Source organism: Argentina anserina, chromosome 7, assembly GCF_933775445.1.
Source record: "Argentina anserina chromosome 7, drPotAnse1.1, whole genome shotgun sequence".
Classification (NCBI taxonomy): Eukaryota; Viridiplantae; Streptophyta; class Magnoliopsida; order Rosales; family Rosaceae; genus Argentina; species Argentina anserina.
Window position 1 is genome coordinate 4,404,211 of NC_065878.1, and position 51,599 is coordinate 4,455,809.

Consider the following 51,599-nt stretch of genomic DNA (forward strand, 5'->3'; position numbering starts at 1 on the left):
GGCAAATATTGCCGCTTCAGAGTAGTATGAATTTCAACATAAATAAATGAGTACGTAAACCTTGGGATTATCGTTTATAGACATAAGTTAAAAAAAACTCAAAAATTCAAGTAACTGTCACGATGGCGACGCATCCACAAGAAACGAGGATTGTATTGGTTTCGAATAAACGAAACAATTCAAGTATGTAATAGGAATAAGAAGGGGTTGTGATGTATATGGTCACAAAATAATCGATGCATAATGGTGATTCTCATGATTGCACCTAAAATAACAGTGTACTCAGACAACCACACGAAATCAATTTATTCCCTTTAAGTAATGACGTGACTCCCCCAGGACCGTCACACGAAAAACGTCGACGAAGAGGGGAATCATATCCCTCTTTGGTCTCAATGGCGTTATAAGAAAAACCGGAAAAGAGACATGAAGAAGGCTAATAGCGCCCGATAATTTTATATATATGTTCAAAAGCACTAACTTTAAGAAAAGCTTACTTGGTGGTTTGCCAAATAAACCGCATTAATTTGAGATAGTCTTCAAATTTATCTTCATGCAAGAAAGTTGCTTGATGAATTCTTAATCCTTGTTGATCTTCGTACTGATGGCATAAAAAGCTCTTGAGTAATATCCATCTCTGGCATGCATGTCATCACAATGGTACGCGATTGATCATTTTCATATACGAACACATGAAAAATAATTAGAGAGTAAACGTGCATAGAAACAAATCAATAAATAGGAAAATAAAAAGGAGCCAAGAGAGGCTATTGGGTTTGGATGTCCTAAGGCCCAAAAGGCTGCTGGGTGGGGTCGGGTTCAGTCTCAAGACGGATCCAAAAAATCCGGGTAGGGGCAGCGCAGACGCGGATTGGTAGATGCTACATACGAAGTTCGTCACCGGCATCGTTCGGTGTAATTTGATGTTGGGAAGACTAGGTTGCGTGACATCAAAAACGGCGCAGTCTGCACGGACAACCATCGACAGAGTGAGAAACTGGGGAGGATGTCGGAAAAGGGCATCATCGGTTTGCTTGATGGCGGCGACGATTCCGGATCCAACAAGACGCCCTCGGTTGCTTCGGTTTGAAGGAGCTACGTCAGTTTTGGATCCCAAGGACAAAGCGTCGGGGAAAACAAGATGTACGTCGGAGTAGCAACAATAGCGGGTCACCAACACGGGGTGCTGCTGCAGGTCAATGGTTGCCCAGAGAAGAAAATTGGGTGTCCATAGCAGATTTGATATCTGAATTTTTTTCGACGATAATTTGTCGGTTTCTAATCTAATTTTCCGGCAATACATGTAAGGAGGTTGCTGGGGGGGGGGGGTGGGGGGGGGAGATTTTAGGGCTAGGGTTTTATTTTTCTGGTGGTGGCCGTTCAGACATTGTAGAACAAAGTGCTCATAACGTGTTCGAGTAGGAACAAAGCGAAAATAATAACAACGTAATAGAACCCAACGTAACTCTTGTATTGATTGATAATGAGGTATATATATAGGCATTACATATGAAGTACCCCGATGAATCAGAGATTCGATCATATCTATTACATAAAGCATAATATACTCCAATAAAGAAACTTAAATAGGCTAAGACACACACAATGATAGAATAATAATTCTCCCGGAACATAGACAATAATATTTACTTCACGTAACATATGGTCAAAACTAGGTTTAGGCGTTATACCCCTCATTGTACTATTTGTACGCACTATTTTTCTAAAAAAAAGAAGAGAAAAAACTTATGTTCGGAACAATTTTTTTGAAACACAACTGTGTGAATAGCATCTTAGATGAATGTTCCAATTCTCCATTTGATATAACATTCCCTCACCCAATTGAAGTGTAAAGAATCATCTCCACACCGTGTTCCCGTAATTAAACATAATTGTCTCTCTCAATCTGTGTTCTAAACGTTTTGTTGTTTTGTTTGTGTCATAAAATAAAGGCAAAATTACCAAAATACACCTCAAATTTGGCTGAAATTGTTAATTTGCACCCCGAACTTGTATTTGAGTCAATTTACCTCCTAAACTTGGTAAAAATTGCTGATTTGCACCCCATCCGTTAAATTTAACTGTTTCTATCCAATTTTGCGTCACATGTTATGCACATGAGGAGTAATATTGTCATTTTCTATTTATATTTTTCTTAAAAACAAATAAAATATTCTTTAAAATGAGGATTATTTTGTTAATCAAATTATTTATTTACATATTTTTTCTACATACTTAACACTACTTTGAATTATATATTCAACATACCTACTCATTCAAATATAGTGTGTTGTATATAAATATATTTTTATATATACACATTGTTGGAGGAGCAACAAAACGAGAATAATAACGACATAATAGAACAGAACGTAACCGTTTATTGATTGATAATGAGGCCAATATATAGGCATTACATAACCACAATCCCGTAGGATTTGGAGTCATAATCTATTACAGAGATGCGAATCTATCTCTAACAGGAAACCTAATAAGGCTAAGACACACACAATGGTAGAATAGTAAATTCTCTCGGAACACACATTTATTTTTAATTTTCAATGTATTTATTTATTTATATTTTTCTAATATCTTTTAACATACCATATCACATAAAATAATAAATATATAAATCAATAACATGTTTCGAAAAAACAAACATTGTAGCAACTGTTCCTCTTAAGTAATTTTATTAATTTATTTCATTATTAAATATGAATAAATATATAATGACAATACTGCCCCTTAAATGTATGACATGTGACTTAAAATTGGATTGAAAACATTAAATTTAACGAATATGGTGCAAATCGGCAATTTTTACTAAGTTTAAGAGGTAAATTGACTCGAATGCAAGTTTCGGGTATAAATCGACAATTTTTACCAAGTTTAAGAGGTAAATTGACTGGAATGCAAGTTCGGGGTTGAAATTGACAATTAAGACCAAATTTAAAATACAAATCAGAATTTTTGCCTAAAATAAATAGCTCTGAACTCTGGAGCAAATCGAGTGTTTTAATCCAAATCAGTCCCCATCTTCGAACTATACATGCTTGTATAAATATTACGGAATTTCGGAAGCTTACACATTAACATAGAATACCAAAAAACAAAAAGCAACAGAAAAAGCTTACTCACTAAGCAAAAGACAGATTCCCGCGTCGACACGTGTCCGGACACGTATCAGAAACACACCGAGACCCAAAAGCATATAAATAAATAAATAGTTAAATACCCTTCTCCAAGTCTCAACCCGAAGAGCGAATTTCAGAGCATATGAAATCGAAATCACAATTTTCTTCGAACTCATCCTCTTCCTTCGTCTTCTCCACTCTCCTCCTTTTCTCCTTCTTCGCAATCTCCGAAATGGCCACCCTCGGCGGCATCCGCGACTCCCCCGCCGGCTCCCAGAACAGCCTCGAAACCGAGTCCCTCGGCCGCTTCGCCGTCGACGACCACAACAAGAAGCAGGTACTTGTTTGAATTCCATGCTCTTCGTTTGTTTGTTTTAATTTGCGATGAGATTCAAATGGATTGGATTCTAATTTGCGATGCAGAATGGTGTGCTGGAGTTCGTCCGGGTGGTGAAGGCCAAGGAGCAGGTGGTGGCTGGCACTCTGCACCATCTGGTGGTGGAGGCCATCGACGGCGGGAAGAAGAAGCTTTACGAAGCCAAGGTATGGGTCAAGCCTTGGTTGGGGTTTAAGGAGGTTCAGGAGTTCAAGCACGCTGATGAACCTGAAGCTGTCTCTGAAGCGCCGTTGATTACCTCTTGTGATTTGGGGGTTAAGCAAGGTGAGTGACCTGTTGTGGTTTAGCTTTGGTGTTATGAATTATGGAGTGTGTGAGAGTGAGAATTGGGTTGTTGTGATCAGGTGGGCATGCTCCGGGGTGGCAAGATGTGCAGCCTCATGATCCTCAAGTTCAAGATGCAGCTCACCATGCTGTGAAGAGCCTTCAGCAGAGGTCGAATTCGTTGTTCCCCTATGAGCTGCAAGAGATTGTCCATGCTAAGGCTGAGGTCAGTAGTGATGCGCTTCCTTTCAATGCGTGTTTTTGTGATTATTTGGGTGGCTTATGACTTGTGTTTACAGCTAGTTGTGTATGTGTTGGTTTCTATATAGAATTGAGGTAAATATATGCAGCTGGGGCTATAACTACTGCTCGGCAGACCGATGTTTGTTATGTAAGAACTGCATGTGATTTAGTGAAATTGTTTATGTGGGTGAATCTGGGTAGATGGTAGAAGAACAAAGAAACTCGGAATTTGATTTTTCCATCAAGAACCAAATGTTTTGTGTTTCTTGACTAGGAATTCGTAACTTGATTCTATTGTTACCTTGATTACTTCCTTTCGGTTGATGCTGATTATTGATTATTCGTGTTGTAATTGTGAGGGCAGGTGATAGAAGACCATGCCAAGTTTAACATGCTTCTGAAGCTGAAGAGGGGAGACAAAGAAGAGAAATACAAAGTTGAAGTCCACAAGAACAATGAAGGTGCCTACAATCTGAACCAGATGGAGGCAGAGCACTGATTATAGAGAGCTTTCTAGCTTCCGATCATATAAGAACCGGATACATGTTCTGCTTTTGTTATTTGTATTTCCACTTAAACTCCCGGAACAATCTTCTCGCTTATTATCTATAGCAGCTTTCTATGTGTATTTCTTGTATAGCATTAAAATGTCTGCTTCTGGACCTGTTTATCAGTTCCTTTTACCCGGCCGGGTCTTCAATTAGAATCGAAAATCCTATATTCAGTAGGAATGAATTCCAAATCACATATTGGGTAACTTACTTAATCCTTCAGCCATCGGGAACCTTGTGCTGTCAGGAAAGCCAGAAGCTGGAGATATTGATTCTAACTTACCATAATGGTGAAAGACTTGTGCTAGTATAGAGTAACCATCAACTGAGAAACTATGCACAAAACCACGTCTTTTTATTAAGTAGAAGAGCTCAGGTGGGCGGTAGTAGTCCTCTGGTTTATAGTACATTTGGAGTTGAGTTTCTAGTTCCAGGGTTATGGAACTATTGCCGAGTTCTAATTTCTAAACGAAAGCTTCTTCGAGATCGAGAGAGAAACTTGTGTAAGAAGGCTGATGAGCTTTCAATACTGTGTGGTTCCGATGTATGCAGGATCATCTTTAAACCTCACAAGACCAAACCAGAGATATGGCCCCAAGATATTACGGAAGTCCAACGTATTATAAAAAACAAAATACAAGGAGAAGGTGGCGATGAGGAACAATGATGATAAAGGTTTGCGAAGTCCTTCGTCCCAGGTAATCAGAAATGCCACAGATGCTACTACTTCCCATTCTACTTCTGACCGTGAACAAAATAAGAAGAGAATGGACTTGAACCTTTCTAATTCTTATGATTCCGACAGTACAGGGAAGACGTCGCATGCTGATTACAATACTTTGAATGCAGGGAGTGCAAAAATTTCCAACAACGTATTGGTTGGAGATGATGAGGTAAAGCTTGCTTCACTAGAAGCTAAGCTGCAAGATATAACCAAGATCATTGCTTTAAGGGAAGCAACATGTGTTTAATTTCTAGCGAATTGTATGTAACATATATTATACACTAGGTCAATATTGCTAGATGTTTACATATAAGCTTTTCTTTCATGCTTTAAACAATCAGAGTGAAGCTTTAGACCTTTCCTGTTAGACCTTAATGTCTCGTGCTTGAGCCTCTATACATATGACGTTAATTTGTTCAAGAGTTTATTTTGTTTGTTTTTTTTTGGTTGAATCAAGCCTCGCAACATGGGCGAAATTTTATTGAAAATTGAAATATAAAGAACAACGATGAACTGGAGAGGACATCCCCTGCTCCTTCAAAAACTTGTACAAGAGTTGCATATGCGGACTATTGGAAGGACACTTCAACTAATGACTACTACATGACAGCAAATGCCAGCTCCATTGTGAATACAAATCTCAACTCAAACTAGTCTAGAGCGCGCTTCAATTTCCGAACCACCTTCATCAGCAACAACTGGCGTGTCTTGTGGATAAAGGAAAGGCTTTGGAGGCATTTTAATCAATTCAACTTCTCTTTCAAGCATCTCTACTACTTTGTTCATCGAATTAGGACGGTCACTAGGCTTCATCTGTATACACCACAATGCTACCATGAGCATCTTCTTTGTTATGTTTTTTTCCTCGTCGGTTGCATCTTCAATCTCTATCTCATTTCCTTCACTGAACTGGTCATAAACCCATGAAGGGAAGTATATCTGGCTAGAATGGGCCGCGACAGCATTCAAGTTCTTTCTCCTTCCTGCTATTTCCATCAGCAGCATTCCAAAACTATACATGTCAGCTTTGTTTGACACACCTCCAATATTCTTGTAAAACAATTCCGGAGCTATGTATCCAATCGTTCCTCTAGCTGCAGTCAGAATCAAACTGCTATCATCTAATGGGCACAGTCTTGCCAGACCGAAGTCTGAAATCTTGGGAACAAAATTCTCGTCTAGAAGAATGTTGTGTGGCTTGATATCAAAATGCAATATCTTGATGTCACATCCCTGATGCAAATAATCAATTCCACGGGCCACTCCTAGTGAAATCTCAAAAGCTTCCTTGCAACTTAAGGAAATGATACCTTCTTTAGGAAATATGTGCTTGTCAAGAGACCCGTTTGGCATGTACTCGTATATAAGAGCACGCTTTGATCCCTCAGCACAGTAGCCAATTAGTTGGACCACATTGACATGATGAATTCTTCCAATGGTAGCAACTTCATTCATAAAATCCTGTCCATTAGCTTTGGACTTCCCCAACATCTTTATAGCAACAAACCGACCGCTCCGGAGCTTTCCTTTATACACAGAGCCATAACCTCCTTCTCCTAATTTATCCTTGAATCCTCTGGTCATTTTCTTGATATTGGAGTAGGAGTACCTTATTGGCATGAGGTTGTTGTGAGACTGTAGAAATTCTTCAATAACAGAGTACATTGATAAATGACGTCTTTTCAACTTGAAGATTAAAAGCACAATCACACAGGGAACTCCGAGTACAACTTTTGTCCCAGTCCACAATATCACTGTAATGGAAAATAATAACTCATCAAAGAATAAGAAAAAGAAACAGTTTTTTTATCAGGTGCTAGGACTACTGCTAATTAATTTACGTTACCTGCATATAGAATGATTGCACCTGAATCTGCAAAAAAGAGAGAAGAGTTGTTCTGATGAGAGTTGTGATGATTTAAAAATTAAAATGGTCTCAGAAGAATAAGATTGAGATAGATAGTTGTCACCTAACAGTAACCCCCATCCGGATGAACAATTAATTTTGTTGGTATCAGCGTAGATGTAGCAATATGAATTTGGACTCCTCCTGTATCCTTCCTTCCATGAAAGTTCAAAGCCGTAGAGCAGCTGGTTGTGGATGTCTATGTAGGACCTGTTCACGTCCTTTGTACCATTCCATGATGACAAAACCATCAGCTCTATTGGGCATGAATCTAACAAATCCGATGCATTTATGCTTTCAGTGACAACGAAAGAATGGCCACTCAATGCATTAATGCAAGGAGAAGTATCCACATACAGCGATGAAATATTCTCCAGCCGAGTTTCGCACGTCATGAAAATTATAGGCTTTGACAGTTCAAACCGATACCTGTTCCTCAAATTGGCACCTTTCAATGTATAAGTGCTGTATGGATCATCATAACTGAAGTTATATCTGGACAACGAATAAGGAGGGATTGAAGAGCAGTTCCCCTTATGAACATTGGCATCCGCAACTTGGATTGTGGCGTTTTCATAATTGATGGCAAGTACAAAGTATTTGCCGGAATACAAGTACAGAACAGTGAGATTGTTCTCACAAGACAGGTTATACCTTAGGTCGCCGCACTCCTTTGGATCATCAATGAGTCGGAAGGGGTGACTTATATTACGGATGTTGCCGCAGGACGAGGGCTGACAGTAGCGTCGATGATCCTTAGCACGGCAAGGCACACAGCATAAACAAAGAACTACTAGAACAATAATGAACCGTGGTGGAACGGTTAGCCTAACCTTGCTCATGGCGAAATCTTAGTCTAGCTTGTTGCCCTCATCAGTTCCACACAAGCAGAGATGATATAGAGAAATGTTGTGATCAGACATGAACTTCACATATATTATTCAGCAAGGAAAAGATCTGACTTGTAAATTAGTGAAAGTGGGTCAGTTAATGTCCCAAATTCGTTATCGAATTTAATTTGACTCCATTTTATTGGCTACTTGAGATTTTTTGGTAAGGAACACTGGTTGTTTAATTGTCTAGTCATTTAGTCTTCATAGAAAGATACCTGCATCGAGAATATATATATATATATAACTTGTAAGAATACGGCAACCAATAATATCTGAGTGCAAAAGACAAGAGACTTGATTACAACTTTGTGGAACTAAGAGTCCCAAGAGATTAGCATGTCGAGATATATGGGTGCTTCCTGGAAGATGAGTGAACAGAACTAAGATTTGACATTGTTTAGTAATCTTGCTCAATTGTGTGTTCAATTCTTTGTTTGTTATCTTGTAGGGGACTACTTGTTTATTTCATTCATTTTGATATATATATACTGGATTTTTTGTTGTAGTTGTAACTTGTTGTCTAATTCAAATTGATATATGGAAATGTTGAAACATCGGAACTGCATCGAAGCCGCATCAGAAAGTGGATTACCCGAATATACGGTTTTATTGATCCGGAAAGTGATGATTTGCAAATTCGCCGAACCATTTAAAGTGGGTTGGTACCTAAGAGGCTATATATTAACAATAGAAGTTTATGGTCAGAACCATGTAAACGTAAACTTCCATGGTTCCCAAAGAAAGAAATATAAACATATAATGTTGTACACCAAGTTTTCAATGAAAGAATATGAACAAGAACAAAGAAGACAACATTTACAACAGAAATAATATCTATTAAGATTGAAAATTTTTACAAGTTTTTTCACATCCAAAAATTCTCTACTTCCAAACTTGCTGTTTTGCCTGTCAGTCTCAGTCTCGTGTTCATTAGTGTCTTAGTGGAAACCATTATGAGTCAAGTTGAGGTTGATAGCAAAGTTAAAGAGTTGCTCAGTTAGGGTTATCAAATTATTTTGAATCACATATACATCTCATAATTTACTGAATACTATTGTACAGCTCATCAAAACTGTTTTGGAAAGGAGTTCCTGAGAGAACTATACGTCTATGTGTTTTGATATTTGATGAAGCCTTCCACATATGACTTTTATCATTTCGAGGTGTATGCCCTTCATCAAAGACTACAATACCAGGAAAATCTAGCAGAATGTTCCTCATTTTCATAGCTAGGCCAGCTTTCTTGTCTGCAGAATTATGCGCCGTAGAAAGTTTCTCAAAAAGTCTGTAACTAATATCAAGGACGCTTCTTTCCTTGTTCCAGGAATATAACTTCAACCAATGACTACTTTCAACACTTTTGACATGGCGCTGGCCTATATTTTGAACCAAAATCTCAAGGGCTGCTTTGTTCTCCTTTCCGGAGAAACTTTGATTGTTAAGATTGTGAAAGGGTATTTCAAAGCCCCATTTTTAAACTCCTCTTCGCAGGTGTGAAGCATGGTACGAGGAGCAATTATCAGTGGCCTATATTTGGGGTTAAATTTCATGTATGCCTGAAGAAAGACAATGGTTAGACGTGTCTTCCCTGTTCCAGGTGCATGTGATATTATGCAACCACCCCCACCATCAGCATGAATTCTACCAGCTATTTGACTCCAAACAAATTCAAAACCTTCACGCTGGTGAGGGTACACACTACTATTAACACCAGGGATTAAGTCCCACACCGTGCCATCGACATGAGCATTGGAAGTAAGGCCAGACCCAGATTCATGACATTGTACCTCCTCAGGAATAGACCAGTTGTCTTCTGCATAGGATCTCTTGCCAGATCATCCATAAGGGTTTGGAGCCTGGAGTGATCATAACCAACGGCAAAATCAGATATCTGATAATTTGAATAGAAGTAGCAAGTTGAAAAGCAATGCAGTAGCCATGTTCAAACTAACAAGTAAGCTCATCCAAGTACTAAGCACCTATGCTTATTAGTGAACTATTATCAAGTATCAAATGCAATTCAGACATGTTTTTCAGGTTTCTATTTCTCTATGTCATGATCCTTTATGAAATTGTGTCTTCAATTATTCTTTTAGAATTCTTAAGAGCATTTAAGCTACAACATCAATACTCTATAAAGCTGGCTAGGTGGTAAGCTAAAAAATTGAAGTTAATCTATGAAATACTAATATATATATATATACGGAGGGGATCGAGGGCGGACGCCCCCAAAGTGCGGACGTCGCCGATTCCAACGACCGGCGACGCACAACGACGAGGAATGGTGCCGGCCGTGCTTCTCCCTCTCGGCGCTCCTGTCTGTGCCGGCCGGAGCTCCATCGTCGGCCCACGGTGGCCGGAATCTGTAAATTTCCCATAAACTTGAATTTTTTGGAAATTTGCAGATTCTTGCTGCCGTGGGCCGCCGATGGTGCTCTGGCCGGCACAGACAGGAGAGCCAGAAGGGGGGGGAGCACGGGCACCTTCCGCGCCGTCGTTGCATATCGTCGGTCGCTGGAATGGGCGAATCCATCCGTACGGATGGTTCGTGTAACGACCCTAAAATTTCAAGCTTAAAAACTCAAAATTTCAAAGTCGTTAAACACTAAACAATTTCAATGAAATCGAAATCATTTAAAATGCACAGCGGATCATTACTGAGTTCTCAATACAACTCAGATTACCAATTATTACAATCCAAATTATAATTCAACATTACATAAGATGGAAATGTAATAATCCTCACAATCTCTCACAAATCTCACAAATAAATCCACACCAATTCTCACACACAAATCCACGCTAAAAACTTCACCACAAGCAGGATACGAATGACTTCGAGTCTCCGGAATCGTCACTCAATCTCCACTAATCAACACCTACGGAATTATCCCCTACACCTTCGAATTGGTGCACCGGGATTGTAAACACAAACCCGGTAAGCTTATAGCTCGTATGAGTAAAATGAAAATATATTTCGCATATCAATATATATACGAAAAATCACAAATCAGCAAATATAAATGCCCTCATGAGTCAATGGACGGCCCATCTGGTTGTCCCAAAAATATATGAAGTGAAAGTGCTCATGAGAAATCGGGCAACCCTTCTGGTTACCCAAAAACATTCATAATACGGGTACTAATGAACGCTGGTACACATCCGTTACCCCTCACGTAGTACACCGCTGATATTGGGTAACCACCCGCTACCCAACATCCAAAACAATCTGAGTACTCATGAGCCGATAACCACCCGTTACCTCACATGCAGTACTACGGCAGACAGACTAGAGCTCTAACTGTATCGTAACTTTCGCCCAGCCAAAGGCTAGGTTCCGACTTGCCAAACACGTACAATAATCTCACATCATATTGTACAAAAATCAAGTCCGAAGACAATCAACATTTTAACAATCTCCATGTTAAAATTCACGTACAATAATCTCACATCATATTGTACAAATCAAAATCAAATGCTCGATAATATCTTGTCATCGAAATGACATCATCACGATAAAATCATAACAGTATATTATATAGCAAACTATATATATATGTACTTATTTACCATTTATACAATATATATATAATCCATTATATCATATACATGTCGTATTTCAATATTTAAAACTCTTGTAAAAATCTTGAATTCACCGCAAGGGTAGATTCGTAAAATATGTGAGATTTTACTCACCTTATCGACTCGAGCGTAATTCCACAATTTCCGAAGATAATTCATTTCCTTGATTTATCGATCACCTTGAAAAGATAAGAAAAGAATTTAGAAACATTTCGTAAACCTTTAAATGCCGTAACAGTAATAATCGGTTACTGTTCATCAATTTTCGGTTTTACGAATTTACTATTCACCGAGTACTATTCACTGTTTTACTATTCACGTATTTATTATTTATGTATTAATGTATAACTACACATCCAATACGTATCTTTGTACGAGTACATACTATTTACGTATTTCTATACGTATAAACACTATTCAAATGTACGTACTGTCTCAGTAAATAATAATTACCGAATTACCCTTCCAAAATTACTTTTTACCTTTACTAAAAGTAATTTACATTTACAATTACCCTATGTAAATAAAATTTACATTTACCGTACGTAACTCACCTTTTTACATTTACCGTACGTAAAAATAAATTACAAAATTACCCTTTTCGGAAACACTGTTCACGCCGCCGCACGTTGCGGCGCGTGGGGCTCACGCGCCGACGCCACCAACGGCGCGTGTCATGCCACCGCCGCCCCATTTCTCTTCCTTTCTCCTCTCTCTTCTCCTCCACGGCCTCACGCCGCCCCTAGGTCACTCCACGCCCCTATACGCGCGCCACCCATAGCGGCGGCATCTCCCCCAAATCCCTCCCCCTCCGATCTCCTCTAAAACTCCATCAAACCAACCAAAAACAACACAAATCCACACAACAAGCATCACAACATCCAATTAGATGGAAACCTCACCTATTCCGGGCCTTGGGAGCGCCGGAGCTCGTCGGAGAGTTCGGACCGATTGGGTTCGGTCCTTGCGAGTCGCGTCGAAGCTTCACGGTGGCGCTGGAGACCGTGGCTTGCTTGGAGGGGGACTGCGTCGAGCTTGCGAGGCTGCTGGTGTCGGCGGTGAAGGACACGTCGGCCTGGAGGCGGCGGATCGATGGAGGGAGTTTCTGAGGAGGGAGAGAGTTTCGGGGAGAGAGAAAGAAAGAGGGAGGGAGGCGGAGAGAAGAGAGAAAATGGGTTTCCTGAAATGGAAACCCTAAACACAAAAATATCCTATTTATACTCGTTTCCAAAATCGGAAACTAACTTCCGACATTAATAACTTCCACATTCGACGTCCGATTAAAACGCGTCACATACTCACGAACTCGTATCGACGAGCTCTACAACTTTCGTGAAGAAAGTTTTCACAACCGAGCAACGGAATAAAAGTCGATATATAGGTTGCGGTAACGTCACGTTTTTTCGAATTCGGAACGTTTACGTTTTAGTTTCATAACGTCGCAAACAATCACATTTATTCTAATTAAATTTCACAACTTGATAGAATCCAAATCAAACCAAATATTGTTTGAAAACTAGGGTTATTACAGTTCGCTCCTAATCCGGCCTCTATATGTATATATGTATATTTCTAGTGTGATGCTTGTACTTAATTTCTATCCCTTTCTACATTTTAACAGAGCACTGTGAAGTAAATTGAAGGGAGAAAAATAAAATAAGGCCATTGACATAAGAAAAGGAAAGGTCAATTGTCAAGTCCAAACATGCTGGATCATCACCGATACAAAATAATAATTATATGTATATACAATAGAAATAAGAATTATAACAATTTAAGATAATAAAAAAATGGTTACAACTCTTCTGGTCGCAACGTGAACTATAAATATGTTGTCAAATTCAGAGAAACTTAGGCATTTTAAAGGAAAAAGGAATAGAAATACAGCTCTGATGATTCCGAAGAATCCCAGCTACATGACGCAAGCCTTTCAGGCCTTCTGGATTAACAAAACGAAGCATACTACGTAGTGAGGCACGTACCAACAGAACATAAAGCACTATATTCAGTATAATCGCAATAGCACAGTGATTTTAGCTCAAAGAGCAACTGACAGCTAGGATGACCGATCTCAATAAATGAAAATAATTGCAGGACTTACAAAGTCTGGTACCACATACTTGACCTCCGGTGCACATGAAGGCAATATTTGCAAATCAACCCAATTTCTTCATAAGTTTAAGTTGATGTTACCCTCGACTACAAAGCATATTGTCACGGACCTAGTCATTCGGTTGTTATACTTGGTCCATGCGGCACTCCATCTCTATGGAGCCAGCCTTATCCAACGGGACAGTGCACTGGTTACGCCCTGCTTTGGGCTCATCAGGGGATCGGCTCTAGACCCCGACCAGTGTGTAGGGCGGCCAACTCCATTCTTCGACGTTAAGTCCCCGATTAGCGACAAGCTCCACAAATTTGTCGGCCTGCCTGAAGCCGTAGGAAGGAGCAACTATATATCACCCACACCTTCTAATCTTGGAGCAATCTCACACGTCCATGAAGCTCATATAACTAGCGATGCCCACAGTAGACACTCCCAAAAAACGGGACGTGACAACCTCCCCCACCAATCTTGGTGTATGTCCTCGTACACCGGATTCCCATTTGCGGACCGCGTAACCCTTGTACGCCCGCGATGCATGAGCCATGAAAGGAGTTCCTAAAGATCGCTCAACAATGCTTCGCGCCAGATATCTCGTCTTGGACTTTACCATGGATCCTCGTTTAGTCCTCCCCTTGGAGGCGACCCTGCCTACTCGACTCCCCCGCGGAGCCCCCCATGTCCTGAGGACATGGCGACAACCCTCAAGACCTCACTTGCTCTCTGTGTTTTACCTTGATATCTAACTACTGCTACCTATGTCCCTATTTATAGATGTCTAAACCTGAAACCTATAAGTCATTGGAAACCAATTCCCAATAGACATATAAACCATTACCAAGTAGGAAACCACCAAAGTGTTCCTTCTTTGATCAAGATCTAATGAATCCTTATCCTAAGTGGAATCGGATCCACAAACCTAACAATCTTCCACTTGGAGCCGATTTCACCAGTAGCAACAATCTTCAATACTCTTCAATCATAACAACTCGAAACCCACCATAGCCAACATCTCCCTCTTCAGGTTTGGAGACCAACTGAAGCCAAGCATAGCTTCAGTTTACCTATTGGCACATACTTAGTCAACATGTCCGCAGGATTTTCACTTCCTTGAATCTTCAACAATTGCAGCACTCCATTCTCCACGAGCTCTCTTATGCAATGATACTTAATAGGAATGTGTTTAGTCTTTGAATGAAAAACAAGGTTTTTTGCCAAGTGAATTGCACTTTGACTATTACTGTGCAAAGCACAAATCTCCTTCTTGCCAAACACGTACAATAATCTCACATCATATTGTACAAAAATCAAGTCCGAAGACAATCAACATTTTAACAATCTCCATGTTAAAATTCAAGTACAATAATCTCACATCATATTGTACAAATCAAAATCACATGCTCGATAATATCTTGTCATCGAAATGACATCATCACGATAAAATCATAACAGTATATTATATAGCAAACTATATATATATATGTACTTATTTACCATTTGTACAATATATATAATCCATTATATCATATACATGTCGTATTTCAATATTTAAAACTCTTGCAAAAATCTTGAATTCACCGCAAGGGTAGATTCGTAAAATATGTGAGATTTTACTCACCTTATCGACTTGAGCGTAATTCCACAATTTCCGAAGATAATTCATTTCCTTGATTTATGGATCACCTTGAAAAGATAAGAAAAGAATTTAGAAACGTTTCGTAAACCTTTAAATGCCGTAACAGTAATAATCGGTTACTGTTAAGCAATTATCGGTTTACGAATTTACTGTTCACTGAGTACTATTCACGTATTTACTATTTATGTATTAATGTATAAATACACATCCAATACGTATCTCTGTACGAGTACATACCGTTTACGTATTTCTGTACGTATAAACACTATTCAAATGTACGTACTGTCTTAGTAAATAATAATTACCGAATTACCCTTCTAAAATTACTTTTTACCTTTACTAAAAGTAATTTACATTTACAATTACCATATGTAAATAAAATTTACATTTACTGTACGTAAATCACCTTTTTACATTTACCGTACGTAAAAATAAATGATAAAATTACCATTTTCGGAAACACTGTTCACGCCGCCGCACGTGGCGTCGCGTGGGGTACACGCGCCACCCGCCGGCAGGCTGCGCGTGGGGCTCATGCGCCGACGCTACAAACGGCGCGTGTCACGCCACCCCCGCCCTATTTCTCTTCCTTTCTCCTCTCTCTTCTCCTCAACAATTACCATAGAGCAGCTCGTTGTGGATATCTATGTAGGACCTTTTCACGTCCTTTGTACCATACCAATCCGCTGAGGACAAAACCTGTAGCTCTATATTGCATGAATCCAACAATTCCGATGCATATAAGCCTTCAGTGACAACGACAAAAGAATGGCCACTTGTTGCGTTAATGCAAGGCGCAGTATCCACATACAGAGATGAAGTATTATCTGGCCGAGCTTCACAGGTCAGAAACATGATAGCGATTGTCTCTTCAGGACAATAGGCGTTCCTCCAATTGGCATGTGGGTCGACATGATGACTGAAGTTATAGCTGGACAACGAATAAGGAGGAAGTGAAGAGCAGTTACCCTTATGAACGTTGGCATCCACAACTCGGATTGTGGCATTTTCATAATTGATGGCAAGTACAAAGTATCTTGCTGGATACAAGTGTAAAACAGTGAGATTGTTCTCACAAGACAGGTTATACCTTATGTCACCGCACTCCGGTGGATCATCAAGGAGTCGGAACGGGTAACTTATATTAGGGATGTCGCCGCAGGACGAGGGCTGACAGTAGCGATCCTTAGCATGGCAAGGTACACAACATAAACAAAGAACTACTAGAACGATGAACTGTGCTAGCCTGACCTTGATCATGGCTAGGGAGACAGATCAATCAAATCTAAGTTAGCTTCATGCCCGCATCAAGTCCACCCAAGCTGAGATGTTGTTATCAGTACTAAACAACATTATACGTATATGAGATGATTGGGATCATGACTTACTATTACATGACTTACTATTCAATGCGGAAAAGAGCTTGGAGTTTGACTAATGGAATCCCAGTGTTATCGATATCATATTAATCTGGCTCCATTTTTAGTGGCTACTTCCACAAAATAGGAACAGTACTGCCAATATTATTTGTTAATTTCCTAGTCGTTTAGTCTTCATCATATATATTCTCAACTTTTAGAACACGGCAACCAATAATATCTGAGTGCGAAAGACTTAATGTGCTTGACTTGAGCTCATCCACAAAGTTTAGTCGTTTCAAGATTTCACCTCTCAACTAACCAAGACCACATATGAAAACTCAGAAGATTTTAGCATGTAGAGATCGATGGGTGCTTCCTGGAAGATGATCGAGTGAACAGAACTAATATTTGACATCGATCTTGTCCCAAGGTTAAGTTCAGCTCATATTAAGTTTTCATGCATTTTTTTTTTTTGGAAATGAAGTTTTCATCCATTGTATGCTAATATTTCAAATATAAGATAATAATGTGAGATTATAAATCAAAATGAAGGACAAAAAACAAATGAGCGTTGACAATAACAGTTAATTATACAAGTAACAAGGCCTTCATGGAACAAATTAATACAGCATGCTGGTACTTAAAAATATACATTCAGTATGGATCGGCCAAATGATATACCATTTAAAAGTTCAGTAAGGAATGTTTATTCAGTAACAATATGTTCGAATAAGAAATATGCACAATTCGAAAGTATTTTACAACTTCCTTCAGAAAATACTGATAGTTGGTTTAAGCTCAAACCGCGTGACGCACTGACTGACGCTCCCTCTTCAATCATGCCCTGTTGACTTGGGTCTTCTTTGAGCATGTTGTGACTTGTGAGGGAAAAACCATGTTGCCTTTTTGAAACAATCCAACATGGCAACATTAGCGAAGATGGTCATAGACAAAGGATGGTTCATCAGACAAAAACTAAATTCCATTCTGAAGTCTGAACTTCTGAATTTATAAACTCTCCTTTGATTTCTATTCCATATAAAAAGCTTGCACCTTCCATGTAAATGTCTGTGTTATAGATCAATACTTCATCAGTTCATCTGCATTAGAGTTGGCTATTAAACAAACCTCATTGAATGTAAAGTTTTACTTGGCCCAACTCCACTTGGATTCTATTGGATTCATACAAGTTTAATCATGCAGCAACTCCACTTACATATAAGCTTCTCTTTCATGCTTTGAACAATCAGAGTGAAGCTTCAGACCTTTCCTGTTAGATCTTAATGTCTCGCGCTTGAGCCTCTATACATATGAAGTTAAACTTGTTCAAGAGTTTATTTTGTTTTGCTTTTTTTTTTTCGGGCTGAATCCAGCCTCGCAACATGGCGAAATTTATTGAAAATTAAAATAAAAAGAAGAACGATGAACGGGAAAGGACAGCCCTGATCCTTCGAAAACTTGAATAAGAGTTGTATATGCGGACTATTGGAAGGACACATATTAACTAATAACTACTACATGATATATAGCAAATGCCAGCTCCATTGTGATTTGTGAATACAATCTCAACTCAAACTAGTCTAGAGCTTCAATTTCCAATGGCATTGAAGCTGTCAAAGTTGTTTCCGAACCACCTTCATCAGCAACAACTGGCGTGTCTTGTGGATAAAGGCATTTCAATCAATTCAACTTCTCCTTCCAGCATCTCTACTACTTTGTTATCGAATTAGGACGGTCACTAGGCTTCATCTGTATACACCAAAGTGCTACCATGAGCATCTTCTTTGTTATTTTCTTTTCCTCGTAGGTTGCATCTTCAATTTCCATCTCATTTCCTTCACTGAACTGGTCGTAAACCCATGAAGGGAAGTATATTTAGCTGGAATGGGCTGCAACTGCATTCAAATTCTTTCTCGTTCCTGCAATTTCCATCAGCAACATTCCAAAACTATACATGTCAGCTTTGTTTGACACTCCTCAAATATTGTAAAACAATTCCGGAGCTATGTATCCAATGGTTCCTCTGGCTGCAGTCAGGATCAAACTGCTATAATCCAATGGGCACAGTCTGAAATCTTGGGAACGAAATTCTCGTCTAGAAGAATGTTGTGTGGCTTAATATCAAAATGCAATATTTCCATGTCACATCCCTGATGCAAATAATCAATACCACGGGCCACTCCTAGTGAAATCTCAAAAGCTTCCTTGCAGCATAAGAAAATGATACCTTCTTTTGGAAATATGTGTTTGTCAAGAGACCCGTTTGGCATGTACTCATATATAAGAGCACGCTTTGATCCCTCAGCACAATAGCCAATTACTTGCACCACATTGACATGATGAATTCTTCCAATAGTAGCAACTTCATTCATAAAATCCTGTCCATTAGCTTTGGACTTTCCCAACATCTTAATGGCAACAAGACGACCGCTCTGGAGCTTTCCTTTATACACAGAGCCATAACTGTTGGGGAATGCGGAAGAATAAACTGTAGAATGGAAATCGAAATAACGCACAACCACAAACGGAAAATAAAAATGATAGATAACACCGGGATTTAACGTTGTTCGGTAAATTGCCTACGTCCACAAGTAACAACAATAAAGAACCTCAACTATATGAAGAAATGTTACACCGAGAGAAACACTACTTCAAGATTCACACTTGAAGGGATACACTCTCACACACTTTATTTTGCTACACACACAAAACTCTCAACTTGAAGTTTTCTCTCTATCTCTCACTCTTGATCACACACAATATGATTTCTCTTTTATTGTTCTTCTATGTTTATTGCACCATTTCTCATGCCTTTATATAGGCAAACATCTTTGTGCAATTCATGAATTTGCATGTAACATGCATGGAAGCAAAGTCAATCTTCATCCTTGATTCATGCTCAATGTTGGCATGCTCATCAATGCATTCTTCTTTCTTTGTCAAACAAATCAGCCACCTACCACCATAAGGTGTTTCTTACCTTCAACAAAGGCTGTTCCAAGTTCCAACAAAATCAACTCCATCAATTAATGGGTCACCAATGCAATAGGTGTGCTTGATTTACTCATGTGAACATCACATAGTTTTCTCACCTCCATTAAGGAGGGATTGATCCTATCAATCTCCCCCTTCCGACTTAGATGGAGGGATGCGCCGTTACAGACGTGTTTCTGCAGAACTCGAACTTCTCCTTCGGTAGAGACTTCGTCATCATATTCGAACTGTTCTTGTCTGTATGAATTTTCTTCAGCAGCATTTCCTTAGCTTCCAGCACATCACGTAGCCAGTGATACCTCACATCAATGTGCTTTGACCACGAGTAAAAACACGAATTTTTGCTCAAGTGAATCACGCTTTGACGGTCACAGTGCAAGACAAACTCTTGTTGTGTATGACCCAATTCATGTAGGAATCTCTTTAACCACAAAATATCTTTGCACGCTTCTGTAGATGCAATATACTCTGCTTCCATAGTTGACAAAGCAACACATTTTTGTAGCTTTGATTGCCACGAGACAGCTCCCCCTGAAAACGTGATCAGGTATCCGGATGTGGACTTTCTCGTGTCAATATCCCCGGCCATATCTGCATCTGTGTAGCCAACTAGTTGAGGCTTGTCACTTCCAAAGCATAGACTCATCTTTGAAGTTCCTCGCAAGTATCTCAGAATCCACTTGACAGCATTTCAGTGCTTCTTGCTGGATTAGATAAGAATATGCTAACAACACCAATCGCATGTGTTATGTCTGGTCTAATAAAATCATCGCGTACATTAAGCTCCCTACTGCTGAGGCATATGACACTATTTCCATTTCTTCCTCCTCCTTCTGACTCGTAAGACTCTGTTTTGAGCTGAGTTTCATGTGACTAGCAAGTGGAGTAGCAACTGGTTTTGCTTTCTCCATGTGGAAACACTCTAGTACCTTCTCAATATACTTTCCTTGTGATAACCACAATTTCTTGTTCCCACGATCACGGGAAATCTCCATGTCCAAAATCTGCTTGGCTGGTCCCAAATCCTTCATATAAAAGGACTTTGATAAATCCGCCTTTAACTGCTGAATCATAGTAGTATTTTTGCCAACAATTAACATATTATCTACATAAACTAGTAAGATGATAAAATTACCTCCAGCGGGTTGTTCAATATAAACACACGGATCTGTTGACGTTCTCTTGCACCCATGACTCACCATGAAAGAGTCAAACTACTTATACCATTGTCTTGGTGCTTGCTTCAATCCGTACATGCTTTTCTTAAACTTGCAAACCATATGCTTCTTTCCATTGACTTCGAAGTCTTCTGGTTGCTCTATATATATTCTCCATCTAAATCACCATGAAGAAATGCAGTCTTTACGTCCATCTGCTCCACCTCTAGATCCATGCTCGCAGCGTTGCCCAAAATGAGTCTAATCGAAGTCATCTTGACAACAGGTGAGAAAATCTCATCAAAATCAATTCCTTCTTTTTGGCTAAATCCTTTGACAACTAAGTGAGCCTTGAACTTTGTCAGTTTCTTATTCTCATCTCGCTTTAACTTGAACACTCACTTGTTCTTGAGTGCTTTTCGGCCTTTCGGAAGCTTCACCAACTCATAGGTGTCGTTCTTTAGTAAAGACTCCATCTCAGACTCCATGGCTAGTCTCCATTTGTCGTGGTCTTGATGAATCTTTGCTTCCCTGTAACTTTTAAGCTCTTCGTCACTGGTCAAAATGATGTAATTTGCATAAGGATCATCTCCATCATTAGTCACCAAAATATATTGAGATGATGGATGCATGGTGGATGGAATCTGCCTCCTGGTGCTTCTACGAACAGCTACTTGATTATTCACATGCTGCTCCCCCTGATAACACTCCCCTTTATCTTCAACCTCAGCATCTCCCGTGTCAGGTACATTTTCAACTCTATCACCTTGCAGCCCAATATTGGATTCCTGCTGCAACTGTGAATCATAAATGCGACTATCACTTGTTTCATTTGGTAGTACCTCTTTGTCGAAATCTGTAATAGATTGATCTTCATGGAACACCACATCTCTGCTTATGAACTTCTTAGTCTTTAGATTCCACAACCGGTAGCCAAACTCTTCTTCACCATAGCCGAAAAATATGCATGGTATTGCCTTGTCATCCAGCTTTTTCCTCTGCTCTTTGGATACAAGTGCGAATGTTTTACATCCAAACTCTCAAATGTGAGTATGATGCATCTTTCCCGGTCCAGACTTCACTTGGAGTCTTAAATTTCAAAGGTACTCACAATGATCTATTGATTAGGTAGCACGCAGTCTTCATAACTTCTCCCCAAAAATCTTTTGATAATTTTGCCATCCTCAACATGCATCTGACTTTCTCCATAATGGTACGGTTCATCCGCTCTACTACGCCATTATGTTGATGGGTGTCAGGAACTGTCTTCTCATGTCTGATGCCATGCTTTGCACAATAATCTCTAAATTCGTGCGTTATGTACTCTCAGCCACTATGTACTCTAAATTCGTGGAAAATTGTAAACGTCTGGAACACATGATCTTTGGATTTCAACAAATAAACCCAAACCTTTCGTGAAACATCATATCATTCTTCTTCCATCAGGCCACACACATCTGAATGTACAAGATCTAGAATATTTTCTTTCCTAGTGAAAGTCTTTGAAAAACTAATTTTCTTATGCTTACCAAATAAACAATAATCACAAGAGTCTAGTGAGTTACATTTGGCAACATGAATTAGCGACTTCTTTGCCAACAACTGTAGTCTTTTCTCACTCATGTGGCCAAGACGTCTATGCCACAACCTTGGAGAAGATTACTCGACTGCATTCAGCTCACTCTTGCCTACCTTTCCATAGGTCTTGTAGAGTGTGCAACACATTTTTCCTCTGGCAACTACAAGAGATCCTTTGGTAAGCTTCCACTTTCCATCACCACCATGATGATGAAAGCCTTGTCGATCAACTACACCAGTTGACATAAGATTGAGACGTAGACCAGGAACATATCTCACATCTTTCAACAATAACTGACAGCCCACATATGTCTACAAGAAAATATCTCCAATCCCAGCAATATTGGAGTAGCTATCATTTCTCATCTTCACTTTACCAAAATCACTTGTTTTGTACGTAATGAAGAACTCTATGTGAGAGGTGGCATGAAACGAGGCTCTAGAATCAACGATCCATTGAACTCTAAGATTATCTACTAGTAGACATTCACCTCCAAGTGACAGGAACTCACACTCATCATGAGACACCGCAGCAGCAACATTGTTCGTGTCCTCCTTTTGTTGATAAGTAGCGTCTTCTCTCGCTTCTTTGAATTCCCGCTTCAATTTGTTACAAATTTTCTTCATGTGGCCTGGAAGACCACAATGATGACACTTTCCGCTGAACCTTGTTCTGGATTTGCTCATACTCATTTCATGACCTCTGGGTCCTTTGCTCTTGCTCATTCGTCTCCTCTCCGCAACGAAGAATTGACCATTTTCTGAACTTGATGAAAAACTCATTCTTGTTTCTTCGTTCAACATATTATCTTTAATATTTTCCATAGGTAATACACCATTAGGAGCAGAGTTACTTACAGTGACAACAAATGTCTGGTAACGACCCGAGCAGCAGCAGCAACGCTTGTAACTCATCATCAATCTTCATGCTCATCATTGCTAATTGATTGAGTACACTCTGGAAGTTGTTGAGCTACTCGGTCACTCGAACGTCTCCCCGATACTTCATGTTGACGAGCTCTTTAATGAGAAAAGCTTTCTTGGCAGTAGTCTTTTTCTCAAATAAGGACTCCAGCTTCAACCAAATCTCATGCGCGCTGGTTTCATTGGCAACATGGTGAAACACACTATCGTCCACCCATTCACGAATATGACCGATGGCTTTACGGTTCATCTTCATCCAAATTGCTAGTGAATTCTCACTTGGCTTGGCATCGTCTCCCTCGATCGGCTCATGTAAATCTTTGCAATAGAGAATATCCTCCATTCTCGGCTTCCAGGTAATCTAGTTGGAGTGGTTTGAGTCTGATCATGATACTCTGTGATCCTTCCATTCTAGTAGCTCCCAGTCAGAACCATGAGCTTGATAGGAGCACTTTGTGCGACGTTCTTAACATGTTTTTACCTCTAGTTGTACTTTGCTTAGCTCTTATTATTGTAGTATTGAGTCATTTAGTCGAGTTAGGAGTCTATGGTGGCGTTGGTTGCATTTTGGTGCTAAAACATGTTGAAAAACACAGAAGTTGTCGAGAGTCCTATTTAGGAAACCTAGTTAAATTAGGAGTCTTCATAAAAAGACATTTCTATAATATTAGTGATAATTTGAGAATCATATTTGTATTAGGAGTAATTTTTAGACTAGGAAACGTACTATTTAGGAAAGTTCTACTTAAACTGAAACGCTTATTCCGTAATTTTCATAATCTTACTCTCCTATTCTAGTAACTTACTTGATCTTATTATTTGAATTATTTTGTCTTTATCTTGTCTTTTATTATTTTCAAATTTTAAAAGATGACATTGTGTAGCTACAATGAAGGAAAAAAAATAGAGGAAAAGTCAAAGCAAAGGAGAAAAATAAAGAAAGAATGAGACACCTAAAAAGGGGAAGAAGAATGAATTGATCAAAGGACCCATCAATTACAAATATAAGTGAAAGAAAAATGAAGAGATAAATGAGGGATTAAATAAATAAAAAGAGATAATGCAACAGAGAAAGAAATAGACACATAAAAAGGAGAAAAAGAATGAATTTATCAATAACCTACGACTCAAAAGTGCCAGACAACAATTTAGTTTACAAATAAATCATTACTTAATTTGATAAAGCAAATAATGACCAAAATTTACAAATAAGAACTAAATGATAGCATGTTGTCACATGTCATAAAATATTTTACTTTCTTACCCCTCTTTAACTCATAATGTTTGTTTCTATCAATTGAGAAATTATCTGCTACTGTCGATTATAAAAACTAACTGCTACTGTCGACTATAAAAACTAACTGCTACTGTCGAGTTAAAAACTAGCTAATACTGTCGACTTGGAAGACACTTGCTTCTGTCGACTTGGAAGGTACATGCTATTGTCGACTATGAATCTAACTATATTGTCGACTTAAAAGGTACCTGCTAATGTCGACTATAAATCTAGCTGCTACTGTTGACTGAGAAACTAATTGCTACTGTGATTTTTGGTGAGCAAAATTCAAAATTTCAAAATTTCTCAAAACATATGCAATATGGTACTTAAATGAAAGCCCATGACATAATGAACAAATTTATGTAATGGTTCACCTCCAAATTACCAGTGGTTTGGTCGGAAAACTTAAATTTGCCAGAAAAAAAAACTAAAAAATGAGGAGAGAGAAATTTGTTAGATCTAGGAGCAATGGTCTAAACAGCGGTTATCGGCATCGTATCGGTTTTGTAAAATAAGGATATAACGGGAATATATCGAAATATATCGGATTTATCATTTTTGCTAATTTTTAATTAAATTTAATATATTTATAAACATATACATCAAAATATACCAAATAAACTTGAGAAATTAAAACTTATAGAAGTAAATGTACTAAATAAACTTCATAAAAAAATATTTGATTGTTTTGACAATTAAAATACATAAATAGTATTAATTAATAAAAATAGAAGTGATCATTCATCATAAACTCTCTCGTCATCGAATGCTATTGACGAAACTTTCATTTTAAAAAAATTATTTTTTCAAAACAATGTGATTTTAATTTTTTTTTAAAAGCACTGATATATCGAGTCAAACTCACTTGATATATCGTCATTTGACTTGATTTTTCGGGTTGACCGATATAATAAACCGATAAGCAACTTATCGTATCGTTTTCTTAATATCGAGGATATATCGAGGATATATCGGGATATTTAGAACATTGTCTAGGAGTGACATTTGGTAATTTTCACGAAAATAAAGGTATTTTGGATATTTTTGTATTAATTAATTAATTTTATTTTACTTATTCTTTGGGCTTGGACTTATGTCATAATTTGTATAAGAACTACGAAACGTGAGTTTTTAGTTAATTCAAATGTGGTCTAGTACCACTAAGTAATTTTCTAATTTATCAAATGAGATTGCACCTACCAATGACAAAAATAAGTGAAAGAAAAAGAGAGAAAAAAAAAGATGAGATAAAGGAGGGATTAAGTAAATAAAAAGAGATAATGCAAGAGAGAAAGAATGAGATACCTAAAAAGGAGAAAAAGAAGGAATTTATTAAAATAGATTGCATCCACTAATGACAAAATAAGTGAAAGAAATTGAGGAGAAAATGTCCAAGTTATAATATTCAAGGAGACAAAACTCTTCTATAAATAGCACGTCATTCACACACAAAAAATCATTTCTCCTTAGTATTCAAGAGCCAAAACTCTATCAAAACACCACTATAAACTTCCCTCACAAATCAGTCAAGCCGTCCACCCCAAAAACATCATCATCTCCACTGAGTTTCACCTATTGCAGACGTACCTCTAAGGTTCCTACAATGTGTGATTCTCGAAACTCATCTCCATGGCTTCGTTTATTTGTGTTAATCTACAATTCTTTGTCTATGAAGATTGTAAGTTGTTGTTTATGTGGAAGTATTGGTTTTGTATTTGTTTTAGAATTTTTAGATTGTATTTGATATGATTTTGAGACTATGCCGAATTTATGTTCTTATAATTATTGAAGTTTGTATTTCTATTGTTGTGTTCTACTCTTCTTTTACTTGCTCTTAGATAATTTTCAAATATGTGCATACGAATTTAGTGCTTGAATGCAGTCCCTAAGATTGTATTTGAGTGCTATCTTCATCATCCATATTGACACAAATCGAATCATGCCCTAAGTAGGTTCGGTTTGTGTTAATTAAAGTGGGAAATTCTGGAAATTTACATGTACCCCATGGTGAATGACGACACCGTGAAGCATGTCTCTAATAAAGATTTGGTGCTTAAATATAATCTTGTTTGATTTCTACCCTAAGTGTTGTTAATCTTGATTGCATGCAATTTAGGTGAGGCCTTAAGTCAACTTAAACGTCAATAGAAATCTTGGATGATTAGATGTTCCCCTTAAGGCTCTAATTGTATTAGTGTCTAAAAGTATGTAATCAGATGAATTAGAATGCATGATAGAACCAAACTTGTAATTATGTGGTGCATTGGTGAATTTTGTTTAGTTTGATAAAGAGAAGTCGATCATGTAAATAGTAATTTATGTTTTATTTTAGTAGTTAATATTCAATCTCAAACCCCCCCCCCCATTATTTGTTAATACTAAAAGTTTAGAGTTTTATTCAATTTCCCGTGACTGAACGATCCATGCTTATTCTATACTAACGATGACATTTAACAGGGTTAATTGTGTGACGCTTGCGCGTCCCATCAGAGCTCTGATACCACTGTTAGGGAATACAAAAGAATCAACTGTAGAATGGAAATCAAAATAACTTGCAACTACAAGCGGAAAATAAAAATGATAGAAAATACCGGGATTTAATGTGGTTCGGCAAAGTGCCTACGTCCATGGGTAGCTACAATAAAGAACCTCCACTATACAAAAAAATGTTACACTGAGAGAAACACTACTTCAAGACTCACACTTTATTTTGCTACACATACAAAACTCTCTACTTAGAGTTTTCTCTCTATCTCTCACTCTTGATCACACACAAGATGATCTCTCCCTTATTGTTCTTCTATGTTTATTACACCATTTCTCATGCATTTATATATGCAAACATCTTTGTGCAATTCATGCATTTGCATGTAATATGCATACAAGTAAAGTCAATCTTCTTCCTTGATTCATGCTCAATGTTGGTATACTCATCAATGCATTCTTCTTTCTTTGTCAAACAAATCAGCCACCTACCACCCTAAGGTTGTAGCTTTGTTTCTTACCTTCAACAAAGACTTCTCCAAGTTTCAATAAAATCAGCTCCATTAATGAATATGTCACCAAAGCAATATGTGTGTTTGATTTACTCATGGGAACATCACATAGTTTTCTCACCTCCATTAAGAAGAGACTGACCCTATCAGGATTGGCTGCATGTCTGCATGAACACTGATTAGTTTTGCTGATTAATTTCTTTAGATTTGCTAGTTGTGTGTTTGTTTTGGTGGCAGTAAAAATAATGCTGTAATTAATCGAGTTCTTTCTTTTTTTATGAATGAATTGATTTAAGTGATGTTGTAATTTGTTTATGACTGTTTGTTACTTCATAACTCGAGAAGCTTTGTGAAACTCCGCATCCATTGAAAGCAAGCATAAACTATATATATGTACCTCCAATTGTGCCTGCTGCTCATGTCGTACGTCCATGCAATCAGCATGTTGAGTTCGGTGTTTTCGACATTACAGCCATTTGAGCCAAAGGTGTTGCCGGACCAGTTCTCTCTTCACCGGAGATTGCATCTCAGAAAGGCATCAAGAACCCTGAGGCGCCCATGATGTTGGATCGGATCCTCAGACTAGGCAAGCTAACTTTCAGAGGGTATATAGTCTTGCTCCTCTGTCCAAGTACTTTGTGAAGAGTGATGAAGATGGTGTTTTCTTTTGGCACCCTCATGGCCTTGATTAAGGAAGGACAAGGTCTTGTTTGTTTTCGCTCGGAGAAATGATTTCTCTCTTTTCCTTGTTAATTTCATTTTTAAGATACTAGAGTCAAAGAAACATAAGAACTGGTAATGGGTATTACTTCAATTATTATTTCCACTAGTCAAAGAAACATAAGAACTGGCTGGTTATAAATCTCATGGTACTAATCATTTATAAATGGAGGATAATGTTGCTATTTATAAGTATAAATGTTGACCCAATTATGGGGGGTGGATGTTTATGTTGCAGCAGAAAAACCAATTACTGTAATCCCACCACCCGCAGAAAAATGTCATGGAGACGTTCAGCAAAATCATCAGATGTCATAATTTCAGATGACATCAGAATCTGTCACATACGGTCTATAGGCAAATGAACCCATCAGACGTGGTCTTCATATTCATCAGAATGTATCACAGCCCGAAGATGAGTACATTTTTTAGATGCTATTATCGGAAATGGATTTAAACCGCAATATTAGCATATTGTTGATGAAAAGAAACATTGTAAACAGGCGAATATCTCATGTCCAATTGGCAAAAGCAAAAGATTTCACTACTCATTGTATCTTTCTCTACTCAACTGTTAGAATACATCAAAAACCTCTAACTGCACCAAGTTTAACAGACTAGAAAACAGTCTAACCGATACTTCTATCTTGCTTCCGAACTCTTTAACGATGTAGCTTCCCGTTCCTGGCAAATTCTTTCCCTCTGAAAGAAGCACAAAGATACAAAATTTAAAGATGCAAAAAATATATCTACAACACGAAATAACAGATGCAATCCAATACTTTTACAAATCGTTTTTTAGTTGGTTATATAGAATCAATGTTCTAAAAATCCCCGCCTAGGACCGCCTAGGCGGTGCCTAGGCGCCCGGAGATCCTTGACCGCCTTGATTTGGGGCCGATTAATCCCCGATTAATCCTCTGGGCGCTGCTTTTTAGCTGTCCGCCCGATTAACGCCTAGCATTTTTTAGAACCTTGTATAGAATTATGGATCACATATGAGTACTAACGGGCTGATTGCATCTCAGAGATTAGTGGGATTAGCAATAATTAGTAGCATTACCAGTCCAATCTAATAATAAATATATATTTAGTTTGTGACTTCACTTACGCATAACCAAGGTTGCCACAACATAGTGTTTAAATTAATTTATAACTGCGGAAGCCCAACAGATGAACCAGAACCATAAACAGGACATTTGGGTTTGTCAGACTGCCATACAGTAGGTAACCATAAAATATACTGGCAGTTAAAAATCAGCCAGCACAAACATCACTTTAAAACTTCAAACCAAATCCAATTGACAGGAATTGCCCGAACATCTGAGCTGCAGTATATTGAAATATATATGTTAATCAAAATAATTGTCTTGTAATAATAAAATTTAACAAAGTCTAGGCCTTAGTCTAACACTGATGAATATATATCAGTTTTGCAGAGTACAGTTCCATCGCTCCACGTTGAAAAATCATTCTTACCTTTGGATGGACGAAAGAAAAGTTTGGCTGGTGTTAAGTAGTACTACGGTTAACCAACATTGTCACTTTGAAGTCAACAACCGACCTAGTTGACAGCAGAATGCACATGTTCAATATCCAAAAGCCTCCACTTCCGGTCGACAGCTCATCCACCAAATCGAGCAGCTCCAAGACCAACAAGAAGAAATCCAGCTTCATATGGAAGCTTTTCAATACCACATCACAGCCAAGGTCGAGGCTATCATTGCCGCCTTAGCCAACCTTCCTGGGCAACCAGAGTTTGGTTCAGTCCACTTAACCCCCACAGGCAGCACCACTGAATTGAAACATCCCCACCACACTCCCGCAACCCAACCGGTTTTTCCCCACCACTCTCTCAACCACGAAACAACTCCCTTTCCCTCCAATTAACACCTCCAATCCATTCTGCCATCACTACCACCAGACCATCTCCCAACAACGTCCTCTACATTTTCGGCTCCCCCAGCTCCTCCATGGCCGGTTCTTCCACAGGTCAATCTTCTGCTGGCACACTTCCCATACCCGCTGGCCCACAACCACAGTAAAGGAGTATCAGCTAAAAAAAAACTAATGATAACAGAAATAGACGTCTGTGGGACCCTTGCCATCACTGTTGTAATATCCAATCACCGCGTGCCGTGGCACTGACAATGCTGGCTAACCAAACTCCTAGTTAACAGCAGAATTCACCACAAAATAAATTGTGCAACTCTTAAAATATGCAGTAGGTTCCGTACAAATCAACAAACTGGGAGAAATGCCTTGTTTTTGTCTGCAAAACTGGGCCAATTATGTACCTATATTTGCTTACTAAATTGCCAAAAGATGTTACAGCCTCCATAATTTGCAAGAATACAACGAATGGTGAGCTCCTACATGAAATCATACCAACCAATGTACAGCAAGGAGATAGGAGGTCCTGAGATGAGTGCATCCCCGATTACTGCAATTAATTAGATAGATAGATAATGCTCCTTTCGGTGAAGATACTGCGTCTTGACTACACAATTAAGGCTACCTTCTGGCATACGGGACCGGAAAAAATCTCTATCCCGGCCAATGGAAGGAGGAAACTACATTCTGTGAGCAACATTGCTCGGTCTAGGGACTTCACCAATGCAACTTCTCTGGCTCTTTAGATTATTTTTTTAACACTTTCCAAGTATCATTTAACTTGAAATATGTGATCCAAGTTGGTGAGACAAGAACTTTTTAATATTTGAAGCATACCCTCTTGTTACTGCTTTTTCACATTGTTTGACTATTAATATGAAGGAAGAAACATAACACCGTAGATGAACTTAATTTTAAGACTCATTAAGTTTGTATGGTTTCAGAGACGAATTAGAGCCTAAAAGACAACTACCCTAATGTCAGTTCCATCTTTAAGCACCTTGAGATAGAAATTTCAATAAGCATAAGCAGATTTTGTGGTGAGCACAGTTAAAAATAAAAAAAAAAGAACCCACATCCATACAGACAGGTCAAAGTATTCGAAAACATTGCACTAAAGACTGCAAATAATACAAAGTATGTAACAATATGACATGAGAAAAGCACAAGCAATAGGACTACATGCATCGCCACCAGTAAAATCAATATTTAATGTTTCAACCACTATAATATATTCATACACACACAATAATATAGTATCACGCAATTTGTAAAACTACTTTTTGAGTTGTATCTTTTATAATATCGTCCTAATACTTCTTACAATCAATCTGGTCACCATTCAACCTAAAGAAATATTACTGCTATTATTACCAGCTTTCCAAGAAATTAAATGAAAGAGCATAACAAGAATGCATACCCATCTTTCCCAAAAAGGAAGAAAGCAGACGAAATCATAGACAGGAGAAATAGTTGAAACCAAGATAGCATTCAGTCCAGTGAACAACAAAAGTGCAGTCATAGGACGAGTTCTATGCGGCATGTTTCTCTATTATCTGGGCTTTCTTCAGCTCTGCAAGCAAGAAAGCACAGTTAAAAACAGAATGCCACACACACATGCATGTCTATCGGCACTCAATGTACATGGATGAATAAAAGTATTAGAACAAAAAACACAAGAGAGGAAAGCAAGATCATCCTCTCGGAAGAGGACTACGACTTTTGAACATCCTATATTTCATTATTATCTATTTCCCAAGAACAATTTCAAGCCTTATAAAATAAATAAAATTCACTTAAAAAAATAGATAGTTAGTACATGACAAACCATTGTGGTAAAACAACAAATAATCCATTAAATCAATTTTATTTATGCTTCCAAGTGAAAAAACCAGTTGGCAGAAAGACTAATATGGTATATCACAAATCTACAACCAGTGGCGAAGGCAGATGTGGACGAGAGTCCACACCCTGGAGCTTAGCTTATTTAATGCACAAGTAAAATCGCAACTTCATAGAATTTTATTCTGGTCCTTGTAATTAAAGTACTTATCTTCTATTAATCTGTATAGTTTAGATTAATATCACTACTCCACTTCTGTGTATTAATCATACATCATTCAAAATATGGTTCTCCCAAATCAGTTTTCTGCTTTAGGAATGACAGTGCCTGGTTACATACTCAAAGTATCGAAATTTTGCACTACCAGGTGTGGTTTGATGGCTCTGCCACTGACAACAACAATGACATCAACTTGTGTTGGGTTTCCAGCCCATGTGTTTTTCCTAAAATGGTTTCTTAGAGTATGGTGTTCCGGTAAGGATAGGGAATCTTTATTGATGATGGTTTACCTATAGAAGGAGGAGGCTTTATAGCCTACCACTACTAGGAATATGATTTCTATTTAGTGAGGAAACATGTTTGTCCTTATGGCTATATAAGGAGGGGTTATGCTCTAGGTTTAGGCATCACATAGACAAAGAGCAAAGTGTGTTTCATTCTCGTTTGGAGGGTGAGAGAGGGCAGAGAGGAGAAAGATAGGAAGAGAAGAGTCCTTATTTTCTTAGTCTTTCTTGTGTACCCATTATTAATATAGTGGAAGTGTGTGTTCCTGTCCGGTGGATGTAGGCAAAGCTATTTGTTGAACCACCTTAAATCCGTGTTCTTGTGTTCTTTTCTTTGTGGTTGTTTCTCTTGATTTGTTGTGCTTGTTCTGTTTCTCTGACTAACTTGTTGACCGATTAACTACAAGTGGTACCAAAGCCTGGTTGAAGGTTGGGTTCGGCTGAATCAATGTTGTCAGAATGGATGATGATGTGAAAGGCACAATGATCAAACTCACCCACAAGAATTGGGTGACGTGGAAGCCAAGAATGGAGGATATCCTGTGTTGTAGGGATATGTATGAACCCATAGAGAGTGCGGCTGCAAGGCCAACCAATATGGATGATGAAAGGTGGCAAGAGAATGGCCACATGAAGCGGATGTGTCGAAAGTGGAAACAAAACAAGAAGAAAGGTAAGTACCAAGATGGTGAAAATAATGGCTATACTGCTTGTATTTCAGATGTTTCGGATGAGCTTCTTACTTTACAAGAATGTATATATGTGGGTGACAAGGGTCATGATTGGTTCGTGGATACGGGTGCAAGTTGTCAAGTTGTCAAGTTGTCATGTTAAAGATGGGCAATACAAGCTACTCCAAGATTTCGGGAATATGAGATATTTGCATCGAGACTAATCTGGGTTACCATATGACATTAAAGGATGTGAGGCACCTTCCGGATCTACGTGTCAACATATTGTCTGCAAGTGCTCTTGACAGGCAAGGTTTCCACCAGTTTATTGGTGATGGGAAGTGGAAGCTTACGAATCGATCGTTGGACGTTGCTAGTGGAGAGTTTTGTCGTTCTTTGTACAAAACACATAGCTTGGTGTATAAAGATGACTTGAGTGCAATGGGTGATACTACTTCGGACATACGACGTCATGGTTACGGCCATATAAGGAAGAAATGTGTTCTGGAAAAGTGGTCCCAAATGTCATTTTCCAATGGGTTTTCTGACCAGGGTAAAGATGGTCAAGAGTTGTTCCACCAACAGGGACATGGTGATGAGTTGTTCGATCAGGGGGAGCCTGATCAGGGGGAGCTGCATGCTCCAACCACATAGTTCTGCATCAAGTCAGCTTGGACAGACTCCCGGTGATGGAGTCGTGCCGATATACCTCCCTCATGGTCTGGAGGGGGAGATTGTTCGGTTTCCAGCCCATGTGTTTTTCCTAAGATGGTTTCTTAGAGTATGGTGTTCCGGTAAGGATAAGGAATCTTTATTGATGATGGTTTACCTATAGGAGGAGGAGGCTTTACAGCCTACCACTATTAGGAATAGGATTCCTATTTGGTGAGGAAACATGTTTGTCTTTATGGCTATATAAGGAGGGGTTATGCTCTAGGTTTAGGCATCACATAGACAAAAAGCAAAGTGTGTTCCATTCTCGGTTAGAGAGTGAGAGAGGGCAGAGAGGAGAAAGATAGGAAGAGAAAAAAATCCTTGTTTTCTTAGTCTTTCTTGTGTACCCATTATTAATATAGTGGAAGTGTTTATTCCTGTCCTGTGAATGTAGGCAAAGCTATTTGCTGAACCACCTTAAATCTGTGTTCTTGTGTTCTTTTCTTTGTGGTTGTTTCTCTTGGTTTGCTGTGCTTGTTTTGTTTCTCTGACTAACTTGTTGACCGATTCACTACAACTTGATCCTCGCAAATAAAGTATCATTTCTTAAACAGCAAGAACATCCAGAACTCTAAAGTTTACATAACGAGAGAGCAATATATTATATGCTTTAATCATGTCGCTCCATTTCTCTATAATTTTATGAGGTTACTTTGAGAGTAGTGATAAGATTTCCCATATTATATGAGGATCTTCCTAGCTGTGTCCCACAAACCAACCACTAACCCCTAGGTTGTGATGAACCTTTAGCAAATATTTTTAATAGCGCTGCAAGAAATTGCAGAAACTGGAAGCTACCCTTTTTGTTAATCCATTGTACAGTAATTATCTAGTATAAAAAAGAGTTATTTACCTTTGAGTGATTCTCATATAGCCTAGCAAGTTCTTGAGATCTCGGGATGCAAACCTCTTTCAAACAAGACAGCATCAAGATCAGATAAAAATATAAACTTCACACCAAAATGAACAGTCAAAAGGTCCCTACTACAAACCACATTATAAGCGTCAATCTAGAAAAATACTGAACTTGGAAGCTTGATGCGTACTGAGACTACTAAACATTCTCTCTAAATCCAAATCTCCTATTCACTAACGAGGCATCTTCATACCATAAATAGTTGACATTGATTTCTCAGGACCTAATTGTTTACCAGTTACCAGACACCTGAGCAGTGGTGGAACCAGGATCAAACAGAATTTCAACTGTATGCTAGTAAAAACTACTGCTTGGTTTCTTCAGCTAATGAGGAGTCTGAATAGGACAAAGATGTATGTCAAAAACTATTATGAATGTTGACAAGTATGCATTCATATATGCTACAAATTAAAGGGTGGTTGTCACTTCAGTTTGATTAATGAATGATTCAAGGTTTGCTAGATTTATGAAATCTACAACAGGGTGAATCCCATGAATTGGTGAGGTTGTTCCAATATATACAGAGTGGAGATGAAAAATAAAAAGATAGACCAGAATTAAGAAGTACATTCAAGTGTCCAACCTCTTCCTAATGAGCTTCTTGAACAAATTCCACAATCATTCTATATTCTTTGCCTTCTAACATCAGTTCATATCTTATCTGGTCATTAATATATGCTACTGTTATGCTCATTTATCTAACAAAACATGGCCACTACCTAATATAGCAAAGAAAATAGACAAAGCATAACATTTATAGAGAAGCGCCCCCTTTAAGTACTAAGCCATTTGACACTCAATCTGCTCATGAGAAATTCTATGTTTTCTCAAAGTTATGCACTACGTTTCTAACACGGCAAACTAATCCACACAGAGTAATGTTTTGTTTTTCTTTTTCAGCCCAAAATTCATTTTCATTTTATGCACTCGCATAGAGTAATGTTCTTATTGTTAAGCACCCAACCATCTTCATATATATTCCCTCAGAATTTATACAGTAAAAACAGGTTAATTAACCAAGCAAAACCCTAATCAATCCTCGGTTTCTGAGTAATACAAATCATCTACCCAAAAAAGAAAAGAAAAAAAAAACAATCAGAGTCAGCGATTAGAAACCTCACCTTGGAAGAAGTTGAAATCTTGCTTTGAGCTTTAGGGTGGTTAAGATTCTGGGTCTTCTCCCAAAGCCTCAATCCCTTAACCCCTAAACCCTCAAACAACCATTAACAGAATTCTGAATAAGAAACTTCAGCCGGTAATACCGACTAGCTTTTGTTCTAGAAAAAGTGTTCAAAGAGGTGAAGCCACAGGGACACGTGTACGGTGGATATAGGAAATAAAGAGAGATTCCGGCTACCGAAACGCGGACAAGTCAAACCCGAGACCCATAAATAAAGCCAACTCGACTCATTCACCTCCATCCGTTCACCAATCTCTTTTGAATTCAACTTCGTCAGCTCTCTCTTTTTCTCTCTCACCGGAAATGGCCGCCGTCGTCGGAGGAGTGCAGGAGTCCCAAAGCTCCGAGAACAGCCTCGAGGCCGAGGAGCTCGCTCGCTTCGCCGTCCAGGAGCACAACAAGAAGGAGGTAACAAAAGAAATAAAAAAAAATCGCTTTGATTTTGTGACCTAGATTTCGTATCTGGATTTCAAATGAAAATTGAGGATTGATGTGTTGCAGAATACTCTGCTGGAGTTTGTGAGGGTGGTGAAGACGAAGCATCAAGTTGTTGCGGGGACTGTGTACTATTTGACTATTGAGGCCACCGATGGGGGCCAGAAGAAGCTCTTTGAGGCCAAGGTCTGGGTTAAGCGATGGCTCAACTTCAAGGAAGTCCTGGAATTCAAGCCCGTCGCCGACGCCTAGTTTGTTTTCTCAGGTAGTCTTCTTGCTTTTATTTGATATTGATTGAAGCATTTGGTTTTGGAAGATGTGGATTTGAGAGGAGGTTCAGTGTGATGTTTTGATTTGAAATTTTGAGGATTTAGGCTTTAGGTTTATAACATTGTTTTGGTTGATACAGAGGAAACATTTGTTCTTTTTAGCATTTGAGTTACCTTTTGCCTTTCTAGTTTAGTTAGATTTATGTATGGATTTTGACCCACAGAATTCCAATCAGAATCCTGGAAATGCTTATGTGTACTTCATGTTTGATTTGATTACTTGCTCATTAGTTGCGCTTTGAAAGTTTGGAATCAATTTCAATCTTTAGTATATGTGCCTACTAGTTATTTAATAATGATATTTCTTTTTCCAACTTGTTTATTTCGTTTTCTTGTTGTTCACATCTTTTGCTGTTGTGCCTTAAATGTAGGATTCGGCGTACAGTTTTTTTAAGCAAGCATCATTATGCAGTTAAATATATGTTATTCTTTAGTTGACAATGTGACATCCTGTACTTACATATGTTTTTGTTTTTTGTTTTTTGTTTTTGTTTAATCGTTGAGGGCAGGCATTAGAAGGTCTTGCAAAGTTTAAGATGCTTCTAAAGGTCAGGGAAGCAAAGAAGAGTAACTTAATGTTGAAGTGCATACGAATAATGAAGGTACCATGAATCTGAGTCAGATGGAGCTTAACTTTCTGCATATATGGGTTTGTAGTATACCAATCTTCTATGAATTGGGTGTAATATGCTACGTTTCTGTTGGTATGTCTTTACAATGTTGATACAGACACTAGTTACTAAGGTATTGTTGTGTATTTTCCTATCCTAATCATATCAGTGATAATTCCTATATCTATCTCCTTCTGCCTATTTATTGACTCTTCTAATATTTTTAAGCTTTATATTTTTGGGTATATGTAAGATATCTTATCTGAGATGAATTCATGCATAAATGGTAGGCTAGATTGACAGTGGCTGTGGTATAGACCAGTGCAAAATGCCGAAAACCATTTCCAGAATTGAGAACCTATTATTGTCTATTATAATGAATACACGCGTACAAACTACTTTTTATTCTATTTGAATCAAACTTCATAAACAAATGCATCCAGACTATTTTGAAAAATTGTATACCGCATGGTAATTTATTTTCACTTTAGTAGAGGCATCCTTAGGATCATATATTCCAACCGTGGCATGCAAAAGGTGTACAAAGCATGGGTAACCGGTGTAAATGTTCAGTGCCCCAATAATGAGTCTCACTGCCTGTATATATGGACGGAAAACTTAAAACAATATGAAGGGAAGGAAAAGATGGACATTGCATTAGTGAAGTTCCTTGAGATTACTTCACGCGCAATGTAATGTGGTGTTCCAATAGCCACCATGATGGGGCTGCACAATAATCTTTGGAACATGACTAAAATTAGAGATTTTTATTTGAAGTTGCCTTTTAACAGAAAATTGCGAGTTTTGATATCAAATGAAGGATTTCACATCAGGGCTGAGTAATGTAACGCAGATTCAGCCAACCATTAAATTTTTTATTGCTTTTCCCTTTCCGTACTGTCAAAAGTATATTCACGCAGAGTGCAACATTTACCAGACTAACGAGAGCAACTGCATATGAACCAAGGAATTCACCTGCAAACTGTAACTCAGTCACGAACCTCTTATGCTTGGGAAACGGAATAAAGTAGGGCTGGGCATAAAAAACGGAAATCCCGATCTCATCCCGAAATTTATAGGGACGGGACGGGACGGATGTCTAAAAACGTTCGTCCCGTCCCGATTCCGTCCCGCTTCATAATAGTGGGATGTGACGTGGGACGAATAATTTTTATCCCGCTTCGTCCCGTCTAGTCCCACCTTTAATGTAAACTTAAAAATTCTTATATATTTTTTATCAAAATAAAACTAATTTATGTTCTTAATAACTCCAAAATTATATCAACCAAATAATAATGGTAAATTATAATATTTTGAACATAATATGTATTTTTTTTGTTAAAATTTCATTATTGAATGTTACTTTGTTATGAAAAAAATAAAAATATAGGTTTTTATTTAATTTCATAGGAAGGTGGGATTTGTCCCGTCCCGTCCCGTCTCAACCGGGATTAATCCCGAGTGGGATACATTCTTAAAAACCTTCGTCCCGTCCCGATTCAAAAGAGTGGGACGGGACGTGGGATGAGCCCCGTCCCGTCCCATCCCGTCTCATGCCCACCCCTAGAATAAAGTGTGTATTGTATAAATGCATAATCTACATATAAGCCCATAATTTGCATTACTTGGTTTTACCATATGTTAGATTACTTTTCAGCTTGTTTGGTAAACGATTGTCTCGGCCGAGGGACGTGATCGTCCTTCTAGTTTGTAGGCGTGCCAACTCGTGGTCAAACAACTAAGTGAGGTTTTGATATCAATTGTGCTAGATGCAACTTCTTTTTAAGTGATTGTCAACCGAGAAAGGAACACTCTCAACCGTTAGGATCTGATGCTTGTGTTTCAATGACTTCAACCAAATTTATAGTCGGAATCTTCGTAGACGTCTACTTCTTGGTTGTACTCGAACATACGGGTGACAAGCAAGAGATCAATCAAGTGAAGGTATTCGTAGAACATGGTGAATTATGAAGTTAAAGTGGATTTCTTTGTTGAAATGACGTGAAGAGATGTGGGTGTGAATAGCAAATCACATTGATCTATCAGGACTGACCGAAAGAGATCAAAGGATCAATGGTCGAACTAAGTTATCAAAATACTCATAAGTGCTCAAATTAAAGTGCATGAAAGTAAAGAACAAGAATGTAAGAAACTGAAACGAAAAAACTAAGAAAACTAAAACAAGTGGTAACATTACCTATGAAATTAAAAAAAAAAAGATAAGTTGTATATAAGGTTGTATATTAATTTGTTTGAGTAGTAGTGTATGTGCCTTTACAACGATTTACAAGGTGCTATTACTGCTATATACTGATCAACTCTAGCTAAACACATCTTGAAATGTTAAGATATCACAATTTCCAGTAATTGAAGTTGACCCAATTAAGATATATGCCTTGGATACATTTTTGGGTAAATATGTCATTTTGATATCAAAAGTAGAAAAAACCTAAATCTTTTTGTGTGAGCCTCATCCTTGGGTCTTTTATCTCAAACGCAAAAGAACATAAACGATAACCTACCCTCTTTGAACATTAAGAAGACTAGAAATCGAGAACCGAACACGAGAAAGAGGAACTCATCAAACCCTGACCCATAACCCATAACCCATTGGCCAACGCTTCGTGTGTTCATCTCCATCAATATAGATACACTATCGATTAGCGAATGAGAGGTGTGATTCTTTAGTTTTTCAAATATTTAAAGTAAATACAAAATCTTATATAGTAGGCAAGCAGCACCCATGTGGCCATTCCTTGGGGGTGAAGACATTAATATATATAACAATTACATGTGTTATCTGATTTGAACTATAATTATATCAAGTACATTTCATGTTTCCTTTAAGCTCCATCTAAGAATTAATTGGTTTAAATTACAATTACAACGACTTAATTAGCCGTGTATACTGATATAAAAATATTTAATGATTGTTGTGAAAGGAGAGGCTTGTGCAAGAGGTTTAATTTTCTTTTCTAGAAGAATGAGTGGTCTGTCTACAAACTAATTTGTGGGTGAGGGTGAAGGCGAGGGTGAAGGCGAGGGTGAAGATGTAGGTGTGGGAGATAATAACAAAGGTTCTTCCTTGTGAAATTTGTAACAATCACCACTAAAGCTAAAAAGAGTGAGAATTAGTTCATGTGTCAGTTCTGTAAGGGTTCATTTAAGAACAAATACTGGTTACTCCTTTAACTTTTAGTAACTCGACAGTTTACTCTTTCAACTGTTTCAATTTTATTTTCAATTTAATGAGTGAAATTATAGAGTCAAAGTACATTTTCTTAAAGTAAGTAGTACAAGGATTATAGTAAGTAAAAAGATTTTTGATGCCAAAAAAATGGAGCTTGTGGCTTTGGTTGAATCGATCATATGAGATAAATAAAATTAAAAGTGCGAACCTAGACTAGCTCCTCTCCTTTCAACAATTAAGGAAGATTCTTCTTATAGAAGCACATTTAGCTTTGACAAGACTTGATGATATTGTGGTTGGCCCTTCTAAGAAGAGGAAGAGAGTGAGTGTATCGCTTGAAAAAATTGTTCAATAATAGGGCTAGGGAGCAATTCGAGGGTGAAATAGCAATAATGTTTCAAACATATAGTTTGTCTTTCAACTTTGCTAAAATCCTCGCTGCATTTGTACTTTCAACTGGGCATTTGCTTATCCAACCATTGGTTACCTCTATTCTGTTACAATATATCAATAACTTTTCAAAAAAAAATGGAAAGAAATCTGAGAGGTTGTTAAACCAATTAAGCTCACACAAAAGTGAAAAAGGGGTTGGTGTGTGTAGTAATGGGTGGCCTAACACTTAAAGAAAACCACTAATTAATGTTATGTCAGCTTGTGAGAATAGACCTTTGTTCTTGAGGGTAGTGAATTGTGAAGGAGAGTCCAAAGACAATAACTTTATTTTAGACTTGCGCATTAAGAGTATCTTGGAGATTGATCTACAACATGTAATCTAGGTAATCACTGATAATGAAAGCAATTGCAAAGTTGAAAAAACAATTATTAATGCTAGATTTCCACATATATTATGGGCTCCATGTGTTGTGCGTACACTTATCTTGCTTTGAAGAATATATGTTTAACTAGCTTAGTTTTGTCTAATAAGATGGCTTTTGATGCATGTAATGGATTAGTGAAGTTGTCAATGATGTGTATTATGTTAAGAATTTCATTATGAACCATGTTATGAGGCCGGCTATGTTCAATGAACATTCTCAATTGAAGATGTTATCGGTATGGCCGAGTTGAAGTTTTGGGGGGCTCAAGACGAGCCATCAAATGAGGCTTGTGATGTTCATATATGTGTCAACTATTTTTATTAATTTTTATTTAGTTTTCTAAGACTCATTATAAAGAAAAATTTTAAGTTATAATGTGTGTAATTTAATCAAAATATTTGTAAAACTTTAAATTTACACCAAAATGTCCCATTTAAAAATAAATAATAAGAGAAATAATATGTCAACTTCAAGATGTTAAGGATTAACTAAGAATATAAGTACATCAACCAAAACTAAACTTGAGTGAGTTTATTATTTACTTGTAGATTGAGTTAATGTTTAATGATCTCATGGATTGCATTAGTACTATTGTGTTGGTAATTGAAGATTTGTATCGAACTACTATATTATGTACCGGAGCATGACCTCTTTATAGGGTTGATTATGAAAAAAAGATCAATCTAATTTAGGGTCTTAATATATTAGTACAAGTCATGGAGTTAGATAGATAATAAAGTAAAAGAGAATTAAGGAATTGGTTATTAATTAAGATTATTATTTGCGAATCAATCTATAATTACTTTAACAAAGTTACAAATATACTAGTTTCCATGGGAATTTATCCATCTTTCATAAAGGAGCTGAATGAAACCAAAGTTTCACGTTTAATTTTGAATTAGAGACGTTAAAAATGATGAATCAACGACGACTATATCCCTTAACCTTCCAAGCTAACGATGCGGGTTTGAATCCCGCTACCTGCTTTTACTTTATCGTTATAATTTTTAATATTAAAAAATAAAATAATAATTTATTTTAAATATTAAATAAAAATATTGAAATCAAATTAATATAACACATCATTGACTTGAAGACTACATTCTTATAATTCTTTCAACTACTTTTGCAAACAAGAAAAAATGAAAATTGGAGTAAAAAGCGTCCATTGTCTAATTGATAGGACATAAGTTTTCTAAACTTTTGGTATAGGTTCAAATCCTATTGGCCGCAGTTTATTATATATATATATATATATTATGTCAATAAATAAGAAAGATATTTTGAATAACTTGAATAAGGGACGTTCGTATTACATATTAATAATTTCTTTAATATATACACAATTCTCAGTCTAGTCAAATGCGAGAGGTAAGGTAGTGGTTCTTTTCAATCAATCAAGTGAGCCAATCGGTCCAAAGGGCTTGTCTTCGGTTTGTCAATGAACTTCCTACTCTCAATCACTCTTCTAGGTGGGTGCCTTGTGAGCCTAGTCCCAAGGCTAGTCTTAGTTATTAGTTGCTAAGACATGTTTTGCACTCGTTATAGTAATGTCTAAATAGTTTTAAAAGAGACGAACTTGGTTTGGTATAGCTCTCAATTTTATTAGAGATGTCATCCGAAAGATTATAATATATAGTCAGTTTATTTCAATGAATTTTTTTTTTGTTTAAGAAGATTAAGCTAGGTCTACAATGAATGATAATTAGTGATTAGTGGGATGTATATAGGGATGATGATGTTGGAAAAAAAAGGTCGGTGAAAGATTGCATTATATATACTAGCATTCTTGCTCAAGCATTGCGCATACGGAAGGGCCGCGTAACGTTTTTTAAACTGTGAGATTTGCATATTTCAAAAACTATTCTTTTATTATGTGCTTTAAAAAATCATAGATGTCTTGTCTTCCTCCAATTAAAATAATTCTCTTGTATAATAGCTCACATTATTCGGGCATGACGTGAACTATGGATGATGAATTCAATTATATATATGTATAAGAAAGTACATTAAAAACTCATTATAAAAGCTTGAAAGACTAAGAGAGTATGTGTACCTTCTCATCTGGTTCAATCCAAGGTAATTGAATTACTCATAAATATGAAACAGAGAGCTGTTGTGGTAGCTATCAATTAACAAAACTAAAAGTTAATGAGTAACGACAAGGGAAATGCAGTGATATTTGATGAGCTATGTGACAAGGATGAGCTATGTCTTCACAACTTATATGAGTGGTGGGATACCATGATTGGACAAGTGAAGATGAATATCTACAAGGAAGAAGGCAAAGAAGATATAGAAAATTCTCATTCAACAATGTGGTACAATGTGGTGTACACTGTTTTTCTTGCAAGATGGACTAAGATCTCAACATCTCTTCATGGCTTACCACACTCATTAAACACAAGGTATATTTGAAGTATTTGTATGAGTTTTAGTTTTACGTTTCTAATTACAACTTTCAATTCTTCATTATACATTATGAGATATATTAACTTATAGATACTATAGCACATGTAATATCTTAATCGAGCTCTTAATCGTACTACTCCTCATTAAGATAGTAAGATTTCAAAAGAGAAAAATGTCTCAAGAAGTACAATGCTTGTGAAGAAGAGAGAGAGAGAGAGAGAGAGAGAGAGAGAGAGAGAGAGAGAGAGAGAGAGAGAGAGAGAGAGAGAGAGAGAGAGAACACTACAAAAAATTTCGAGCTCATTCGTGGGCATTTACCTCAATACGGATACTTTTACGTGTGAAAACATATGGCCACAGTGCAACGAGGTTTGAAGTTATATGGGCTTTGCTGCAGTGGCTATTGCTCAATAAAGGCACGAATACTGTAATTTTGTGGGAAATTATAGAAGGGACCCACCAGAATAAAATTCTTACTACACAACCATTGATCGGTCATAAAATATAATAACTGATAATTATATATTGAAATGAGATTGTTGCTACACAATTCTTTCATGTAATACAAAATTGTCATCTTAAATTTTCAATGTTCATATAATAACCAATAAAGAGGTGAAAAATAATAAATCTTTCAACCTAGTGACTTATATATCCAAAATCCAAACATCTGTTTCAGCTTAACCATTGCAGCATGAGGAGAGTCATCCATCCAATCTATACACATATATACATATACACATAAGCACCAGAAAATAATATTTAGTTGTAATATTATAAATACTCATTATGAAGCCATATAAGCTTTTACATTAACTCATATATAACTATTACCTAATCAATACATGAAGCCAATAGTCATTCTCAGTTTTATGCCCACAAACATATGAGAAGAAAGAAAAAAGTCATTTCAAAATACAAACTCTACATCAATTATGAGAACTTTAAGGCTCCTTACTTAAAAATTGAGTTAACATGTCATTCAAAGCGCATTTGATTTTTCCCCTGGTAGTGTTTAGTATTCAGCATTACCAAGTGACTGAGATTGCATAACAATGTAGATAAAGATGCAAACATGAAATACACAAGAGAATAAAGAATTCCAAACATCTACATAAGAATAGTAAGGAAAGAGCAAAATTTAAATATATTAGTATGAATAACTTCCAAATAAAGAATAGGGTTGTGTATATACTAATATATATATACACAATAAGAGAGACAAAATCCAACTAAAACCAATAATGTCAGAGCGAGAAACATATAGGTATGAGAGTAAGAATCAATGTTCATACAATCACCATTAAAGGGGTGAAAAATAATGAAACTTTCAACCTAGTAACTATATATCCAAAATCCAAACATATGTTTCAGCTTAACCCTACAAGCATGAGGAGAGCATCCATCCAATCTATAAATATATATATATATATACGTAGACACGAGAAAATAATATTTAGCTGTAATATCATCACTACTCATTATGAAGCCATAAGCTTATACATTAACTCATATATAATTCTCACTTAATCAATAGATGAAGCTAATAGTCATTCTCAGTTTTATGCCCACAAACATATGAGAAGAAAGAAAAAATTCATTTCAAAATACAAACTCTACATCAATTATGAGAACTTTAAGACTACGTACTTAAAACTTGAGTTAACATGTCATTCAAAGTGCATTTGATCTTCTTTTGGTAGTGCTTCATATTCAGCATTGTCAAGTGACTGAGATTGCAAAACAATGTAGATAAAGATGCAAACAGGAAATACACAAGAGAATAAAGAATTCCAAACACCTGCATAAGGACAGTAAGAAAAGAGCAAAAAATAAATATATTAGTATGAATAACTTCCAAATCAAAAATAAGTTTGTGTGTATACTAATATATATATACACAATAAGAAAGACAAAATTCAACCATAACCAATAATGTCAGAGGGCGAAACGTATATGTATGAGACTAAAAATCAATGTTCATACAATCACCATTAAAGAGGTGAAAAATAATGAAACTTTCAACTTAGTGACTATATATCCAAAATCCAATCTGTTTCAGCTTAACCCTACAAGCATGAGGAGAGTCATCTATCCAATCTATGAATAATATATATATATATATATATATATATACATAAGCACGAGAAAATAATATTTAGCTGTAATATTATAAATACTCATTATGTAGCCATATAAGCTTTTACATTAACTCATATATAACTCTCCCCTAATCAATAGATGAAGCTAATAGTCATTCTCAGTTTTATGCCCACTAACATATGAGAAGAAAGAAAAAAGTCATTTCAAAATACAAACACTGCATCAATTATGAGAACTTTAAGGCTATGTACTTAAAAATTGAGTTAACATTTCATTCAAAGCGCATTTGATCTTCTCCTGGTAGTGCTTCATATTCAGCATTGTCAAGTGACTGAGATTGCAAAACAATGTAGATAAAGATGCAAACAGGAAATACACAAGAGAATAAAGAATTCCAAACACCTGCATAAGGACAGTAAGAAAAGAGCAAAAAATAAATATATTAGTATGAATAACTTCCAAATAAAAAATAAGTTTGTGTGTATACTAATATATAGATACACAATAAGAGAGACAAAATTCAACCATAACCAATAATGTGAGAGGGAGAAACGTATATGTATGACAGTAAAAATCAATGTTCATACAATCACCCTTAAAGAGGTGAAAAATAATGAAACTTTCAACATAGTGACTATATATCCAAAATCCAAACATATGTTTCACCTTAACCCTACAAGCATGAGGAGAGACATCCATCCAATCTATCAATAAATATATATATATATATATATATATATATACATAAGCACGAGAAAATAATATTTAGCTGTAATATTATAACTACTCATTATGAAGCCATATAAGCTTTTACATTAACTCATATATAACTCTCACTAATCAATAGATGAAGCTAATAGTCATTCTCAGTTTTATGCCCACTAACATATGAGAAAAAAAGAAAAGTCATTTCAAAATACAAACACTGCATCAATTATGAGAACTTTAAGACTACGTACTTAAAACTTGAGTTAACATTTCATTCAAAGCGCATTTGATCTTCTCCTGGTAGTGCTTCATATTCAACATTGTCAAGTGACTAAGATTGCATAACAATGTAGATAAAGATGCAAACATGAAATACACAAGAGAATAAAGAATTCCAAACACATGCATAAGGACAGTAAGAAAAGAGCAACAATTAAATATATTAGTATGAATAATTTCCAAATCAAAAATAAGTTTGTGTGTATACTAGTATATAGATACACAATAAGAGAGACAAAATTCAACCATAACCAATAATGTCAGAGGGAGAAACGTATATGTATGAGAGTAAAAATCAATGTTCATACAATCACCATTAAAGAGGTGAAAAATAATGAAACTTTCAACATAGTGACTATATATCCAAAATCCAAACATATGTTTCAGCTTAACCCTAGAAGCATGAGGAGAGTCATCCATCCAATCTATCAATATATATATATATATATATATATATATACATATGCACGAGAAAATAATATTTAGCTGTAATATTATAACTACTCATTTTGAATCCATATAAGCTTTTACATTAACTCATATATAACTCTCACATAAGCAATAGATGAAGCCAATAGTCATTCTCAGTTTTATGCCCACAAACATATGAGAAGAAAGAAAAAATTCATTTCAAAATACAAACTCTCCATCAATTATGAGAACTTTAAGGCTCCTTACTTAACAATTGAGTTAGCATGTCATTCAAAGCGCATTTGATCTTCTCCTGGTAGTGCTTCATATTCAGTACTGTTAAGTGACTGAGATTGCATAACAATATAGATAAAGATGCAAACAGGAAATACACAAGAGAATAAATAATTACAAACACCTGCATAAGGATAGTAAGAAAAAATTAAAATTAAAATATATTAGTATGAATAACTTCCAAATAAAAAAATAAGTTTGTGTGTATACTTATATATAGATACATAATAAGAGAAACAAAATTCAACTATAACCAATAATGTCAGAGGGAGAAACGTATATGTATGAGAGTAAAAATCAATGTTGATACAATCACCATTAAAGAGGTGAAAAATAATGAAACTTTCAACATAGTGACTATATATCTAAAATCCAAACATCTGTTTCAGCTTAACCCTAGAAGCATGAGAAAATATTATTTAGCTGTAATATTATCATTACTCATTATAAAGCCATATAAGCTTTTACATTAACTCATATATAACTCTCACATAATTAATAGATGAAGCCAATAGTCATTCTCCGTTTTATGCCCACAATCATATGAGAAGAAATAAAAAAAGTCATTTCAAAATACAAACTTTGCATCAATTATGAGAACTTTAAGGCTCTTTACTTGAAAATTGAGTTAACATGTCAATTAAAGCGCATTTGATCTTTCCCTGGTAGTGCTTCATATTCAACATTGTCAAGTGACTTAGATTGCATAACAATGTAGAGAAAGATGCAAACATGAAATACACAAATGAATTCTAAACATCTGCATAAAGACAGTAAGATAACAGCAAAATTTAAATATATTAATATGAATAACTTCCAAATAAAAAATAAGTTTGTGTATATACTAATATATAGATACACAATGAGAGAGACAAAATTCAACCATAACCAATAATATCAGTGGGACAAACATATATGTATGAGAGTAAAAATCAATGTTCATACAATCACCGTTAAAGAGGTGAAAAATAATGAAACTTTCAACCTAGTGACTATATATCCAAAATTCAAACATCTGTTTTAGCTTAACCCAAGAAGTATGAGGTGAGTTATCCATCCAATCTATATATATATATATATATATATATATACATTGGCACGAGATAATAATATGTAGCTGTAATATTACCATACTCATTATGAAGCCATATAAGTTTTTACATTAACTCATATATAACTCTCACCTAATCAATAGATGAAGCCAATAGTAATTCTCAGTTTTATGCCCACAACCATATGACAAGAAAGAAAAAAGTCATTTTAAAATACAAACTTTGCATCAATTATGTGAACTTTAAGGCTTCTTACTTAAAAATTGAGTTAACATGTCATTCAAAACGTATTTGATATTTCCCATGGTAGTGCTTCATATTCAGTATTGACAAGTGACTGAGATTGTATAACAATGTAGAAAAAGATGCAAACATGAAATACATAAGAGAATAAGAATTCCAAACACATGCATAAGAACAATAAGGAAAGAGCAAAATTTAAATATATTAGTATGAATAACTTCCAAATAAAAAATAAGTTTGTGTATATACTAATATATAGATACATAATAAGAGAGACAAAATTCAACCATAAATAACAATGGCAGAGGGAGAAACATATATGTATGAGAGTAAAAATGTTTACCAAACAATCGAAATTTCATCAATGATAGAGGATGGTGTAAGAATATTTTTGGAAATTTTAGAGGAGTTTATGGATAGTTTATGCGATTCTTACCTGGTATTTAGTTGAAAAAAGTTGTGATATTGGTCTGTAAATTGGGGAACTCTTGGTGTGAGGACTCTAGAATATTTTGAAGAGTGTACGGAGGTTGTTGGTGAAGTTGAAATTTTTTTGGTGAAAGTTGTGACGATTTTGGACGAGTGAGAGCGATTAAATTCTTTTAATTATTTATATCAGGTTATGGTAATTAATTAATTATATCTCTTAAATAAGAGGTGAGGAGACTCGAGTCGAGGAAGTTTCGGACTGACCATCGGCGTAGCTCGGTTACTGTGAGTGGACTCTTGTTTTTAAATTGATGCATGCATGGATATTTTTAATTTAATATTTTGGCGTTATATTGGTGGCAATTTTTTTTATTTACCTATGATGATTTTCATTTAATTTATTTGGAAATAAGTATGAATTTATATAACTCCTATTGAATATTCGAATTTGATTGAGTTTTTCTCTGGAAATGGGATTTTCAGGAATTTCTTTAAGTGCATTTCTTTTTCTTTATATCATACGGTTGGGAATTGTATCTATTGATTATACTTGGGGCTAGCAGGGCTAGTATATTCCTTATATTTATTTTTAATCTTTTTATTTAGACTAGCGGGGTTAGTTTATTCTATGATGATATTTTATTCTCAATCCGGTATCTTCTCCTTTAAACTCTATAATGGGGGCACGATCAACGGATCAGAATGGTATCATTTTTCATATCACAAACCATACCTTTTTGAGATGATTATGCTAGCACACTATATCACCTTATGATGACCCTTTTCCGCCTGGGAGGCGATGTGACATAGCCGACAATGTCATTACAATCTAATACCCCCTCCGTTAACGTAATGTGACTGTATTGGGAGCTTGAGAATATATATTTTGTCTGGAGGGCATACTGTATAGCTCATTACTTCTTATTCAACTAGCGGGGTCTAGTCCACTCTTTATAATTTATTTGATTATCTTATTTGACTAGCTATTCTTGAATATGTTATTGGATTAGCGGGGCTAGTCCATCTTCTCTATTTAATTCTTTTGATTTTATTGACTAGCGGGGACTAGTCCGTTAAGTAATTTGGTTATTGTTCAATTTCTTGAACAATACGCGTATGCATTGTATTTTATTATGAATTAAAGAAATTGGGAAGTATCAATTAAAAATATTAATTCTGTTATTTATTTTGTCCACTCACTAACATTTTTAAATAATTTTTTATGTGCCATTCATTTTTAAATACCCAGTTCAAAGGCTACCGACTCCCCTTAGTAGGACAAAACAGAGAAGAAAAATGGAGTTTAGGCATCGATTAGGAAATACACAAAGAAAAGAAGTGTGGAATCAAAGAGAGGGCATGAAGCTTACCACAAAAAACCGGACAAGGTTGCTGGAACTAGGATAATCTCGTGAAAAGAGGAAGAGCATCGGCAGAGGTGCGGCGGAGGCAAAACCCAGAAAAGGGAAATTCAAAGTTAGACCCAATTCGAGAAATTGAAGGAAAGAAACGAATTGGATCGGGTATGAAGATAAAGAGTTGATCTTACCAACAAGTTTGAATAGCTCAACTGAACTCATTTATTCGGCGGAAATCTCCAAAAAAACTTGAACTGTATTTTATCAATTACCTTGAAATCAGAGGTGTGAGCATGATCGACTGATATGGTTGTGTGGAGGAGATGGAAAGGAACATGAAGATTTGGATGCATGTGTGATTCTCTCTAGATACGGAGAGAGGTGGAGGCGGTGGTTTTGTGTTTTCTAGAGAAAGAAAGAGAGAAAATAAGGAAAATGATGAACGTTAGTGAAAGTGGAGGGGTAATACAGTCAATTTAGAGGTTGAGAAATATTGGCCTCTCCGGGTGCATAAAAGGATGCTCCTATTTATTTCCGTTTAATTGCTCTGATACTCTGAATGTCTTTGGAATATCTACCGTATAGTTGAAGATTTTGGTTTTTTAAGTTGTAATACTAAGAATGAAATATTTGATGTTGGAGTGAGATTTATATTCTTATGGATAATTTGTAGTTGGATTGATATTGGAGAGAGTGGAGGACTCCAGGATGGTGGCTTGTGATTTGATATGTTGTTTTTCGCAGGTTGAGTTGGGTACTTTCAA

At 36.6% G+C, this 51,599-nt stretch overlaps 5 protein-coding genes and 1 pseudogene across 9 annotated transcripts; 2 read left to right on the forward strand and 4 right to left on the reverse strand.

Annotated features, from left to right (window-relative positions):
• The first annotated feature begins 3,248 nt into the window (after positions 1–3,248).
• Positions 3,249–4,666, forward strand: LOC126801570 (cysteine proteinase inhibitor 6). Its single transcript, XM_050528960.1, has 4 exons — positions 3,249–3,471; positions 3,558–3,795; positions 3,876–4,021; positions 4,403–4,666. Exons 1-4 carry the CDS (start codon positions 3,277–3,279, stop codon positions 4,535–4,537), a joined length of 714 nt encoding a protein of 237 aa, XP_050384917.1. The 5' UTR covers positions 3,249–3,276; the 3' UTR covers positions 4,538–4,666.
• Positions 4,667–5,822: 1,156 nt separating this feature from the next.
• LOC126802331 (rust resistance kinase Lr10-like) lies at positions 5,823–8,109 on the reverse strand. 2 transcript variants are annotated; one of them, XM_050529946.1, is made up of 4 exons: positions 7,874–8,109; positions 7,284–7,648; positions 7,160–7,186; positions 5,823–7,067 (listed from the first exon to the last, which is right to left on the reverse strand). In XM_050529946.1, exons 1-4 carry the CDS (start codon positions 8,059–8,061, stop codon positions 5,959–5,961), a joined length of 1,689 nt encoding a protein of 562 aa, XP_050385903.1. In that variant the 5' UTR covers positions 8,062–8,109; the 3' UTR covers positions 5,823–5,958. The 2 variants fall into 2 exon arrangements, with proteins under 2 accessions (XP_050385903.1, XP_050385902.1); XM_050529945.1 differs by having other exon boundaries at positions 7,284–8,109.
• Positions 8,110–16,043: 7,934 nt separating this feature from the next.
• Positions 16,044–16,694, reverse strand: LOC126803438 (LEAF RUST 10 DISEASE-RESISTANCE LOCUS RECEPTOR-LIKE PROTEIN KINASE-like 1.2). Its single transcript, XM_050531248.1, has one exon. It carries the CDS (start codon positions 16,692–16,694, stop codon positions 16,044–16,046), a length of 651 nt encoding a protein of 216 aa, XP_050387205.1.
• Positions 16,695–18,434: 1,740 nt separating this feature from the next.
• Positions 18,435–19,893, reverse strand: LOC126803439 (rust resistance kinase Lr10-like; annotated as a pseudogene).
• Positions 19,894–28,907: 9,014 nt separating this feature from the next.
• On the reverse strand, positions 28,908–36,220 carry LOC126802525 (uncharacterized). Of its 4 annotated transcripts, XM_050530163.1 has the most exons (5): positions 36,105–36,201; positions 35,095–35,319; positions 34,921–34,976; positions 31,757–31,909; positions 28,908–29,145 (listed from the first exon to the last, which is right to left on the reverse strand). In XM_050530163.1, the coding sequence occupies exons 4-5, from the start codon at positions 31,877–31,879 to the stop codon at positions 29,086–29,088; spliced, it is 183 nt and encodes a 60-aa protein (XP_050386120.1). In that variant the 5' UTR covers positions 31,880–31,909; positions 34,921–34,976; positions 35,095–35,319; positions 36,105–36,201; the 3' UTR covers positions 28,908–29,085. The 4 variants fall into 4 exon arrangements, with proteins under 4 accessions (XP_050386120.1, XP_050386118.1, XP_050386121.1 ...); XM_050530161.1 differs by lacking the exon at positions 35,095–35,319 and having other exon boundaries at positions 36,105–36,220; XM_050530164.1 differs by lacking the exon at positions 36,105–36,201 and having other exon boundaries at positions 35,219–35,228.
• Positions 36,221–36,416: 196 nt separating this feature from the next.
• Positions 36,417–37,721, forward strand: LOC126801859 (cysteine proteinase inhibitor A-like). Its single transcript, XM_050529333.1, has 3 exons — positions 36,417–36,571; positions 36,665–36,863; positions 37,437–37,721. Exons 1-2 carry the CDS (start codon positions 36,467–36,469, stop codon positions 36,848–36,850), a joined length of 291 nt encoding a protein of 96 aa, XP_050385290.1. The 5' UTR covers positions 36,417–36,466; the 3' UTR covers positions 36,851–36,863; positions 37,437–37,721.
• The last annotated feature ends 13,878 nt before the right edge of the window (positions 37,722–51,599 follow it).

Bases quoted from the DNA above. Each gene is read 5' to 3' on its own strand.
- LOC126801570 (XM_050528960.1), top strand. From the start codon at position 3,277: ATGAAATCGAAATCACAATTTTCTTCGAACTCATCCTCTTCCTTCGTC. The intron at 3,472-3,557 runs GTACTTGTTTGA...TTTGCGATGCAG, and splicing joins ACGACCACAACAAGAAGCAG to AATGGTGTGCTGGAGTTCGT. The intron at 4,022-4,402 runs GTCAGTAGTGAT...TTGTGAGGGCAG, and splicing joins TTGTCCATGCTAAGGCTGAG to GTGATAGAAGACCATGCCAA.
- LOC126802331 (XM_050529945.1), bottom strand. From the start codon at position 8,061: ATGAGCAAGGTTAGGCTAACCGTTCCACCACGGTTCATTATTGTTCTA. The intron at 7,187-7,283 runs GTGACAACTATC...TCTTTTTTGCAG, and splicing joins CGGATGGGGGTTACTGTTAG to ATTCAGGTGCAATCATTCTA. The intron at 7,068-7,159 runs GTAACGTAAATT...TTTCCATTACAG, and splicing joins TGCAATCATTCTATATGCAG to TGATATTGTGGACTGGGACA.
- LOC126803438 (XM_050531248.1), bottom strand. From the start codon at position 16,694: ATGATCAAGGTCAGGCTAGCACAGTTCATCGTTCTAGTAGTTCTTTGT.
- LOC126802525 (XM_050530161.1), bottom strand. From the start codon at position 31,879: ATGCCGCATAGAACTCGTCCTATGACTGCACTTTTGTTGTTCACTGGA. The intron at 29,146-31,756 runs GTATGCATTCTT...TGCTTCTTTCAG, and splicing joins TTCCTTTTTGGGAAAGATGG to AGGGAAAGAATTTGCCAGGA.
- LOC126801859 (XM_050529333.1), top strand. From the start codon at position 36,467: ATGGCCGCCGTCGTCGGAGGAGTGCAGGAGTCCCAAAGCTCCGAGAAC. The intron at 36,572-36,664 runs GTAACAAAAGAA...GATGTGTTGCAG, and splicing joins AGGAGCACAACAAGAAGGAG to AATACTCTGCTGGAGTTTGT.